This window comes from Lynx canadensis, chromosome E2 (assembly GCF_007474595.2).
Source record: "Lynx canadensis isolate LIC74 chromosome E2, mLynCan4.pri.v2, whole genome shotgun sequence".
Lineage (NCBI taxonomy): Eukaryota > Metazoa > Chordata > Mammalia > Carnivora > Felidae > Lynx > Lynx canadensis.
In genome coordinates, this window is record NC_044317.1 from 22212004 (window position 1) to 22284092 (window position 72089).

Below are 72089 nucleotides of genomic sequence, written 5' to 3' on the forward strand. Positions count from 1 at the left end.
CCGTGAGATCATGACCTGAGCCGAAGTCTGATGCTCAACCGACTGAGCCACCCAGGTGCCCCTAAATGCATTTAAAAAAAAAAATTTAATGTTTATTTTTGAGAGAGAGAGAGAGAGAGAGAGAGAGAGCGAGCGAGCATGCATGAATTGGGGAGGGGCAGAGAAAGAGGGAGGCCCGGAAACTGAAGCAGATTCCAGGCTCTGCACTGTCAGCAGAGAACCAGTGCGGGGCTTGAACTCAAGAGCAGCCAAAGTCAGACGCTTAACTGACTAAGCCACTCAGGTGCCCTGATAAATGCCTCTTAAATGGCTTAATAATTTCATGTTTCCTGTTTTGACACATAGGGGTTTAACACAAATAAGATATATCCTTAAAACTATGGACTTAATAATCTCAGTTACAATCCTTCATATTTAGATTTCTCCAGTTTAACAAAGTACAGGTGGACCCATTATCCTTTCATCCCCCTATCCCCACCCCCGAAAAGCCTTCTTGGAAAAGATCAGGCAAATGCAATTATCTCTGGTTTAGAGATGAAGAAACCAAAGATCAAAGAATATAGGTTTTATCTCATGTAATCCTGTAGGCAGCATATCCTGTGATTCAAAGAAGAATTTTTCTACTTGAAACCCTCTTTTCTTTCTTGTGCAACATGTTGCCTTTCCATGGATCTCTGATGCACTTAAATAGAAAGAATCATTTAAGTCAGGAAACAGGGTCCCGCAGAAAAACTTAGTGTTTTATCTCTCCCAAGAATAGTAGTAATTTGATAAGGAAGTCAGTAAAATGAAAAAACCAAATGTGTTTTACTTGGGGATAGCCCTTTATGTATATATTACCTTTTAATATAAAAATGATGGAGGTAATTATGCACATTTTTCAACATAGAAGAATTACATCTCTTTCAAAAGTCACATAGGTATCTAAACAAGATATTCTGTGTGAAGATCTTGATTGAGACGTAGCAACAAAGAAGCCCCGTTCTACAAACTAAAACTTCTCTGAACCAGGAAGAGCTCCCAGGAGTGGGAGAAGGGTTTGATGCAATTAATCAAGAGGATATGCTAGTTGGAAGCTAGGAGATACTCCATCTGAGCTGAAAACGTTGGGCTAGGAGTCAACAAATCTGACCTCTATTTCTATGAGTTACCACTGAATGGCTCTAGCCCAAATATCTTCACTAAACTTTAAGTAAAATAAGAAGTTTGATAAGTTCTCTATTATCTTTCACAACTTGTATTAGTTTCCTGTGGCTGCCATAACAAATTGTCACAAAATTAGTGGTTTAAAACAACAGAAATTTATTTTCTCACAGTTCTGAAGGCTGGAAGTTTACTTTCCCTGGGGTGAAATCCAGATGTCAGATATAGGCAGGGCCATACTTCCTCTGAAGTCGCTAGGGGAAAATCCATTCTTTGCCTCTTCTAGCTGATGGTGGCTGATGGCATTTCTTTGCTTGTGGCTCTATCCCTCCAGTCTTCGCCTCCATTTTCACCTTTTCTTGTCTTCATCTATCTGTATAATCCCTCCCTGCCTCTCACATGAAGTGACTTGTGATTGGATTTAGGAAACTTCAAGATAATCAAGGATAATCTTCTAATCTCAGAATATTTACAGCTTCCAGAGATTAGGACCTGGTATCTTTGGGGGGCCATTATTCAGCCTACTACAGTACTGAAAATATTATCATCATCATCATCATCATCATTATATTTTTAAAATATATTATAATGGATAAGAGGACTCTAAAAATCACTGGCCAAAGTACTAAACTTTTCTCATCTGTAAAATGGAAATAGAAACTGAACCCGTTTTACAGGCTTGTTGAAAGAATTAAAAAGATAATACTTGTGAGCCCTTAAAACAGTGCCTGTCACCCAGTAGGTGCCCAGTAAACCTTAACTTTTACTGTAAGTTGTTACTATTTTCCACTCATGAAAAGGCTGCATATATTGAAAGATCTTGTCGACCAAAGACACTACATGTATTCAGTAATATTTAATTTGATTCCTAATGTTTTATTAATCAAAGATATTTATCACTGCCTGTCAGAGCTGACTCGGCAGGAGATAACCAGGACATCCATAATCAGTTGACATAACTTCAGCCAAAAGAACAGACATAAAACATTATAACCAACATATTCATAGTCTGAGCCAGTGTTCCAACCCTGATAACACTTGTTGAAATAGTGAAAATATCTACTTTACCTCTAATAAGTAATTCAAACTTTAGATTTTCTCTCTATAAATCTTTTAAAATCTTAATTATTTATTCTTTCATTCTACATTTCCCACCACTACCCAGGGGGCCCAGACCTTGCTGAGAACTCTGCCCTTAGGCAATGCTATACCTTTAAGGAGACCTTCAGAGCTTCATCATCACACTGGGCCTTCTTCATCAACCACCTCTGGAGCATGTATGGGAAGGAAGGGGTCATCATGTGGAAGTTGTAACATACAGCTTACTGCCATCATTTAAAATAGCCCTATCAGGAAACCAACTCCAGCAAGCTTAGCTATTAATCCCACTGCAATTTACTGCCAGGGGGACAGAGGAGAGACTGTGCCATGGGTAGCATACCATGACGTCTTTAGGAGAGCCAGAAATATGCCCCTTTTTCATATTAGATGCTGGGACAATCTAATTGCCAATTCCATCAACATCCATCTGTGGCTGCTGTGGTAAACTCAGATTGGCTTTATCCCACGGGCTTACTCTGTAACATCTTCCATTCTTCCAAAGGACTTGCTAAAAATGGGGTCCCTCCTATCCCTTCTTGATGACCAGTGTCAGGAAAGCAGTTCTATGAAAAGGTGAAGGTCAAGGGAAAGGATCCCATTTCCCTAGTGACTGCACTAATTTACTTCTGGGCACATTTATTGGGATGAAAATGGGAAAGTCATGTACAAATATGTTGTATTTGTACCCTTACTTCCTCCTTCTAGAAATTAAATTCTCTGTTTCATTCTCTAGGGATGCTGGCACCTACAGGACATCAAAGTCTGGCACCTTCAAAGATGGAGGCAGGTAGGACTCAAATCTAAGTGAAATAAAGACAAGCAATGCGATAAAGTTGCAGATTTATTCCATGAAATTCAGGTACTGTGTTTTGGATGCCTATCTAATACTAGTCACTGTACTTTGCATTTGATCACTCACAATAAAAGTAAAGATGAGGAAACTGAAGCTGTAAGTGGTAAATATGTTAGTGAGAGCCAGACAGGGAGCAAGATGCAGACTGAGGAGTTGCACTGAGATAGTTCCTACTCAGAGTTTAGGCTCTTAAACCATCTACTGTAGCACCTTCTGATGTGCTGGACTGCCAGCCTGCTTTCTCATTCCACTTTCTCATTTCCCATTCTCTAAGAATACTAGCAGTGACCTTCCCTGTTCATCTAAATTGTTCTTGGCATCTTCTTTCTCTTCCTCCCCCTTAATTTTTTCCGTGACTCTAGATACCTGTTTCCTAGCTCCTCAGAGTATTGAACTGTAGCTTTCCATAAATAGATGAAAGCATGTGACCTGTGACTTTTATTGAAGTCTTGTCTAGGATCCTAACTCCTGGCCATCTTGTTGCGAAGAGCACAATACAAAGCAGAATTCATAATTCTGCATTCAGGTGGGACATTTTATACGTCTGCATGTCTTACGTGGCATTTTAGTGAGTTTTACTATACCCTTCAGTTCAATATTTTATTATATTTCACCGAACTGTAGAATAGATAAGAGAGGGTACTGAAAAGAGTCAGAAAAGTACATGTTTGGGTCCCACGTGGGATTCCTGTTTAGACATATTACCATAACTTTGATATTTCATTAGTAAAACAGCAATGATAGTACGTATCTAACAGAATTCTTACATGGGTTAGATAAGAATGTTTACAAAGAAACTACAATAACAGGAACATGGTAAGCCCTCAGTATTTAAAAAAAAAATTTTGTTCTTCTTTACAAAGGTTTATTTTTTAATAGGTCCTTAATGTTGCTCAACATGAAGGCACCCATTTCCTTTTCATCTTCAAATCTTACTCTGGAGTTTGACCCATCCTAGGTGCTCCATATGAGGTAGTAAAATTGAATTTCTGAGAGCTGCTTAGACATTAAATGAATCCTTGGAAATTCTTCCTATCTGAAAAATCTTACCCTTATCTAAGATTAATTCCTCGGAAATTGCAGAGGGAAGAGGATGCGGAGGGGAGGTGCAAGTAGAAAAGAAGAGAGCAGGGAGAAAGAAAATAAAAAAAGATTATCTGTGAGATATTTATCTAAACAGTCTGGCAGTGAGAATGGCAGGCTCTGGATGGTCTCCCAGTATGGGAGGGAAGATGAATGGTTTCTGGGGAACCCTGGTGCTGCTCCTTAAAAGGAGCCTGCTGTGGCCAGAGCTGGCCTTCTTGACCCTGTTTTAATGTAGGAGGAAGGATGGGGAGAATCATAAGAGGAACACACACTCTCACACTCCCACAGAAGTTCCCCTGGAAATACTGGATCTGTTAAGGCAGCCGGGATGTGAGGATGCGTGGCGTGGTAAAAAGCACTTGAAATGCTACTTTACTGCTGCACCTCTGTGACTTCAGGCACATTATTTAGCTCTTTCAGTTCTTTACTTGTTGGTAAAATGAGAAAAATAACAGCCATCTCATAGGGCTAGTCAGGTGGTTAAATAATGCAAACTACATTAAAGCTGTTAACAGAGTTTATATATCTACTATGGCAATAATTATAATCTGTTATGTATTACATATACTTACTTGAAGCTAAATGTGAAGAATGTTTTTTCAAATGTTTGTCTGTTCATCTTTATTGAAAATTAACCCTTGTATGAAGTACTGACATCAGTGTGTTTACTATATCATCCTGTCCTTTTGGCCAGATTTCATGGCCAAACCAGAGGTGGACCCTTGATCTTAATTGAGTGATGCAGACTTTCGTCTCCTAGAATTTAGTTTTGGGTTTAAAGTTGTGTGTGTGTGTGGGACGGGGGATGGGGGAGAGAAAGGGAGAGAGAGAGAGGGAGAAAAGAAAGAAGAGAATGAATTTGGAGTATCCCATTAGTACCTTTTTACCCTTAATAAATACTTTCACAAAAATCTCAGTCAAGCTCTGCTTCTGGAAAAGTCATTACAAATCAATTGACATGGAAATTATCTGCCAGAGATTAACTAGCATTAAGGCAGTTGTTGGTGTCCTTAAAATTGAACTGCAAAGACCATTAAGATTTTTTTTTTCATTGACTGGTCTATAGACTCTGACAAATTTGGGTACATATGCTGTATCAGCTAATAATGAACCTTGGGGAAGTTATTTAACTTCACATGCCTCAGTTTCCTCATCTGTAATATCTATCTCACAGGACTATTTGAGGAAATGAAGTAACATAAATAGGGGTCTCCCCCCAGATATCTTGATATGCCATAGAAATTTAATAAAGAGTAGCAGCCTCTGTTATTATTACTACTGTTGCTACTACTGCTGTTTCTCTGTGAATGATTCTAGCTCTACTTGATGTCTTTTTGTTAGTACTTTTTTTTTTTTAATTTTTTTTTTAAAGTTTATTTATTTTTGAGACAGAGAGAGACACAGCATGAACGGGGGAGGGGCAGAGAGAGAGGGAAACACAGAATCAGAAGCAGGCTCCAGGCTCTGAGCCATCAGCCCAGAGCCCGATGCGGGGCTCGAACTCGCGGACCGCGAGATCGTGACCTGAGCCGAAGTCGGACGCTCAACCGACTGAGCCACCCAGGCGCCCCTTTTTGTTAGTACTTTTTAACCATTTACAAGCGTGTCCTTCTAACTTACAGTTAAGCCAGAGTTAGTGAGTACTCTCAAAGTCAGTAGTTAAAATGGAAACATTAGTGTAAACACAATTGGAAGAGACTAGTTGCCATGGAGATGCTTTTGCCAAAGTAATGGAGAGGTAAGTTAAATGGCAAGGGAGGCTGTAAAAAGTTGCCTGTATTTTTAGCTGCATTGAATGTGATGGATGGAAGAAAAATCCCAAATTGTATTTAGCAGGCATTTTTTTCTGTCTTTAAAATTTGTATTTACTAAGAATGTGTTTTTGCTCCAGTGCTACTGTTACCCACAGTAATATTTATCTATCACTGGTAGATGTTTCTGCAGAAAGGAGCAAGTATCATTTCACAGGTGTAGAGTCAGACATCTTGGGTTTGCAGTGATCTCTTTTCAAGATTTTGTTCACATTCACTTCGGACTCACTTTTCTCATATGTAAGATATGAAGATGAATAATATCTGACTCATATGCTTATATTGCATGAGCTAATTTATGTGAAATAATTAGCAGAGAACCTATTATTTAGGGAACAATAAAATATATTCATTATTGTCATCAAATTATCATTGTCATTGATGGGGCACCTGGGTGGCTCAGTTGGTTAAGTGTCCGACTCTTGGTTTCGGCTCAGGTCATGATCTCATGGTTTGTGGCATTAAACCCCACATCTGTCTCTGCAGTGACAGCATGGTTCCTGCTTGGGATTCTCTGTCTCTGTCCATCCCCTACTCTCTCTCTCTCTCTCAAAATAAATGAAATTAAAAAAATTATCATTGTCATTATTATCATTACCATTATCCTCATCATTTTAGAATAATAGAGCTTGGGCAATCCTACAGGATCATCTAGTTAAATCCTATCATCAAATAAAAATCTTTTGTCATATATCAGACAACGGGGTTGACACTGGTGACTTATGTATGAAAACTGTGTAGTCTCTGGCCTTTGCAGACTCATGGATGAAATGTTCCTTTAGATCCACAAGCTTCATGGTAAGAGGTAAAAAGTATACATATCTCTTTCACCATTGAGTGTAAGCAGAGCAACATGCTTAGATGGCTTCTCACATAAAGTAGATATTTAATAAATTCTGATCAAAGAAATGAAATAATTAATAGAAAGACTGGTAACTGAATTATTGAGTAAATATGTTGGAACACAGAAGTTGGGCTTTAGGTGTTGTATAGCATAACACAGGGATCTAAACTAGTCTAGGGTTGACATCAAAGAGCATTTAACTGAACCTGGAGGATTTATTCTCTATCCAGTGAAGAGCCACCATTTTCACTGGTCTCATCTACCCTGGCAGTGCCTATTGTTGCTGTCTCAGGCCTGAGCAGGTGTAATATGGCACCCTCTTTGCCAACACATACCAGGTTATCATCAAGGTCTTTTAAATGTAGCAAGAATCTTTATCTCACTTACTTAGTCCAAAAGTAAATGACTTGGTCCCTGTGTTATGACCCCCTAACCCATGGCTTCTTATGCCTCCAACTTCCTCCTAGGAGCTGTTAGTGAATTATGCCTACTGGATTGCTGTGAGATATGACATTGGATAAGCCCACTTAGTCACAAATTAATATCCATCTCCCCAGTTTTTGAGAGGGCATTTGTTTTTCCAAGGCTCTGCCTTATATAGGGTTTGGAACCATGCCCTCTGATGTAAAAACCTGGCAAAATACTGAAGAGGGGTAATAGATCTAAAAGAGAATGTTTCATTAGGAAAATTTATTCTATGATGCACAAATCTCACTTTAATAACTTGAATTTCATAGATTTCACCTAAATTTCTATATAGTTACAAAAACAGGTGTGTGTGTGAGCATGTGCATGTGGTGTGTGTGTGTGTGTGTGTGTGTGTGTGTGTGTGTGTGTGTGTCTTTAGTCTTATGGTATAGGGATTAGAGGAATTTAAGTGATCATGATGGAACTCTTATTGACTAAGTGCAAATGAAACGTGTTAAAAATACTTCTTTGTAGATGTTACTTATGTGATACCTTTCTCAAGTACTATTCAAGAAAATTATTATTGAAATTTATTAGGAATCTTTCTTCCATTTATTGTACCCACATGAGCCCTGCTCTACTTTGTAGTCTCAATGGGTCTCAGGAAAAGAAGTCTTTAGCCAAGAGCTCTGACTTGAATACTGGGTGACATGTTAACACTCGTTACATAAGTCTGTTCATAGTTTTCCTTTCCTTCTGAACTGAATTACCATTACATCTAGGCCAAAGGTCTGTGCCATGGCAACACCTTGACTCTGACCACATGCCCTAGGATTATCTCTTCAGACTCTATGATTATTTCTTTATTACTTGCTAGAGATCATATTATATTAATCTGAGGTTGAGAAACCATGGTTTATTCACTCCCAGTCTATGCATGGATAGATTTTAGATTAGCTTTTGTTTATTGTTCGTAGAAAATGGTGAGTAGTCTAATGTTTTATTAGTAAGCACTATGTGCCTGGCATTATGTTAAGTACTTTCATATTTATTATCTGCTATATCATCACACCTACAAGACAAGTTTTTAATGCTGATTTTACAAATGAGAAAATGTTATTACAGAAATTAAGTAATTTGCATAATATAAACATGAGGATGTGTTAGCATGGGTTGTATGATATGTAAAAACATGCATGATACAGAACAAGAATTTCTCACTCCTGTAGTATCATCCTACAAGCTGACTTGAGTTGCTAACATTAGGGAATCAAGTTCATGTAAAAATGGTAAAATCAGGTTACACATCCAATGTTTTTTTAGTTAAATTCTGGAGTTTTCTTCATTAGGCTCTATTATTACAAAGAATAAGGGGAGTAAGAAAAATGACTACCTCATTAGTCATTATCTAATTACCTCTGGAGTGAACTGAAACGTTTCAACTTCCAGCACTGCCACATGTTAGCATTATAAACTTTACCAAGACAGTGTTAAGATTAGTATATAAATAGTACCTGATACTCAGTTTATGTTAGCATGTGGTTAGGCATGCAAGGTGCTTAGCATAGTGCCTAACATATAATTTGTGCTCAATAAATGATATTTATTATTACTCATAATAGAATTTAATTTTGATTAAGCTACAAATGACTATGAATGTATAAAGTGCTAACATAGAAGCCATTTGATGGCTGCAATAAAAAAGAAACCCTCACTGCTAAAATGGCAGACAACACTCCATGTGTTTTCTTTGGAGGACTTTCCTACTTTCCTAATGGAAGATTAATCCCTGTCAAGAATTTGGAAGCTGATTAAATGAGCTCATCATTTTACCTAAGGAAGTCATTTCCTCTGCCCAGGCTTCCTGCTGAACTAGCACCTTGAATGATACTCATGCAATATTTAACTGATGTAGGTATTGGAATACATTTAGTTCAAAATGGCCTTATGCTTATGGCATATGTAATCCAACTAGAAATGTTTATTTTCATACTCTGAACCAATCCAGTTACCAGTTAATCACAATAGCAATTGACCTCTGTCAAAAATTTTATGCCATGTGAGTAATTCCACTTATTTATTCCATAGTTTTAAATATTCTTAACAAATATTTCATCCTAAACCCCTCTATATGTGTTAAAAGAGCAGTATTAATTTGAATAGGCACATGTTTATATGATAAGTCAATCTCATTATTATTACTGACTTTAAAAGGGACAACCTCTGTATACTAAAAACTAGCACACATCCATATTCACACATTCATACATGCATACGTTCACTCAGACATATGCATAAATGTACCTTTTTAATAACCCCATTTAATGTTGGGTTGGATAATGACCCAAGCATACATTAAATTTATGTATAGTCTCATTTTTATTTGGTGACTCTGAAAACCTTAAAGTCTGCAAATGATTTTATGATTAATACTGGTTTTAACACTTGTAAAAGAAAAATAAAAGCCCCACTGTATTTAGGGACTAACACTGAAATGCCTATAGAATTTTGGACTTGCCAAAAGTGTCCTCACTGCACCTTAAAAAACAGCTCAGGCTTTCAAATTTAGAAGACAAACAGGATAAATAATACAACAATAGCATCGATGTCATACTTGTATAGTATTTTCCCTCCATTTCTCCAAAACAATGCCAAGAAGGAGACAGGCTGGGTTTTATTACCCTTAGTTTACAAATAAAGAAATCAGGGTTCAGACAATTTAAGGAAATCAACTTAACTCCCATATGGTAAGTTGAATAGGATATAACCCCCTCCCTGCCTTTTTAAACTAAAAATGTAGTACACTTTTCAAACTACTTGATTTTTTTTCTCTGAATTATAAGAGACTAAGTAGAGTATTGAAGACAAAGGAGATCATTTACAAAATTAGATATCAAATAATCAGTTACCAAGTGACCCTCTTATTTGGATCTCCAAACACTTGCTAATTAAATCCCTAATATCTGACATGTCCATCTCCATGATGCCAACCCTGATGATAGTTGCATATAGCTTCGTATAACGCTAGTAAACAAAACTTAAATCCAGTCCATTGTCTCAATGTTAGACTATGATGGATCACATACTCAGGAGCTGATCTTGGTTTTTACCATGAAATTTTTCCTCAGCCTCTTGATATATTTTTTGTGTTACTACTGCCTCTGTGTAAAGCTTCTTGCCTTGGCCTTACCTGAGTCCATAGCTGGTTTCACCTGTCAAGGTGCTTAACTAAGATGAAATTAAAAGAAACCACTAAGGCCGATTTCCATTCCATCATTGTCTATCAGGGAGGTGAAGAATTTGGACTGTGGAAACAATCACAACTCAATTAAGTAATGAAAGTGCTTACTGTTTCTAGGATTAGTAGTGGTTCTACCCTATCATGTTGCTGCTTTGCTGATCTACATAGTAGGCTGGAATGAGGTAGAATACAGTACTCTCTAACTTTTTGGGCTGGTGTGCTATTTCTGCTTTTGGTTACAGTGGGAATATGGGACCATATTAGCTACTCCTTCAAAGATGGTGAGTGTGCACACACACACACACACACACACACACACACACACACACAACACGGTTTGTGTATGAATGGTTTCTTGAGAACTTGAGACTACCTACATAAGTGTATGGTATGAAAATGAAGTTCACATTACAAATGGGCAGAATCTTAGTCTATTCAAATTATCATTCTCCTCTGGTTTCTCCTTCCGGTCTTAGAAGTTTTTAGTTCTTACAAATTTGCATCAAGATTCTCCGCTTGCATTTCCTAAAGGATTGATACCACCAAACTGGGTGACACCGTCCTTAAAATTCAACCCACATTCAAGTGTGATTGAATTTATAAAGCCGTCACTGCAATGAAGTTATTTTGCAGTTTAAAGAAGAAAATGTCAGCAAGGGTGTGATGACATTGTCTCCTGACCACCTTCCCACCCCATATATTCTAACCTTTGTTCCATTCTTAAATGATCATCTTTCTTCCATAGCCTAAGAGTTTAAGATGTTCAAATCATTAGTCATTAATAATCAAGATCTTTTACCCCACAACTAAATCCTCCCTCACAGCCTTATAGAATAAATAAATGGTATGGTTCCTTTGGTCTGTAAATACTACCGCCTGTTATTTGAAAGACATCACAATGCTTGTCCTTCCTGTCTTGTGCCATGGCTCCAAATTACACAGTTCTACTAGATAAGTGTTTTGTATCCTGCCTCTCATTTCTAACCATTCTGTCATTACCTTATTTTAAGACTTCATTGTTTCACCATCACACAAATCTAATGTTCTCTTAATCTGTATCCATTTTATCAGTTTCCCTGTTTGACCCCACCTCCCAGTCCCTTAATCCACTTTCCCTCCTTGGGCAAGAGCAAGCTGACTGAAAAACCACAAATGACCAGACCAATTTCTTGTTATAATATCTCAAATTTCCCACTATACAGAAACAAAAGTGTGAGTTCTAAATATGTGCTGCAAAATCCCTCAGTTTGGTCAAAGTCCAGTTCTCCTTCTTTATCCTCTGCTGCCCCTGAAGCATGGAATAAATTAATGAATAAATGAGTGACTGAAGACTCAGCACTCGGCAATTTGCTAAATTTTTGTCTTTACAAATTTACAAAAACAGGCAAAATTATTTATGGAATAAGTTTTGACTGGTTTGAAGTCATTAAAAATGGGGGAATATAGCTCTTTCTAGACCCTTTGTAGAGTCTTTAAATTGAACAATATTGGTTTATGGATGATGTGTTTCATTTCATTACAGTAAAATTTCATCATCATGTATTGGAAGAAGCAGTTTATTTTTTTTTATATATATATGAAATTTATTGACAAATTGGTTTCCATACAACACCCAGTGCTCATCCCAAAAGGTGCCCTCCTCAATACCCATCACCCACCCTCCCCTCCCTCCCACCCCCCGTCAACCCTCAGTTTGTTCTCAGTTTTTAACAGTCTCTTATGCTTTGGCTCTCTCCCACTCTAACCTCTTTTTTTTTTTTTTCCTTCCCCTCCCCCATGGGTTCCTGTTGAGTTTCTCAGGATCCACATAAGAGTGAAACCATATGGTATCTGTCTTTCTCTGTATGGCTTATTTCACTTAGCATTACACTCTCCAGTTCCATCCACGTTGCTACAAAAGGCCATATTTCATTTTTTCTCATTGCCACATAGTATTCCATTGTGTATATAAACCACAATTTCTTTATCCATTCATCAGTTGATGGACATTTAGGCTCTTTCCATAATTTGGCTATTGTTGAGAGTGCTGCTATGAACATTGGGGTACAAGTGCCCCTATGCATCAGTACTCCTGTATCCCTTGGGTAAATTCCTAGCAGTGCTATTGCTGGGTCATAGGGTAGGTCTATTTTTAATTTTCTGAGGAACCTCCACACTGCTTTCCAGAGCGGCTGCACCAATTTGCATTCCCACCAACAGTGCAAGAGGGTTCCCGTTTCTCCACATCCTCTCCAGCATCTATAGTCTCCTGATTTGTTCATTTTGGCCCCTCTGACTGGCGTGAGGTGATACCTGAGTGTGGTTTTGATTTGTATTTCCCTGATAAGGAGCGACGCTGAACATCTTTTCATGTGCCTGTTGGCCATCTGGATGTCTTCTTTAGAGAAGTGTCTATTCATGTTTTCTGCCCACTTCTTCACTGGGTTATTTGTTTTTCGGGTGTGGAGTTTGGTGAGCTCTTTATAGATTTTAGATACTAGCTCTTTGTCCGATATGTCATTTGCAAATATCTTTTCCCATTCCATTGGTTGCCTTTTAGTTTTGTTGGTTGTTTCCTTTGCTGTGCAGAAGCTTTTTATCTTCATAAGGTCCCAGTAATTCACTTTTGCTTTTAATTCCCTTGCCTTTGGGGATGTGTCGAGTAAGAGATTGCTACGGCTGAGGTCAGAGAGGTCTTTTCCTGCTTTCTCCTCTAAGGTTTTGATGGTTTCCTGTCTCACATTTAGGTCCTTTATCCATTTTGAGTTTATTTTTGTAAATGGTGTGAGAAAGTGGTCTAGTTTCAACCTTCTGCATGTTGCTGTCCAGTTCTCCCAGCACCATTTGTTAAAGAGGCTGTCTTTTTTCCATTGGATGTTCTTTCCTGCTTTGTCAAAGATGAGTTGGCCATACGTGTGTGGGTCTAGTTCTGGGGTTTCTATTCTATTCCATTGGTCTGTGTGTCTGTTTTTGTGCCAATACCATGCTGTCTTGATGATGACAGCTTTGTAGTAGAGGCTGAAGTCTGGGATTGTGATGCCTCCTGCTTTGGTCTTCTTCTTCAGAATTCCTTTGGCTATTCGGGGCCTTTTGTGGTTCCATATGAATTTTAGGATTGCTTGTTCTAGTTTCGAGAAGAATGCTGGTACAATTTTGATTGGGATTGCATTGAATGTGTAGATAGCTTTGGGTAGTATTGACATTTTGACAATATTTATTTTTCCAATCCATGAGCAGGGAATGTCTTTCCATTTCTTTAAATCTTCTTCAATTACCTTCATAAGTTTTCTATAGTTTTCAGCATACAGATCCTTTACATCTTTGGTTAGATTTATTCCTAGGTATTTTATGTTTCTTGGTGCAATTGTGAATGGGATCAGTTTCTTTATTTGTCTTTCTGTGGCTTCGTTGTTAGTGTATAAGAATGCAACTGATTTCTGTACATTGATTTTGTATCCTGCGACTTTGCTGAATTCATGTATCAGTTCTAGCAGACTTTTGGTGGAGTCTATCGGATTTTCCATGTATAATATCATGTCATCTGCAAAAAGCGAAAGCTTGACTTCATCTTTGCCAATTTTGATGCCTTTGATTTCCTTTTGTTGTCTGATTGCTGATGCTAGAACTTCCAGCACTATGTGAAACAACAGCGGTGAGAGTGGGCATCCCTGTCGTGTTCCTGATCTCAGGGAAAAAGCTCTCAGTTTTTCCCCGTTGAGGATGATGTTAGCTGTGGGCTTTTCATAAATGGCTTTGATGATCTTTAAGTATGTTCCTTCTATCCCGACTTTCTCAAGGGTTTTTATTAAGAAAGGGTGCTGGATTTTGTCAAAGGCCTTTTCTGCATCGATTGACAGGATCATATGGTTCTTCTCTTTTTTTTTGTTAATGTGATGTGTCACGTTGATTGATTTGCGAATGTTGAACCAGCCCTGCATCCCAGGAATGAATCCCACTTGATCATGGTGAATAATTCTTTTTATATGTTGTTGAATTCGATTTACTAGTATCTTATTGAGAATTTTTGCATCCATATTCATCAGGGATATTGGCCTGTAGTTCTCTTTTTTTACTGGGTCTCTGTCTGGTTTAGGAATCAAAGTAATACTGGCTTCATAGAATGAGTCTGGAAGTTTTCCTTCCCTTTCTATTTCTTGGAATAGCTTGAGAAGGATAGGTATTATCTCTGCTTTAAATGTCTGGTAGAACTCCCCTGGGAAGCCATCTGGTCCTGGACTCTTATTTGTTGGGAGATTTTTGATAACCGATTCAATTTCTTCACTGGTTATGGGTCTGTTCAAGCTTTCTCTTTCCTCCTGATTGAGTTTTGGAAGAGTGTGGGTGTTCAGGAATGTGTCCATTTCTTCCAGGTTGTCCAGTTTGTTGGCATATAATTTTTCATAGTATTCCCTGATAATTGTTTGTATCTCTGAGGGATTGGTTGTAATAATTCCATTTTCATTCATGATTTTATCTATTTGGGTCATCTCCCTTTTCTTTTTGAGAAGCCTGGCTAGAGGTTTGTCAATTTTGTTTATTTTTTCAAAAAACCAACTCTTGGTTTCGTTGATCTGCTCTACAGTTTTTTTAGATTCTATATTGTTTATTTCTGCTCTGATCTTTATTATTTCTCTTCTTCTGCTGGGTTTAGGCTGTCTTTGCTGTTCTGCTTCTATTTCCTTTAGGTGTGCTGTTAGATTTTGTATTTGGGATTTTTCTTGTTTCTTGAGATAGGCCTGGATTGCAATGTATTTTCCTCTCAGGACTGCCTTCGCTGCGTCCCAAAGCGTTTGGATTGTTGTATTTTCATTTTCGTTTGTTTCCATATATTTTTTAATTTCTTCTCTAATTGCCTGGTTGACCCACTCATTCGTTAGTAGGGTGTTCTTTAACCTCCATGCTTTTGGAGGTTTTCCAGACTTTTTCCTGTGGTTGATTTCAAGCTTCATAGCATTGTGGTCTGAAAGTATGCATGGTATAATTTCAATTCTTGTAAACTTATGAAGGGCTGTTTTGTGACCCAGTATATGATCTATCTTGGAGAATGTTCCATGTGCACTCGAGAAGAAAGTATATTCTGTTGCTTTGGGATGCAGAGTTCTAAATATATCTGTCAAGTCCATCTGATCCAATGTCTCATTCAGGGCCCTTGTTTCTTTATTGACCGTGTGTCTAGATGATCTATCCATTTCTGTAAGTGGGGTGTTAAAGTCCCCAGCAATTACCACATTCTTATCAATAAGGTTGCTTATGTTTATGCGTAATTGTTTTATATATTTGGGGGCTCCGGTATTTGGCGCATAGACATTTATAATTGTTAGCTCTTCCTGATGGATAGACCCTGTAACTATTATATAATGTCCTTCTTCATCTCTTGTTACAGCCTTTAATTTAAAGTCTAGTTTGTCTGATATAAGTATGGCTACTCCAGCTTTCTTTTGGCTTCCAGTAGCATGATAAATAGTTCTCCATCCCCTCACTCTCAATCTAAAGGTGTCCTCAGGTCTAAAATGAGTCTCTTGTAGACAGCAAATAGATGGGTCTTGTTTTTTTATCCATTCTGATACCCTATGTCTTTTGGTTGGCGCATTTAATCCATTTACATTCAGTGTTATTATAGAAAGATACGGGTTTAGAGTCATTGTGATGTCTGTATGTTTTATGCTTGTAGTGATATCTCTGGTACTTTGTCTCACAGGGTCCCCCTTAGGATCTCTTGTAGGGCTGGTTTAGTGCTGACAAATTCCTTCAGTTTTTGTTTGTTTGGGAAGACCTTTATCTCTCCTTCTATTCTAAATGACAGACTTGCTGGATAAAGGATTCTCGGCTGCATATTTTTGCTGTCTAGCACCCTGAAAATCTCGTGCCAATTCTTTCTGGCCTGCCAAGTTTCAAAAGAGAGATCAGTCACGAGTCTTATAGGTCTCCCTTTATATGTGAGGGCACGTTTACCCCTTGCTGCTTTCAGAATTTTCTCTTTATCCTTGTATTTTGCCAGTTTCACTATGATATGTCGTGCAGAAGATCGATTCAGGTTACGTCTGAAGGGAGTTCTCTGTGCCTCTTGGATTTCAATGCCTTTTTCCTTCCCAAGTTCAGGGAAGTTCTCAGCTATTATTTCTTCAAGTACCCCTTCAGCACCTTTCCCTCTCTCTTCCTCCTCTGGGATACCAATTATGCGTATATTATTTCTTTTTAGTGTATCACTTAGTTCTCTAATTTTCCCCTCATACTCCTGGATTTTTTTATCTCTCTTTTTCTCAGCTTCCTCTTTTTCCATAACTTTATCTTCTAGTTCACCTATTCTCTCCTCTGCCTCTTCCATCCAAGCCGTGGTGGTTTGCATTTTGTTTTGCATTTCCTTTAAAGCGTTTTTCAGCTCCTCGTGACTGTTTCTTAGTCCCTTGATCTCTGTAGCAAGAGATTCTCTGCTGTCCTGTATGCTGTTTTCCAGCCCAGCGATTAATTTTATGACTATTATTCTAAATTCACTTTCTGTTATATTATTTAAATCCTTTTTGATCAGCTCATTAGCTGTTGTTATTTCCTGGAGATTCTTCTGAGGGGAATTCTTCCGCTTGGTCATTTTGGATAGTCCCTGGTGTGGTGAGGACCTGCAGGGCACTTCCCCTGTGCTGTGGTGTATAACTGGAGTTGGTGGGCGGGGCCGCAGTCAGTCCTGATGTCTGCCCCCAGCCCACTGCTGGGGCCACAGTCAGACTGGTATGTGCCTTCTCTTCCCCTCTCCTAGGGGCGGGATTCACTGTGGGGTGGCGTGGCCCATCTGGGCTACTTGCACACTGCCAGGCTTGTGATGCTGGGGATCTGGCGTATTAGCTGGGGTAGGAAGGCAAGGTGCACGGCGGCAGGGGGGGCAGGCTTAGCTTGCTTCTCCTTAGGTGATCCACTTCAGGAGGGGCCCTGTGGCAGCCGGAGGGAGTCAGATCCTCTGCCGGAGGTTTGGCTCCGCAGAAGCACAGAGTTGGGTGTTAGCGAGGAGTGAGCAATTTCCCTGGCTGGAACCGGTTCCCTTTGGGATTTTGGCTGGGGGATGGGCGGGGGAGATGGCGCTGGCGAGCGCCTTTGTTCCCCACCAAACTGAGCTCTGTCGTCCGGGGGCTCCGCAGCTCACCTTCCCTTTGTCCTCCAGCCTTCCCACTTTCCGAGCAGAGCTGTTAACTTATGACCTCCCAGACGCTAAGTCGCGCTTGCTGTCGGAACACAGTCCGTCAGGCCCCTCCGCTTTTGCAAGCCAGAATCGGGGGCTCTGCTTGGCTGGCGAGCTGCCCCTCCGCCCCGGCTCCCTCCCGCCAGTCCGTGGAGCGCGCACCGCCTCGCCGCCCTTCCTACCCTCTTCCGTGGGCCTCTCGTCTGCACTTGGGTCTGGTGACTCCGTTCTGCTAATCCTCTGGTGGTTTTCTGGGTTATTTAGGCAGGTGTAGGTGGAATCTAAGTGATCAGCAGGACGCGCGGTGAGCCCAGCGTCCTCCTACGCCGCCATCTTCCCCTCCGGAAGAAGCAGTTTAGATAATAAGAATCCCTAGAATCATTATTCAGATTTTCATATATTTAATTATTTTACTATTCTCCTTCCTTTTATTTTGGAATTTTCTTAATGAGAAAGAAAATCAATAAATTGGCTTGAATGCATCAATACAGCACCTGAAATATGTCTGTGTAAACAAGGGATCTTTAGATGGAAATAATGTTGAGGGAATCTATTCCTCCCTTTAGACTCTAGCCTCTGTTAGTGTTAAAACAGAGAAAATGAGAAAGTAAAGTAAAATTAAGAAGAAAGTAAAATCTTGATGAAGAAAACTGAGTAAAATGTTCATAGAGTAAATAATTGTTTTACCTAGTCTAAGAAAGAATAATTTAGATTCACAGAGAGGAGGGGATAACATCCGCTCAGAAGTGATGTAAAGGTACACTTGCATATCACTTAGATCTATAGCCATTAAGAAACCTTTTCAAGAAACCTTAGTATATTAACAGAAAAAAAAAAAAAAAAAGCCAGTATCAAGATCCTGTTCCATTAATTTCTAATATTAAGGTTCTGATATCAGGATCAAGAGTATTACTAACAATCAGTACACTTTAAGATAAATAAGGTCATCTAATCATGCAGTTTTGTCTTTTTTATTACATGGCTGTATGGTCTTGGCTTATTAATCCAATATGTCTGATATAAGGTCCACTCTGAGTCAGTCACCTTTCTAAGCAAGGCTTCTACTTATGACTATAATCTCTTTAGTAACCTGAACTCTCTGTGTTGTCCTCCTAAAATAATAGTACATCCTAAAGCATCATACTCCGGTACATTTATTCCTCTGTGCATGCCTAGAATGCCGTCTTCTTCCCCAATCATTTTTACCAACCAAGCCACCTCCTAATCATCCTTAAGGTTGTAGCTCATGTTCCCTCCTTCAGGAAGCCTTGCCTCTGTTTGAATTCATTGATGCTTTATTTTACATAATGCTTGCTAAATTAATTCAAGGTATGTAAACAATTAATATTTTTATCTTAATGTCCTTGAGCTAATTAGTTGCCTCATGTTACTGGTAAAGGAATTTCAATTTTCTGCATTTAACTAAGTTGTCAAATGTCACAAAATAAAGCTGGGCTTTAAACCCAGTATTCAAAACTGTCCAGTGACTCTCTAGTTCTTTAATATACAACAGAGGATTGGGTTTGATAAACTTTGACTCTCTGTGCTCAGTGATGTTAATTTTGCCTTAATTAAAACTTTAAAAAATCCAGCTTTCTCTCTCTTTCTTTGTAATGGTTAATTACACATATACATATAACACAACCAAAAAGGATACTTAACCAAAACACTAAAATATCAAATTTTATAGTGTTTTCTTTTTAACTAATTGTGACCCTGATGTGGGTAATGCATGCAGTATGAAGCTAAAATCTACACTGCTGTTATACCCACATGCATAGTCACTACTTGAAAAAAAAATTCTATCAGGAATAGAGTAGCAAAGTTAAACTGGAAGGAGGATCAAGACCTAACATCTTATATAAAATGAATGACTTTGGAATAACTATACATTGCATTGATATTTAATATTTCACAGATGCATGTATTCTATTTGTATGTGCTATTACTTGAACATTAGCATTTAATGAAATTCCTCCCTCAAGATCTGCAGGGTTTTTAAAAATTTCATGTTACAATGAATTTCTCAAGTCAAATCAATGGGAACAAGAAAAAGACATGGCTATGATAGAATTTTTTCCTAATCTTTTGCTAGATTCAGGATGGTTTCTCTTTATCAGTTACTCTATGTCCTCATTAAGGTCTTTCTGTCCTGCAGATCACTTTAGTGGTTTGTATATATGGAGATGATAAGCAAAGAAGACAATTAGAGTTATAAACTGTCAGTTCATCTGGATGCTTCAGAAGTCCTATCTGTGAATCCACTGCCAATAAAAATTGCCATATTGTTAATTAATTTAAATAAGTTTGTTAAGCAATATGCATGACTAGAGGGATGTATAGATGAATCATGTGATAAATTTCATTATTCTGATCTTAAACATATATATCTGTGTCTATATGCATTTAAATTCTACTCAAAGCAAATGCCTGAAAATGTTAAGGTATATTTGCAATTGCAGAGTATCTATCTATCTATCTATCTATCTATCTATCTATCTATCTATACATCTATCCATCTCTTAATACTGGTTGTATTGGGGTGGTAGGTTTATGGTTATTGATTTTTTCTTATACTAATTATTTTATAATTAACTTGTATTAATTGTATAATTATTTGTTTTAATTATGAAACACTGTGGGAAACTATGCATTTAGTGTTCACATAACATCATCTAATGCCTAGCAAACATTTTAATTCCCCAGAAGTCCTTAGACACTATAAAAATTAACCCTGTATATTGCTTTGTGAGATCAGGTAAAAAGTCGCCTATTAAATAACTCATAACCTGACTAAACCCAAATACCTATTGAGTAACTTTTATTCCTGTATTTTTCTCGTATATATAATCAAATCCATAAGCAACTTTTGCTTTGAACTTCAGAAAATGTTTTCAAAATGTGAGTAAGTTTCTTTTCATATCTTCCACTCTCTGAGTGGATGGCCCAGTTATCTCCCATCTGAATTACTTCAATTAAATGCTCAGAGATCTTCTTACCCCTTTCTTCTCATTTATACCCTGTCACACACCAGCCTAAGGTGCTAACTATTCTTGGAGACCCCAAAGTGGCTTCTATCTCAAGACTATTGCTTTAGTGCTTTATCTACCTGTTATATTCTTCCTCTGGACAACTACATGACTTGATCTTACATTTTATCCATTTTTGTGTTCAAGGTACAATCATGATCAGCTTTATCAAAAATACTCCATTTTCATTTGTAAATTTTTATTTCACTTGCCTTTATGTTTCCCCATTATATTTCATTGGTTTAATTAATTGTTGATTATTGTCTAAATGTTTTATATTTGAATGTAATATCCTCATGGGTAGGGACTTTTGTATCTGATTATTACCATTAAATTTGCCCTGAACATAGTAAGAATCCAAAAACTATTTGTTAAATAAATTAATAAATAGAGAAAATAATATTATTTATTGTTTAGATTCCTAAAACAATATTTTGGCTCAGAATATATTTAATCTTTATAATTCTACATGTGAAGTGAGCTTTATTCCCATTTCTTAAGTAATGAAACTGAGGGATAAGAACATGAAACTACTTGTACTTGTTAGTTGAGTAGAAGGGCTAGATCTAGAATCCACCAACGGTGATTCTTGGTGTTTTCTCTTGTCTTTTCTGAAGAGGTACCTTCCTCCAGGCCTTTATGTCACCTCAACTGGCGTTAAGGATGGGGCTCCTAATTTCCCAAGCAAACCATAGACCTGCCTAGGGATTTCAAAACCACCAAATTCAGTTACCTCTGGAATAGGTTGACCGTTTCTATCACGTAGCCAGAGAGGAAATATTTCCATCTTTATGTGAAAATTGAGCATCATAGAAATATCTCCTTAATGTTGGTCACTTTAACCTAATGATTTTGCAGAGGTTCCGGAAATTTGTGTGAATTCCCTGAATTCCCCCAGTTAGAGTTAGTTTCCCAGTCTGGGCTTACTTTTATTTCATAATAGAGCACATGTTCTTCTTGGTATTTACCTGAATTTTACTTGCTTGTTTGCTTCTTTACAAAGATTTGTAGAAAAATAGCTTCTGATTATACTGGTATTTTCAGAAGTCCAAGTCCTGGATGGATCTGTTTTAAATATATTTCAGGCCCAGCTCACACTCATAAACACATAGATGCAGTTTTTTTTCTGCCCACATGTATCTTTAATTTAATTGATCTGTTGATATCTCAGTGGTGGGACCAAATTGTACATGCATCCATGGTAATCTTAATCAAGAATTGATAGAGTTGTCACCTCTGGGACATTGCAGTAGATGCAACATTTTCCTAACTCTGCTCAGAGATATCTTTGGGCTTTGGTGCTGCATTCTTTTTTTGGTTAGTGTTGCTGTAGCCCTAAGACAACATGGTTCTTAATTCTCCTACACTCTCCCCCAGTGTTCTGTAGTTTTTAAATTAAACCATATCCACCAATTCTCAAGACAGAAATTTTCCAGTCATATTTGATTCCACATCTTTAATTACCTACATTCAATCCATAAGGAAGGCTGATCAACTTTATCTCTATACCTATGTCTATACTCATATATACATCCACATCCATATTATATCTATGTCTACACACTTATATTGTATCTATATCTACATCAGTTTACATACACATAGACATGCATATTTTATTTTTTTATTTTTTTTATATATATGAAATTTATTGACAAATTGGTTTCCATACAACACCCAGTGCTCATCCCAAAAGGTGCCCTCCTCAATACCCATCACCCACCCTCCCCTCCCTCCCACCCCCCCATCAACCCTCAGTTTGTTCTCAGTTTTTAACAGTCTCTTATGCTTTGGCTCTCTCCCACTCTAACCTCTTTTTTTTTTTTTTCCTTCCCCTCCCCCATGGGTTCCTGTTAAGTTTCTCAGGATCCACATAAGAGTGAAACCATATGGTATCTGTCTTTCTCTGTATGGCTTATTTCACTTAGCATCACACTCTCCAGTTCCATCCACGTTGCTACAAAAGGCCATATTTCATTTTTTCTCATTGCCACGTAGTATTCCATTGTGTATATAAACCACAATTTCTTTATCCATTCATCAGTTGATGGACATTTAGGCTCTTTCCATAATTTGGCTATTGTTGAGAGTGCTGCTATGAACATTGGGGTACAAGTGCCCCTATGCATCAGTACTCCTGTATCCCTTGGGTAAATTCCTAGCAGTGCTATTGCTGGGTCATAGGGTAGGTCTATTTTTAATTTTCTGAGGAACCTCCACACTGCTTTCCAGAGCGGCTGCACCAATTTGCATTCCCACCAACAGTGCAAGAGGGTTCCCGTTTCTCCACATCCTCTCCAGCATCTATAGTCTCCTGATTTGTTCATTTTGGCCCCTCTGACTGGCGTGAGGTGATACCTGAGTGTGGTTTTGATTTGTATTTCCCTGATAAGGAGCGACGCTGAACATCTTTTCATGTGCCTGTTGGCCATCTGGATGTCTTCTTTAGAGAAGTGTCTATTCATGTTTTCTGCCCATTTCTTCACTGGGTTATTTGTTTTTCGGGTGTGGAGTTTGGTGAGCTCTTTTTAGATTTTAGATACTAGCCCTTTGTCCGATATGTCATTTGCAAATATCTTTTCCCATTCCGTTGGTTGCCTTTTAGTTTTGTTGGTTGTTTCCTTTGCTGTGCAGAAGCTTTTTATCTTCATAAGGTCCCAGTAATTCACTTTTGCTTTTAATTCCCTTGCCTTTGGGGATGTGTCGAGTAAGAGATTGCTACGGCTGAGGTCAGAGAGGTCTTTTCCTGCTTTCTCCTCTAAGGTTTTGATGGTTTCCTGTCTCACATTTAGGTCCTTTATCCATTTTGAGTTTATTTTTGTAAATGGTGTGAGAAAGTGGTCTAGTTTCAACCTTCTGCATGTTGCTGTCCAGTTCTCCCAGCACCATTTGTTAAAGAGGCTGTCTTTTTTCCATTGGATGTTCTTTCCTGCTTTGTCAAAGATGAGTTGGCCATACGTGTGTGGGTCTAGTTCTGGGGTTTCTATTCTATTCCATTGGTCTGTGTGTCTGTTTTTGTGCCAATACCATGCTGTCTTGATGATGACAGCTTTGTAGTAGAGGCTGAAGTCTGGGATTGTGATGCCTCCTGCTTTGGTCTTCTTCTTCAGAATTCCTTTGGCTATTCGGGGCCTTTTGTGGTTCCATATGAATTTTAGGATTGCTTGTTCTAGTTTCGAGAAGAATGCTGGTACAATTTTGATTGGGATTGCATTGAATGTGTAGATAGCTTTGGGTAGTATTGACATTTTGACAATATTTATTTTTCCAATCCATGAGCAGGGAATGTCTTTCCATTTCTTTAAATCTTCTTCAATTACCTTCATAAGTTTTCTATAGTTTTCAGCATACAGATCCTTTACATCTTTGGTTAGATTTATTCCTAGGTATTTTATGTTTCTTGGTGCAATTGTGAATGGGATCAGTTTCTTTATTTGTCTTTCTGTGGCTTCGTTGTTAGTGTATAAGAATGCAACTGATTTCTGTACATTGATTTTGTATCCTGCGACTTTGCTGAATTCATGTATCAGTTCTAGCAGACTTTTGGTGGAGTCTATCGGATTTTCCATGTATAATATCATGTCATCTGCAAAAAGCGAAAGCTTGACTTCATCTTTGCCAATTTTGATGCCTTTGATTTCCTTTTGTTGTCTGATTGCTGATGCTAGAACTTCCAGCACTATGTGAAACAACAGCGGTGAGAGTGGGCATCCCTGTCGTGTTCCTGATCTCAGGGAAAAAGCTCTCAGTTTTTCCCCGTTGAGGATGATGTTAGCTGTGGGCTTTTCATAAATGGCTTTGATGATCTTTAAGTATGTTCCTTCTATCCCGACTTTCTCAAGGGTTTTTATTAAGAAAGGGTGCTGGATTTTGTCAAAGGCCTTTTCTGCATCGATTGACAGGATCATATGGTTCTTCTCTTTTTTTTTTGTTAATGTGATGTATCACGTTGATTGATTTGCGAATGTTGAACCAGCCCTGCATCCCAGGAATGAATCCCACTTGATCATGGTGAATAATTCTTTTTATATGTTGTTGAATTCGATTTACTAGTATCTTATTGAGAATTTTTGCATCCATATTCATCAGGGATATTGGCCTGTAGTTCTCTTTTTTTACTGGGTCTCTGTCTGGTTTAGGAATCAAAGTAATACTGGCTTCATAGAATGAGTCTGGAAGTTTTCCTTCCCTTTCTATTTCTTGGAATAGCTTGAGAAGGATAGGTATTATCTCTGCTTTAAATGTCTGGTAGAACTCCCCTGGGAAGCCATCTGGTCCTGGACTCTTATTTGTTGGGAGATTTTTGATAACCGATTCAATTTCTTCACTGGTTATGGGTCTGTTCAAGCTTTCTCTTTCCTCCTGATTGAGTTTTGGAAGAGTGTGGGTGTTCAGGAATGTGTCCATTTCTTCCAGGTTGTCCAGTTTGTTGGCATATAATTTTTCATAGTATTCCCTGATAATTGTTTGTATCTCTGAGGGATTGGTTGTAATAATTCCATTTTCATTCATGATTTTATCTATTTGGGTCATCTCCCTTTTCTTTTTGAGAAGCCTGGCTAGAGGTTTGTCAATTTTGTTTATTTTTTCAAAAAACCAACTCTTGGTTTCGTTGATCTGCTCTACAGTTTTTTTAGATTCTATATTGTTTATTTCTGCTCTGATCTTTATTATTTCTCTTCTTCTGCTGGGTTTAGGCTGTCTTTGCTGTTCTGCTTCTATTTCCTTTAGGTGTGCTGTTAGATTTTGTATTTGGGATTTTTCTTGTTTCTTGAGATAGGCCTGGATTGCAATGTATTTTCCTCTCAGGACTGCCTTCGCTGCGTCCCAAAGCGTTTGGATTGTTGTATTTTCATTTTCGTTTGTTTCCATATATTTTTTAATTTCTTCTCTAATTGCCTGGTTGACCCACTCATTCGTTAGTAGGGTGTTCTTTAACCTCCATGCTTTTGGAGGTTTTCCAGACTTTTTCCTGTGGTTGATTTCAAGCTTCATAGCATTGTGGTCTGAAAGTATGCATGGTATAATTTCAATTCTTGTAAACTTATGAAGGGCTGTTTTGTGACCCAGTATATGATCTATCTTGGAGAATGTTCCATGTGCACTCGAGAAGAAAGTATATTCTGTTGCTTTGGGATGCAGAGTTCTAAATATATCTGTCAAGTCCATCTGATCCAATAGACATGCATATTTTAAAATCCGTTTATATGTTAAAATTCTGTCCACTGCAATGTTTCCTGTTAACACCACAAAGTGAAGATCTGCGTTGGATCTTGTTACGTTATCTACAAAACATCCTTGTCTTTTAATTTTTTTGTGACTGACACCCACACCCTCAATAATTCATTGTAGACACAAAAGCCAAAATGACTTTGTTGTAAAGAAAATTTCATGTTGGCATGCCTGAGTGGCTCAGTGGTTCTCAGTGGATCTCATGGTTCCTAAGATCGAGCTGACAGTGCAGATACTGCTTGGGATTCTCTCTCTCTCTCTGCCCCTAACCTGAGCTCACTTCTCTCTCTCAAAATTAATAAATAAATAAACTTTACAAAAAAGTTTAAAGAAAAGTTCATGTCACATCCTCACAACATTCCATGAGATTTCACTGAACAAAGACTACTGTATAAATTATTGTCCATTCCCTAAAATTCCCTCCTTTCTGCTTTTCTAGCCATAATCTCTTTCTCCAACCCCCACCCCTTAGTAGTTTGTTCCCTTTTATTCCTGGGTCGTGTTCCATTGTCTAAGAAATCATAATTTACTAAGTCGTCCACCTTTTGAACAATGTGAGTTATTTCCTTTTTTTTTTTTTTTTTTTTTTTTTACTGTTATGATTAAAGTCACCATGCTCATCCAGAAAAAAAAATGATGAGCAAATATACATTCACTTCTTTGGGAAATACCAAGTAGTACAATTCCATATAGTAAGTGTATGACTTAGTGTATGGAAAGAGTCCAAGTATTTCAAAAAGTTTGTCATATCTTTTTGCATTCCCACCAGCAATATATATTTGTTCCAATTTCTCTCTATATCCTCACCAACACTTGATATTGTCAGTTTAAAAATGTTTATTTATTCAAGTGTTTGTAGATAAATCTCATAATGTCTCTTTTTTTTTCTGATGACTGGAAATATTGAACATCTTTTCATGTGTTCATTGACCACCTTGGTATCTTCTTTTGTGAAGTTTCTAAATCTCAAGATGAGTGCCCTTTTTTATTATGTTGTTTATTTCTTTAATTTTGGATCATAGGATTCTTTTTCATTTTAAGATAAGTTTTTTCTGGGATAAGTCACTGATTAAGGTCCAATTTTTTTCAAATTTTATATCCAGATGATCCAGCACAATTTGTTGGAAATATTAATTGTTCACTCCCTGTTCATAAGCTTTGGCAAAAATTTAACCTTCAATAATATTGGATCACTTAACATATAATGCATATGATTTTAATTTCCTCCTTTTGACCTTTGTACTATATTTGTCTAAATTTTACTTGTATAAGTCTTAGAATTTTGTGACACATAATTGTTATTTTCACTTAAAATCTGAAATATTTATGGGATTTTTAGCATGGAAAAGTCTTCATATCTGTCCATATGTTTACTGTTTGTTTTGTGTTATTTGCAAAGATTAAAATCTCCAACTTGAATTATTTTTTACTGATGTCTGAGGAATATCTTCACTTAATTTTATTTGAAAAATTACTGTTTCTTATAGTGGAAATCTGTTGGACAAATATATCTAAATTTTTTTCTGATTAAATTTTATTTCAGCTTCATTTTTGATGGATAACTGGGGTAACTCTAGTTTCTGTCTTTTTTCTTAGAACTTTAAAAATGTTAACAATTATTCTCTGGTTTGTGTAATTTCACAAAGGAAAACTGGAGTCATTCTTGTATTTTATCTTTGTTTCTGATAAGTTTTTATTCTCTAATTTTTTTTTATTAATGCTAGTCAGCAATATGGTTAGAATGTGTCTTTATGTGATTTATTGTGTTTATTTTATTTGGATTCTCTTTAGCTTACTGAATTTCTGGGTGCATAGTTTTCATCAAATTTAGTAAATTTTATCCACTATTTCTTGAGCTCTTAATCCTATTCCATGGATTACTAGAGCTGTTCTTATAAAATATTGTCTTTTTTACCTTGTTTTTCAGTCTGGATTGTGTCATTCCTCTATCTTCAAGTTTACTGATCTTTTCTTCTGAAATGTCTGCCTGCTGATAAGCCATCCATTGAATAATTAAATTACTGATATTATATTTTTATTTTGTAGATGTATCATCTCATTCTTTCATATTTTCCATTTCTATTCTTATTTTGTACATGTTTTCCTTTAACCCTTAAGCATAATAAAATAAGTTTACTTTGCCAGTAAATTTAATCATTTATATCATTTCTATATCTTTTTTATTGATCAATTAAAAGAATTAGTTCACATTTTCTGACTTAGTGACATGCCCTCACATATTGTGATTGGATGTTGGGCATTGTGAATATTATGTTGATGAGTGTCTGAATAATGCTATATATATGTTTTTTAAATGTTGTGAACTTTATTATGGAAGAATTAAGTGACTTGCCTATCACTTTTAATCTGTTGAGACTTGTATTAAGCTAGTTTTAAGAGTACCTATTACTGTAGGAATTGTTTAGCCTTACTATTAAGGTGTGGGTCTTTTAGGGTTTCTACTGAATGCCCAAGTGATAAATGAAAACCCCACACTGAATTGACAGAACTAGAAAGTCTGTCTACCAAGTATGATTTCTGAGAATAATTCTGTTTATAGCATACTAGGCTTTTGCAAGGACTCCTAGAATTTTACCCCATGCCTACAAGACTTAGTTTGGCAAAGACAAAAATAGATTCCCCTTCAGGTTTTGTGGTTCTCTCTCTCTCTCTCTCTCTCTCTCTCTCTCTCTCTCTCTCTTTCTCTCTCTCTCTCTCTATATATATATATAGCTCTCTCTCTCTCTCTCTCTCTCTCTCTCTCTATATATATATATATATATATATAGATATATATATAGATGCACCTCCTCCAAAATTCTGCCTTGCAACATAAGATTGCCTCAAGTCTGATCTTTGTCTCCTAAGCTCACTGACACCACTATACCCTGCTTTGAGAATTTTCATCCTGATTTGGAGACAGTAATGTTCACATTTGTTTCCTTTCTCTCAGAGATAATATTCCTGTGCTGCCCAAAATTCAATGTCTGAAAAGAAATATTTTATATATTTTGCCCTGTCTTCTACTTGTAATGATGGAAAGGTGTTATGAGCTGAATTGTGTCTCCCACACCTCCACACCCCAAATTTGTATGTTAAAAACTTATAGCTCCCAGGACCTTAGAATGTGACTGCATTTGGAAATAAGACCTTTAAAAGGCAATTGAGATAAAATGAGGTCATTAAGGTAGGCCCTAATCCAATATGACTGGTGTGCTTATAAGAAGACAAGATTAGGACACAGAGGCACAGAGCTCCAGGGACAATTGTGTGAGGACACAGTATAAAGGGACCACTTCCAAGTCAAGGAGAGTGACCTCAGAAGGAATCAAAGCTGCTGACACTTTGATATTGGATTTCTAATGCCCTGAACTGAGACAATAAAGTTCCATTGTTTAAGCCACCCAGTCTGTGGTATTTGGTGATAGCAGTCCTGTCAGACTCATGCAGAAGATAAGTGAGATTTTCATTACTACATCTTTCCAAAGGAGAAGTGCCATAATAGTATTATAAACTGCCAAATATAATTTAGATTGTATTTTAAAAACCAAGTATTCTGCATATGACCTAGATGCCATTTAGGAGATGTATTTAAAGGGACCCAAGTGTTGAAACTACTGGATTGTGTAATATAAATTGGATCTTGTTCAATCTTCTTTATTTGAATGATTCACAGTATCTTACTTTATTACACAATATAGCCCTGTTTCAGTAAATTAACGGGACAAGAGCAAATGGCCTTTCTTCCTTTCTCTAGCACTAAACTCACTAGGAAGTGTTGTGGATTTTTTAAGAAAACTTTTTTCATGAAAGGAAAAGATGCAAGTTTTTCCTGCATATATATTTAATCCTAAACAGCATACTAATTATATTATGTTATTAACTTTTTAATACACATGACACAGTTATTTTCACTGTGTCTATTTATTAGATGAGAAAGCTGAGAGCATATAAGTTGCTTCAATCACCCATGGTCATGTGACTAGTAAGTGTAGGAGCTAAGATTCATACCAATTACCCCCATGGTTCTGTGAGCTCTCGGTCTTTTCTCCAGATTATTATCAGGATGAGATTTTTTTTACTAATTGTTTTATTTTTAATTTATTTTTTTAACATTTATTTTTGAGGGAGAGAGACAAAGCACAAGCGGGGAAGGGCAGAGAGAGAGGGAGACACAGAATCAAAAGCAGTCTCCAGGCTAGGCTGTGAGCACAGAGTCCGATGTGGGGCTCAAACCCATGAACTGTGAGACCATGACCTGAGCCAAAGTCGGGCACTTAGCCAACTGAGCCACACAGGCACCCCTGAGATCATAATTTTTAATGAGACTGTTCTCTCCCCATGTGAGCATGCATAGTGGGATATTCAGAATTTTGTTTGTTTTATGCTAAAAATGATCAAAACTTGTTTGAACAAAAGTTTTTGTAAACCTTTTCAAAATTAACTAATGAATTTAAGATTCTGTTAAGAAAACTTTCTGTGTAGTTTCAAATTTGTTTTCCTTTGTCTTGTAATAGGCATGGAAAACCTTGATACATAGGCATTGTACAAATGAACGCTACAAATATATCCACTCTTACTCTTGATACTCTTAAATATATTATTAGGAACAGCCACTTTACCAAAGTTGAATTGTGAATCTGTAAGACATTTAAACATTAAAATTAGTTTCCTGTTCATAGTGTAACATTAATAATAAACATTGCATTACCTAGACTATTAGATTCATTGAATGGAAGCTTTACTTTAAAAATGCATGTGTTGTGCTCAGGTTGAATCAGATTTAGATTTTCTTTAACAGATGGACAAGCTCTTTCATAATGTTAATCCTTGCTCAGAATTCTCACTGAGGGCTGTCTTCTCAAGCCTTTTTTTGATGCCCTGAAGAATTCATGTGCTCAAAGTTTGCATTTATTTGACTCTGCAAGAATGGAATGGATTACAGAACAATTTAGCTAATGGTGTTTTTATAGGAAAATATAAACTCATCATCAATACAAAAATATTTCTGACTGCACAATAGCCAATCACAAAAAATAGCATCGTCACAAAGTCATGGCACAGAGAGGCCTAAATATATATAGTTATGATAAATTAGGTCACTAGGGCAAGTCATGAATGCCCCAAATGACATAAGTGGCACGTGGTTATTTTGGTGCCACGCTGATTATAAAGGGCTGAATAGAGTTGATAATGTATACATGAAGAGATAAACTCCTAAAACTTTAGAATAGTCGCTCAGTTCATCATGACATGCTCCCTTATATCATGATAAAAATTGTCTTTTTTTTATTAAAAAATATTTTATTTATTTTTGTCAGTTGGGGGAGAGGCAGAGAGAGAGGAGAACAGAGGATTCAAAAGCAGGCTCTGTGCTGATAGCAGAGATTCCCCAGATGGGGCACGAATCCACCAAACATGAGATCATGAAGCAAGCTGAAGTCAGTTGCTTATCAACTGCACACCCAGGTGCCACGAAAATGTTTTCTTTTAGGACACTAGAGTTCAGTTTCAAGGCATGACCATTGTAGTGACATTCGTCATGTCCAGAATACCATAATAGGTGTTCTATAAATAGTTTTTTTTTAATGAATGAGTTTTCCCTTCCTTCAAGGAGAAGTAGATGGAAATTAAATCAATGCAGGTTTGTGATTAGACAGTTGGTGCCAATCCCAAATGTTCCAATAGCTAACTGAATGACCTTTGGCCTAATGCTGAACTTCATGTTGTGAGTTTATTTTCTTATCTATAAAATATTTTACTTTCACTCAAAATACCAGTTTCCCAAGAAAAATATTCTATGTTCAGTAAAATGAGCTGGGGAAAATCTTGTTAATGTTTTGCCCATTTGGAGAGTCACAGAAATTATTAATACATTAAAGACCCTAAAATTTTTATGGTAAAGGCATGTGTTGCATGTTAAGTAAAATTTTTCAAAACTTATTTCACAAAGAGATCCATTTTTATCTACCTTCTGTAATACCTGTTAATGATCCATTAAATGAATTACCATCAAAGAAGACCAATTTGCCAGGCCTCTTTCCACATGATGTATTCTGAGATACTCTATTTCCCACATGATTCAGTATGTTACTAGACTCCATTTGGATCTTCAATAAATGAAAGAAATTATTTCCTCCCCATCCTTAGTATCTCTGCAGAGTGATTAGGGTTTTAGACTTTAAGTTTCATCTTTGGAAAATCCAGGCCAAAAATAAATAAAATTCTCACAATGGATCATAGAATAAAATATAAATAGAAAACTTTAAAATTCCTACAATATAATATAGGAGAAAATCCAGATGGCAAAGGCTTTAGCAATGTGTTTTTAGATATAACACCAAAGACTTGAAAGAAATAATTGATAAGTTGGACTTCATTAAAATAAAAAAAAATGTTATGAAAAGGACACTGTCAGAATTAGAGGCATACCACAGCCTGGGATAAAATATTTGTAAAAGACATTTTTGATAGAGGGCTATTATCCAAAATATACAGAGAACTGTTAAAACTTATAGCTGCATTTAGGTTAATTAACTGTATGAATATATCACCATTTATTTGTCTATTATATATTCTTCATAGACATTTATGTTGTTTCCAATTTGGGCTGCTATGAGTACTGTTGCTGTAAGCATTCTTATCCAGTAAAACCTTGGTTTGTGAGTATGATTCATTCCGGAAACATGCTTGTAATCCAAAGCACTTGTGTATCGAAGTGAATTTCCCCATAAGAAATAATGGAACCTCAGATGATTCATTCCATCACCCAAAAATATTCATATAAAAATGATTATAATACTGTAATATAATACAAAATAATAAAGAAAATATAAAAACCTATCACTCGTGGAATCGCTGCTGTCTGTTGGCTCAATGGAGTCTTTTTCTTTTCATGCAACTTTAACAAGGAACCTATCAATGACACTTTTGGCTCCTTTTGAGATTTTGCGGCAACGTGACATTGCGTTGGCATTAAACACATTTATCACTTGTGCTGCTACAGCCTTGTTCGGGTGGTGCTTTTCTACAAAATTTTGCACTGGTTCCCACATTTTACACATCTTCCTAATCTCATTTGAATTGAGGGATTCCTCTGCCTTTTTCTTCTCCTCCTTTGCAGAACTGATACAGAGATAGATTTCTTACAAAATCTTGCAAATTCAGCCACTGGCATACCTCGTTCATACTTCTCAATGATTTCCTTCTTAACTTCCACCGAAATCATCTTCTTACTGCCTTTCTTTTCAAGCTTTTTATGAATGGCAGCCATTGTATACACTTTTATAGATGTTGACTATAGTATAGTATTAATAAACTCTTGTCATATACTTTATTTCATGTAACTGGCAATAAGGCAGCAGAAGAAAGCATCTGTGTCTGCAGGCAGCCTGACCTAGAATAAAGTAAAGCATTTCCAAGCTTCCTCTTGTATGGAAAAGCAAAGGACTGTCCATAGATGCTTTGAAGTGACAAAAAAAAATTGTGCTAGTTGCAAGCACTTTTCCAATGTTATGAAAAATCACTGATTTCTGCCACACACCACAGCTTGACACCAAGCATCCAAGTGGGATGGTCACCTACAATCCCACAGAGAGACAGAGAGAGAGAGAGAGAGAGAGAGAGAGAGAGAGAGAAGTACCTTTGGCTCATTTGTGATCATGTGGCTTTTGACATCACGTACTACTCATATTGCAAAACATCTCTCACTATCTAATTAAAATTTATTAGAAATATTTGCTCATTTTGCAGAACACTCTCAGAACAAGTGTTCTTGAAGAACATCTGCAATTCATGGTTTTTCTGTATATGCCTTTGTCGTACATATGTAGACATTTCTCTTGCTTACCTATGTAGGAGTGGGATTGCTAGATCTCATGATATGTTTGGTTTTAACAGATAATCTCAAACAAATTTGCAAAGAGGTTGTCCCAGTGTGGAAGTTCAGATTTTATCTATTTCTTTGGGAACTTAGATTATATGTAGTCATGCAGGTGACTTAGTATAATAGTGCAGTTAATTGAGGTTTTTATTTAAATTTCTCTATTGAGTGATGGTATTAAGCAATTTTTCACATTTTTATTGAACATTTGGAAATACAGTTTATATGAAATGACTATTCAAAAATTGATGAATTCCTTTCCTCCCTCATATCATTCCTTTCTCCCGTCTTCTTTTTTCTTTGTCTTTTTTTTTTTTTAGTTGGCTTGTCTCTCTGTTTATTATTCATTTGTTAAACTCTCATATATATTCTAGGTATGAGTCCTTTGCCAAATATATATTCTGCAAAATTGTTTTTCTTACTTGGTGACTTCTACGTTTATTCTTTAAAGGAATTTTTGATACAAATTCAAAATTTTATTTTTAATGTAGCTCATTTTATCAATTTTTTTTCTTTTCTGGTAAGCACTACTTGTGTTTATACATTTTTTTCCTACCCCATAATTATATTATGTGTTTCCTTCTAGAATATATATTGTTCCAACTTTCACTTTTAAATTTATAAACCATTTGGGATTGATTTTGTTTATGGTGTGTGGTAGGAGTATAAATTCACTTTTCCACTATGAATATAAAAGTGAATGTTCACTATTTATTGAAAAGACTTGCATTTTTTCACTACCCCGAGTGGTACATTTGTCATAAATCATGCTACTTTATATATTTTAATAGCAGATTATTTAATTTTATTGTATTTGATTCATTTATGTAGGTCTCTCTCCCTTTTTCTCTCTCCCCCCTGTTCTCATTTACTATGTAAATGTCTTACATATCTCACATTACATTTTCTTTTTGCATTTGATTTTTTTGGGGGGGGGGTAGAGGAGACAGACAGAACATGAGTTTTGGGGAAGGGCAGAGGGAGAGGAAGAGAGAGGATCTTAAGGTGTCCCCATGCTCAGCACAGCGCCTGATGCAGGGTTCTATCTCATGACCCTGAGGTTGTGACCTGGGCTGTAATCAATAGTTGGGCTATTAACTGACTGAACCACCTAGGCGCCCCACATTTGATGTTATTTTGATACAATTATGACTGTTACCTTTAACTTTTCCATTTTATTTTCTAATTGTTTTTTTTTCTAGTGATAGAAAGCAATACATAATTGCATATGTATTGCTGTTTGTAAATTTGTCTATTAATATTAACATATGTTCTATGATTTTTAAATTTTCTTATAAAAATCATGGAAATTTTTATATATCTCTTTCTCATATATGTGATGTGTGTGTGTGTGTGTATTTTTTTTTTTTTCTTCTATCCTATTGTTAGATCACCTGATCTGATGACAGCCCTCTTCCAGGTTGTACACTTCTTGTTGTATTTTCCTATTGGGGAAGGAACTAGGAAACTTTGTGGGAATGTCTTTTTAAAAGGACACTAATCGCTGGGATTGCCTGGGTTACTCAATGGGTTAAGCATTCGACTCGATCTTGGCTCAGGTTTTGATCTCATGGTTTGTGAGATCAAGTCAGGCTCTGCTCTGCCTAAGCCTGTTTGGGATTCTGTCTCCCCCTCTCTCTGCCCCTCCCCTGCTTGGACTCTCTTCTCCCTCTCTCTCTCTTTCTCTCACTCTCTCAAAATAAATAAATAAGCTTAAAAATAATAGGACACTAATCCTATGCCTAAGGATTTCCATGTTATGACCTAATAACCTCCCAAAGGCCCTATATATTAGTACCTACACATTTAGGTGTTAGACTTTGACCATGCATTTTGGGGAACCATAAACCTTTAGACCATAGCAACTTTCTAACATACTTTTCATGAAAGTAGTAATAAATGAAATCTTTTTTCTGATTCTTGATCTGTGGGAAGAGTTTTTAATAATTTAGCGTAGAGTACAATGTTATCTGTAAAGTGTTTATAGAATCTCTTTATCAGATTAAGTGCCCTCTTATTCCTAGTTCTAGAGAGTCTATTTCATAAACTGGTGGAGAATTTTATAAAATGTTTTTTCATGTATTGAAACAATCATATCTCTTTTATTCCTTAGTGCAGAGAATTTCCTTGATTAAACTTCAAATGTTAAACCAACCTAACATTCAGGAACAGTTTCCATTTGGATGTGGTGTATCACCTCGTTTAAATAATGTAGTGTTCATTTTTAAATATTTTATTAAGATATTTTCATTTGTGTGCATGCAAGAGATTGCTTTGTGAATTTTCATTCTTGAAATGTCTTTGGTGTTGATATCAAGGCTATATGTAATAATCTTCTGGAAACAGTAAGGAAGAATCCCTTCATATTGTATCCTCCATAAATTTTGTGTAAGGCTAGTGCTATTTATTCTTTAAATATTAGAAATTTTATTTAAAAAAATTTTTTACATTTTATTTATTTTTTGAGAGAAAGAGTGAGACAGAGCACAAGTGGCGGAGGGGGAGAGAGAGAGAGACAGATAGACAGACAGACAGGTAGAATCTGAAGAAGGCTCCAGGCTGAGCTGTTGGCACAGAGCCCAATGTGGGGCTTGAACTCACAAACTGTGAGATCATGACCTGAGCCAAAGTCGGACACTCAACCGACTGAGCCACCCAGGTGCCTCAATTTTGGGAAGTTTTAAATAATGCCACCTGGGCTTGGAAATTTATTTGTAGGAAAAATTTTACATAAATATTTTACATAAATATCAGTCAAATAGATGAAGATTTAGATTTTCTACTTCTCCTTGTATCCATTTGGTATTTATATTTTTCAAAGAATTTCTCCATTTTGTCTAAATTTTCAAAATGAAGTTTCAAAATATTGTTCATAAAACTTATTATTTCTTAAATGTCGGTAGGATCTTCATGATGTTCCCATTCCTGATACTGGTAATTTGTGTCTCCTCTTTCTTCTACAATTTTTATCAAACTTTTGCCTTCGTACATTTTCTCTTATGGATGAATGTTTCCCATTTCATTGCTTGCTCTTATCTTCATCATACTTTTTCTTCTAATACTTTGGCAGCCGTTCCAATTAACCATTATGATTTCTTGTGCATCCCATGGATTCTTAGAATTATATGCTTTATTTTCAAATATTTGGAGATTTCCTGGGTACATTTTTATTGATATTTAAAATGATTCTATTGCTATTGCTAAGTGAAATAAGCCATACAGAGGAAAGACAGATACCATATGGTTTCACTCTTATGTGGATCCTGAGAAACTTAACAGGAACCCATGGGGGAGGGGAAGGAAAAAAAAAAAAAAAGAGGTTAGAGTGGGAGAGAGCCCAAAGCATAAGAGACTGTTAAAAACTGAGAACAAACTGAGGGTTGATGGGGGGTGGGAGGGAGGGGAGGGTGGGTGGTGGGTATTGAGGAGGGCACCTTTTGGGATGAGCACTGGGTGTTGTATGGAAACCAATTTGTCAATAAATTTCATATATATAAAAAATAAAAATAAAATGATTCTATTGTGTTAGGATATTAGCTATGCATGATTTTAATTCTTTAAATTTGTTTAGACTCTTAATCTTAAGGGATAGCATATGGTCAATCTTGATAGTTTTTCTATATACCTTGAAAAAATACACATCTGAAGTTTTCTTGGCAGTATACTGTATATATCAGTTAAGGTAATTTTGATAATTATTTTGTTGAACTGTTTTATGTCTTTAAAAATTTTGTCTGATTATCCTATCAAATTTTCATAGTGATTATGTTAATATATTTTTCTAAGATTTGGATTTTGTTCATTTCTCCTTTAGTTCAGCAAGCTTTTGTCCATATATTTTAAGTTACAGTCTTAGATCAATGCAATTTAGGATTAATATATTTGCCTAATGGGTTGATCCATTTAATAATATAAAATGCCCTTCTATACACCTTATAATGCTTCTTATCTTAGAGGCTAATCTCCCTAAACCTAGTACAGCTATATAGGCTTTTGTTAGCATCTACACATCTTTTTTCAGTCACATTCAAACTCTGTGCTCTTGTATTTAAATTCGTATCATGTAAGTAGCATATCATTGCAACATGTGTTTATATATCCAGCCTGGCAGCCATTGTCTTTCATGGAAAACGTATCTACATGTATTAATGTAAAGAAAGATTTGGTTAAATCAACTTAATATTTGTTTACTATCACACTTATTTTTGTTCATATTTATTTTTTCTTTCTTGTCTTCCCTTGAATTATCATATTTTTTAAAAAAATTTATCCCCCTCCCCCAGATTATTAGTTACCATTCTTTGTTTCCAATTTTTTTTATTGTGGTAAAAGAAACATAACATAAAATTTACCAACTTAACCCATTTTTTAAACTGTTTTACTTTATTTGAGAGAGAGAGCCTGCTACTTAGGAACCAAACTGTGAGACCTGAGCTGAAATCAAGAGTTGGATGCTTTGTTGACAGATCCACACTGGTGCCTGACATCTCAACCATTTTTTTAAGTTTACTTATTATTTTGAGAGAGAGAGAGAGAGAGAGAAAGAGAGAGCCAGCAGGCAGGGGCAGAGGCTTGGTAGGGGTAGGGAGCAAGGGAGCAGGGAAGTGGCAGAAAGAGGGAGGAGAGAGAATGCCTGAGCAGGCTCCTCCATGCTTAACAGCACAGAGCCCTACACAGGGCTCAAATTCATCAACCTGACCCCTGAGATCATGACCTGAGCTGAAATCAAGAGTCGGATGCTTAAATGACTGAGCTACCCAGGCACTCCTCATCTTAACAAGTTTTAAGTGCATAGTTCAGTGGTATTAAATACATTAATTATGTTATGCCTCTAGCACCATCATCCATCTCCATGATTCTTTTCATTTAGTAAAACTGAAACTCTATACTCATTAAACAAGAACTCCCCCTTCCCTACCCTCCAGCCCCTGAGAACCACCATTCTACTTTCTATCTGTGATTTTGACCATTCTAAGTATGTCAAATAAGTGGAATCAATAGTACTTACCTTTTTTTGTGACTGGCGTATTCACTGAACAGTGTCCTCAAATGTCCATTTTATACTATCAGAATATGTGAGAATATTCCTTTTTTTTTTAAGGTTGACAATATTACATAGTGAGTGAGTGTGTGTGTGTGTGTGTGTGTGTGTGTGTGTATCACATTTTGCTTATTCGTTCGTCCATTAATACATATCCTGAGTTGATTTCACATTTCAGCTATTTTGATAACAGTGATAATCAACATGAGGTGTACAAATATCTCTTCAAGATCTGCTTTAGTTCTTGAGTATATATCTAATTCTAGGCTGAATAGTTTTGTTCCTCCAAAACTCATATATTGAAATTTTAATCTCCAATGTGCTAGTATAGGCTTTAGGCCTTTGGGAAGTGATTAGGTCCTTCCATTAGATAAATGTCCTTATAAAACAGACTCAAAACAAATCTCTTGTCTCTGCCACCATGTCCACCTGTCTGTTTATTCCCCATTGAGTTTATAATAATAAGGAACACATTAATGTTCATTTGTTTTTTCTGGTCTTTTGACAGCTGCTTACACAAGTTATGATTACCAACTAGAAATTACCTCTACTAATGGTAGTGGTTTAAGTGGTGACACAGGAAGTGACTATTGTAGGGTTTTTTGTTGTTTTGCTATATGATTGAGCACCTTGTGTCTTGATTTTTTTTCTTTTTTTTTTTTAACATTTATTTATTATGGAGAGACAGAGAGAACACAGAGCTATGAGCCATGGAGCGTGGCAGAGAGACGGGGGGACACAGAATCTGAATCTGGTTCCAAGGCTCTGAACTGTCAGCACAGAGCCCAATGCGAGCTGAAATGGGAATGGTGAGATCATGACCTGAGCCAAAGTCGGACACCCACAGACTGAGCCAGCAGGCCACGCCCCTTGATTTCTTATTATTTAAACCCAATTGTGTTACAAGATTGCATATTTCTTAATTACCTCCACCAGTGGAAATAGAAAATGCAGAATGCTTGCCACTTGTTGAAAAAGTTGGCATTGTAAGAGAGAGCGCAGCACATTTATCAAACCCGTTTTAAACCATGCCCTCAGGCATTTCAGAGATGTCATCAGCAATGATCTTCAGAGTAACCCTGTGAAAGGCATGATGTTAATTTTACCTTCCGTGTGAGAAAACTCCCCAAATTGCCAGATCTGTTTCACTTGAAAGCCCATACATTTTCCACAGCACCTTCCTAACAGAAGTCCATTCATGGGAGACTGTCTCTGCTTCTTATAATTCAACACCTTCAGGCCCAGAGAGGAATTTTAGGGGAAATAAGACAGACCTCTTATCCCATATGGGGGAAAAAAAAATTGGATCGCTGTGGCAAAATGTGGTGTGCATGTTTAATGATCTGTTTGTAAAACACCTTGGTTCTGATTTGCTTGTTCAACCCTCAGGATACTAGTGGACTGTGAGCAGGCTGGTTATATAAATTCATTTTAGAAATGAGGCCCTCACATTGGATAATTTTACTAGTTCTGTAAACTAGTAATATTTGACTAAGAAAACACTTTCTTTTTATTCTCAAGTTCTCTAATCTTACAAAAAAACTACATGTAAATAATGACAATATTAAATGTTTTGCCATAATTTAGATATTTTTCTGATTATTAAAAGAATGCATACTTATTGAAACTTAAAATATACAAAATTATGAAAAAATATCTACAGTACTATAGTCTGGACAGAGAAATATAAACAATTTTGACTTTTATTTGCATTTTATAGTCATTTTATGTATTTTCTTTATGTAAAGTGTGTGCATTAACACACTTGAAATCGAATTACATTTTTACCTCATTTTTGTTCCTTTGATAACTTTTTGTGTGTTTGCAAATTCTTTAACACCTCAATTTAATGGCTGCATAACATTTGCCAACATGAATGTATGATGCTTCAGTTACTTATTCCTCAGTTATCATGCATTTAATGATTTCTCTTTTTTGTGAGTCTAAAGAATGATGAAATAAATAGCTTTCCATATAAATATTTCTCCTGATTTCATAGTATTATTGTATGCTGCATTTAGGTTAGAATTTCTGGGCCAAAGGTAAATGATATGATTATGTTACATTTGTTCAGGAAAAATGTGCATTCTATACAATTATGCATATAATTTTAGTTTGGTAACTAAAACTAGTCTTTGATAAGTTGGGGAATGAGGTTCTCTCAGGCAAGGGTAAACAGGAGTGACATTGACCTTCTCCATAACCTTGAAATCTTTAAACATAGGCAGTCATGTGTCCTGTCTTGTGTCAGTGATGAGGCTACGCAGGACAGAGACTGGTACCTACGAAAACTAAAATCTATATATTTTAATTTCTTTCCTTTGGATCCCAGCAACTTGTATCAGGCAACACTATTTTCCTGGCCTTCTATTCTTAGCTTGGACCTCCCTTTCTCCTTCCAAAGGTGCATGCTGAGCCTCACTGTGTCTGTGAACAATCAACAACTGCCTTCTCTTCCTTTAGGGGAATTGCTTTGCTTTGCTTTGAAATTGCAGGAAAGCCTTCATTTAATGTTTGCATTTGGTTGAAAAGCCTGAGAAGACTCAATGAGGACAAGCAAATGAATATAAAATAGACGAGGAGAAAAGGGACAGAATAAGAAATAAGATTCAGTGGCACTATTTTTTTTTTCTTTTTTAAAATCAGAGAAACAGACACACCACCCACCTGTGCAGGTCACACACTCAGAAATTCAAAGATGATGATTCTGAATATCAAAGTAAAAGTTACCCAGACAAACTCAGGCAGAATGCAGATATCTCTCATTTATATGGGTGAATTCTCTGGCTTAGATAAACGTATGAAATGCTGACTGTCTCATTGACAGTTTTGTGTCTTCACTTCTCTGTCCATAGACACAATTTAGAATGAGAAAGAAAAAAATTGGAGACTATTTGTTTTCTCAGTTTCCTATGACTTTCACAAAAGATGACCCACTTAATCTTTATGAAATCCTGTAGGAATTACTGTCCTCATTTTTAGGCAAAGAAATTGAGCTGGGTTAGATTAACTAAATTGCCCAAAATTCTCACTGTTATCCTAAGTACTTTTAAAGATATTATACATGTACTCCTATCCAGTAAACATACTACTTCTAGGCATATACTTAGAAAAACAAGTACCAGAGTTTTGAACTGCAACATTATTTTTAATAACAAAAATTGGAAATAGCATAAAATACACATGTGTAGTATATGGATGAAAACAAGTATGAGATATTCATGGCCTAGAATCCTGTGCTGAAATTAAAATGAATGGACTGAAATTATATGCATCAATATTCCAATATTGTAATATTATCAAAAAAGCAAGATATTGAGTGATTCATGCTGCATGGTAAGATTATATAAAGTTTAAGTACATGACAGACAGTTGCAAACATAGATTATAGCTACATAAATAGGTAAATAATAATAATAATATGCTAAACATATGTTGGAATTGAACAGAAAAAATATCAGAAGAATAATTGTTTTGAGTAGGGAGATGGGAATGGGATCAGGGAAAATCTACAGTGGAAATCTCAATTCTATTTGAATAACCATGAAATCAATGGTAAAACCATACAATTTTATTCAGTTAGGTTGTAGCACTTAAATGTTTATTAATTTTTATTTTAAAATAATTCCTGAGTGGACAAATGGTTGGGAAATAAAACAAGGAAGGAATGCAAGCAGTATTTCTTAAATAGAAAACAAACAGTTTGCCTCTGAATTACCTTTGTTCTATATAAAAATGCAGATGGGTTCGTTCTACTTTAAATAAAATAAATCAGTATCTATGGGGAGTAAGCCTCGTAAAAAGAACTCTTGTGTGCACATACACAACACACACAAATGAAACTTCATCTCTGAGATGTGTTCCGTGTGTGTGTGTGTTGCATATACTTTTTTTTTAATGTTTATTTTTGAAAGAGAGCATGCAAGTTGGGGAGGGGCAGAGAGCGAGGGGGACAGGGGATTTGAAGCAGGCTCTGCTCTGACAACAGTGAGCCAGACAAGGGGCTTGAACTCAGCAGCCCTAAGATCATGACCTCAGCCAAGGTGGGACACTAAAAGGATGATCAACTGACTGCGCCACCAGGGGCCCCATGCATATTATATTTTAAGAACCATTGTTCTGAAAGCACAGTCATTGAGCACGGGAACCAAATAAATAAATATTTCCCCAAGGATCTCTTGGATTTTCTACTCAATTTAACCTAATTAATAAAAACAAAATGATATGAAGAGAATAAATAAAAACTAACACCATGGGTTTAAATATTAGCCTTGCCTCTAACTGGTTGTCCTGAGTAAATGCTTAATTTCTTTCCCCTGCCCTAATTTCTTCTGTATAAAAAGGGAACAATGAGGTAAGCTGTTTTATAGCACTTTCTATTAATGGTATTCCTAGCAAATTTGAATCATCCAGGTCCTCTTAATATTGAAGAGTGATTATATCAGTTCATTTATTTCATCAAATATTTATTGAGTGCCTAATACACACAAGGCACTGTTATAAAGCTCAATCTCACAGTACTGTAGACCTATCCTGGTGCCACATGTGGGACTCTATAGTGGTTATCGTCTTCAGTGGTTTTCCATCTCAGCGGCTTCAAGGAATGAGTAGAGTATGTGAAAAACCCATACGTTAAATAAGACATAATCCCAAAAAATTATTGTAATTATCTTGAGTAATAAATACACATCTCTCTCTTTTTTTCTCCAGTTGAGAAAACTGAGGCTAGGTTATATTAAATAATTGGTTACAGTTAAAAAGCCGTAACATAGCAAAGCCACGAATTGAATTGCATCCTACAAGTTCTAAACCGAGTCCCTTTTTATTTGTTGTTTGTGGCAATAGAATCCATAAAATTTGCTCCCAAGCTGATATTGATGCATCCAGCCTTCAAATAATTGTCTGTCCTCTGGTACTTGCTGAAACCCCAGCTGGGGTCCTTGAGCACTACTGAAACATAATGCTCCTTGAGAATATGTCTGGTACTTCCGTTGTCAGACATTCTAAATTTTACCTGACCATTCTTTCCACTGCCCCTGATAGCAAAATTTTGGATTTTGTGTCTGCTTCAGCCTTTGCTAAAATATTCCCTACCTTTGTAGAATGAACACCCTGCCTCAGAACTCTCCCCTTCTTGCTGGATTCTTACTGTCTGATTGTGCATTGATACCAAAAATTTTAGTTATAACCCCAAATTGTCTGTTCAAAGTAAGTAAAGTAAAACCCTAACCTTTGGAGATCCCAGACAAATGGAGAATAGCATATAATTCCCAGCATGGCCAGTGCATAGACATGGTCTAAGGCACAGGTTACAAGTTTCTTCTTTCGGTCATTCAGAAAGTTGCTCAGTATTGCCAGCTTGTTCAAGGCAATGTCAACACTACTCTGTGTTTTCACCATACAATATTGTTTAAAAACTGTTGGAATCAATTTTTCCAAAGCCAGTGACCCTTTATGGATCTGAATAACCAATACGATTATGATTTTGAGGGGAAAAATAGTGACAGAAACCATAGTCCTTTCTATTTTCCACTCTAAGTGATTTCTTAAAGCCAGACCAGTAACTCCTATATCCCTTTTCACGTGGCTTCTTGATCTCAGAGTGTTCTGCTAGTTGCCTCCTCCCATTTTAGTCTTTGGAGCCTCCCTAATTACCACCCTGAATGGTGAAGTCTCCATTATTTCTCAAGGGAAAATAACGGGAACTGAGATTTTATATTATTTTTTCATTTTGTTTTTGTTCAAATAGCACATCTAAAACATCTCAATCCCTCACGCAAATAGTATATCTGGCCAAATGATACTCATTATTTAACCCTTTTCTTCAATGTTGACTGCCCAAGAATGCTTCCATGATCATTCTTACCAATGCCTGTTTCACAACACTGTAGTGTTATTACATAACAATTTGTTTCAGTACCTTCCTTCCCTTTGAACTATGAAAAATTTTGAAGACTCAGGGCATGGCTTATTTACTTTCATAACCCTATAGCTAAGCAAAATGCAAAAAGTAGATGCGGAATTTATGTTTGTTGAGGATTTCAAAGCAACCACCATAATTTTCCCACTTATAAATATCCACTTAATGGAAAATTCACATTTACTTATGCTTTGTAGATAGTAAGTGTTCATAACCTCAAAGAAACAAATTTAAAGCAATACTATGATTATATATGAGTGAGTTATGGTTTTGTAATCTAACAAAGGTTCTATAAATGTATTCCCTGACACTGACTCCATAGCAAAACAAAAACCTTCTCAAACTTCTGGATTCTGCATTTAGTTCTTGAAGTGAGTCTCCTAATTCTCCCAGTTTGGTTTTGAGAATGGATCTTGCTAATTTTCCCTGCTGATTCTACTATTCCTTCTATAATTCTAACCAAGTGTGTTCTCAGTATCTTCAGTAGCAGAGGTAATAGAGCATACTTGGTGATCACTTACTGTAAATGGATAGTTTGCAACTGGGGATATTTTTAAATGGCACTCATTTCACTTGCACTTTGTACCTCTCAGAACAATTACATGCTAGGGAAAAAAACAATACTTCATCTAACAGCAATCATTAAATAGATGCTTTAAGACCTTCCTAAAATATTTAGTATAATGAGGACATGAGGAAATGAGTAACATAACAGTAAACATAATATTACTATCTTCATAAAACTCTTTTACTGTGTCAAAAACCACCTAAATGATCTCTTATTCTTTCAACATCAGCCTTGCAATATGGGCATTATTGTCCTTGTTTTACAAATAAAGAAGTTGAGATTTAGAGTCAGCTAAAGTGATATCCTGAGTTTGGATGACAAAAAGTGAGCAAGCCATGAAAATTGTTTTGTTTCCTGGCAAAGTGAGCGTCCATACTTTTTTTTTTTTTTTTTTCATTTTAGGTTTCTGTACCTGAAAGAAATCTGTCTCCTGACTTTAGAACAATGGCACTATTAGTGGCCATGGTCCAAGAATGGCTGCTGGTGAATAGTTGGAGACAACCTGAGAAACTGGAGGATGAATAATAGGGTTTATGATGGGAAGCAATTCTGGAATTGCTGCAAGCTGGCACTACTACTTTCTGGATGACCTTTGTTGGCTGTGCCAAGGGGTTTCCTTTTTTAATAGTGCTGCTAAATGCCATTAGTAGATACGGCTGTGAATTTCTTTTTCCTGTCAGCCCCACTACCTCAGGAGAGAAGTTTCCAAGGGACCTCTTCCAGGGAAGGTCACTGGCTCTTTCTCCTTCAAACTACTGGCTGTGATTAGAAAGGCAAGTGGGAATTCAGTGGAATTGTAACCTGAAGATTTGGGGGGAACACGAGAGTTAAATTAGAATGAGGCTTCAAGATCAGGAAATCCAAAAACATGATTGAGCAGAAAGACAAATGAGTAGAGAAGAGGGTACCTTCTTTGTTCACTTTTCCATCATTGAGACAAATTAAATTTTACAATGTTGCACCAAATAGTTTTAGATATTTATTTTTAATTCAATGCTTGACATTTAAAATGGCACAAAAGATATGGGTATGGGATTGGAGAATCTAAGCCAGGTATATGGTAGGGTGATCTTTTCTCAACAATGATTTCAAAGAGCTTCATAAAGATAGGACACTAGGTGGGTATTAAAACTATTTCCATTTTTTTTTTTTTTTTGGTCTTACAAAGATCATCTCAAATGTTCTCAGAAATTACAAGGTGTATTGTGAGATCCTCATTGAGTCTGTGAGATTGTCCTTTCATGGAAGGGAAATTTACGCCCCTGGAATTGATGCTGTCAGAGCTCCCCCTACTGCTTCTCCTGAATTTTAAGACCTCTTAGACTTGTTCTGGGGGAAAGCTGACAGATTCAAAGGTGAAATCATGGGATTTTCCTGATGCAATTAAAGTAAGACGATATGTGGAAATACATGCAACAATGAAGGGAAACTTTTTAATGGAATACAGGGTATAATGATTAGGTAAGGGGATGATAGAGGAAGTGCTAAGCTTAAGGACCTTCATTATTGAAATCATACTTCATTAAAAAAAGTCACAAATATGTTTGCTTTAAAAAAATGTACCGGGGCGCCTGGGTGGCGCAGTCGGTTAAGCGTCCTACTTCAGCCAGGTCACGATCTCGCGGTCCGTGAGTTTGAGCCCCGCGTCAGGCTCTGGGCTGATGGCTCGGAGCCTGGAGCCTGTTTCCGATTCTGTGTCTCCCTCTCTCTCTGCCCCTCCCCCGTTCATGCTCTGTCTCTCTCTGTCCCAAAAAAAAATAAAAACACTGAAAAAAAGAAAAAAATAAATAAAAATAAAAAAATGTACCAATTCAAGTTATTGTATCTCTGAAATTTTAATCTCTTTGGGGGATTTCTAAAGCTGATAGACTTTCATATATTTCTAATTTCAGAAAATCATGAGCAAAATTTCTAAAATGCAGTCCCTCTCCCCACTCATCTAAAGGGGTACCTGGGACTCAGAGTCTAGGATGCTAACACTGTCTCCTCTAATACCATGTTGAGAAGTAGGGTGGAAGTTACCACCTGTCAGGGTGACAGTCCTGGCTCCCTACTTGGCCTTCTCTGATACCACCATGGTGGGAGTGGTGGAACATTTCATTACAACCTGATGAGAGTGGAAATCTAGACTGATCTCTCAGCCTTTTCTGTTGTGGATGGCAGTGGGGCCACAGTTTGGCTGTGGTGTTTACTACATTACATTGGTCATTGTCAAACAGATTTCTTTCTTGACAGGCTGCCCCTTTTCTTGTATTTTGGCTTGAGGGAACAGACGTTTATTGGTGATTTTTAGCTGTGCTCATCAGTATTTCTGGGATGCTGACTTTTTCAGCTCCAAGCTTGGGTTATATAAGGCAAAAGGAAGCCCAAGGAACTCATGAGACAAGTTTCCAAGGAACAATTCTAGGGCCCTGAGTTCCCTATTTAGCCATTGTCCTCTCCAATGTTTGGGATCTCCTTATGTTTGTTTTATATATAATATCCTAGAATTTTAGTTAGCCTAGCAGGAGAAATAGGGGAAAGTACATCTATTTCACCTTCCAGGAGTGCGTGTCTCAGGTGGGTATGTTTTCGTGAGATAATAAACTCTTTATTTAATTTTTTAAATGTTTTTTCATTTTAGAGTGACAGAGCATGAGCAGGGGAGGAGCAGAGAGACAGGGAGATACAGAATCTGAAGCAGGCTCCAGGCTCTGAGCTGTCAGCACAGAGCCTTACAGGGGCCTCTAATTCAGGATCCATGAGATCATGACCTGAGCCAAAGTCAGAAACTTAACTGACTGAGCCACCCAGATGCCCCTATGAGATATAAACTCGTAAGGGAGCTCTTTGCAGTGAATCAAGAAAGATGGTCAGTATTAGAATATCAAGAAGTGAAGTAAAGAGGATGTTTGAAGGAATTCCAAGCAGAGCAAACATTTTGAGGATCAAATATTAGGAGTTTATAAGTGTATTACATTTATTGCAAACAATGAATAGACTTCTTTGATAAGGATTACCACCGCTGCATAAACTTCATAATGTGAGCCTTGGCTTTGTTGGCTTGTTTGTTTTTTCTCAATCACTTCAGCCCTAATACTACATATATTTCTAATTAATGCATGCTGATTATTTTGAAAACACCTATAATGAAAACAAACAGGATTATAGGACCATAGTTGTTTCAGAATTCTTAGGGGAAATGAGAAAGAACATAGTCAATAATTATATATATATATATATATATATATATATATATATATATGATATATGTATATCATCCCTTTAGAGAGAATGAACACTTTCTATGGATTTTCTGCAATGCCCAATTATAGAAATTTAACTATTGTTGTAGTTAAACATCCTATATAAACTGCAGGGGAATATATAGCATACTCTTTTTTTTGTTTGTTTTTGGTTTTGTTTTGTTTTGTTTTGTTTTGTTTTGTTTTTATCCCTCTACCCTTGGGCATTAGTGCAAATCCAGTTATCTTAAAAGGTTACATTGAAAACTCATTGTGGTACTGTGCTGGTTAATTTCAAGGTTAGTGAGAATTGTTAGGGCAACTTCCAAAGACCCAATCATGTACTTAATGAAAACTGATTTATTTTCAGAGGCTTTTGGACACTGCTTAATCTCTAATATCCTATCAACAAGTTGAAAAGAGATAAATAAATAAACAATTCAGAATACGTGGAGAAAGTCTGCTTTGGGCCATGAATAAACTTATAGTAGAATATGTTTTCTAAAAAGTCCACAGCTGTATTTCAGTACCACATGCTCTTCCAGTATCTGGCCATGTGGGAGGTTTATTTCTTCCTTTCTTGTTACGACCTTAATAAACACAGTAGAAAGGGCACCTGGGTGGCTATGCTAGTTAAGCATCAGACTCTTGATATCAACTGAGGACATGATCTCCCAGTTGTAAGATCGAGCCCCACATCATTCTCTGCACTGAGCATGGAGCCTGCTTGGGATTCTCTTTCTCTCTAAACAAACAAACAAACAAACAAACAATAAAAAGCACAGTAGCAGAAGTGACATTTTTTGCTATTCATTGCTAGGTCATCCAAGGCACAATGTCTTCCTTGCAGTTTTCTCCCTCTTTCTGACTCTTTCCCCTTGCTCTGCCCTTGTAATCAAGCTGTTGTAAGGAGTCCTAGGCCACATCAGAAATTATGTTAGTATTCCAGGTGACAGATAGTTAAATTCTAAGGAGACATAAGGGGATAGCTAGAATAAACAACCAGTCGTATGAGTGAATGAGTCTATAGATGATTTCAACCTCCAACTTGCTAGCCACCAGAGCAATGTCATGTGGTAAGGTAGAGAAAGAGAGGGTTATTGGAAGTCAAAGCAAACTTGCAATTTGGTACAAATTATTCTTGCTGAGACTTAGCATTACATTCTGCTAAAATAAGTATAATATAATATTTTTCACAGTTGTTATACAAATGAAATAATTTGACTAGTTTAAAATGCCAGGTAGTGAGCTGTGCCTATTCTGACACTAAATAAAGCTGATATTCTTTTTTTCCTATATACTTAAATATAACTATGATGTTTGAAATGTTTTATATATCCTAATTATAAAAAATGTGAACTTCATGGGAAGTGCATAATTAATTTATGTAAAGAAGATTTGGATCCAGTGGCACCTGGGTGGCTCACTCGGTAGAGCATCCAACTTCGGCTCAGGTCATGATCTTGCGTGTTGTGAGTTCAAGGCCCACATCGGGCTCACTGATGTCAGACTGTTAGTGCAGAGACCAATTTGTATCCTCTGTCCCCCTTTTTGTGTCCCTCCCCAACTTTGCTCTCCTAAAAATAAATAAATATTAAAAAAAAAAACCTACTGTTTAAAAAAAAAGAAGATTTGGATACAGGCTTTATGGAGGAAAACAGTGTTCTTTCACCAGTTTTAATGTTACTAACAGAGAAAATAAGAAAGAGAAGCCCTGAGTGAAAATGTTACAGAAAATCAAGAAAGAAGCAGGAGAAAAATTAAATTCTTAAGGAAAGGAGAGAAGGTCCCAAAAGATGGAGTAGATTCATCTAAGTCAAGATTTGCAGGATGCAGTCTTCTTCCCCAGGATTGGTACTTGGAGAAAAATGCATTGCAAATTGCATCTCAAAATTGGGAGGTAGGGTGGCAAAGAATGGATTAACCAATTATCACTTCTCATTGTTGAAACCCTACCATCCAGTATATTTAAACAGCATCCTTAATCACTTTGATATCTTTTCATTTCTGGTTGTTACAATGATATACTTTCTATTGGTTTAGCTTCTTCTGTACACAAGAGCTTATTACCCACCCACCCCCTTTTTTTAGAGCAACACACACATTAAATGTGTCCTTCTTTCCCATCAAAATCTTTGTAATGTTCTAAATGAGTTACCATTCCTATCCAGTTGTTTCTTTTTTTTTTCTTTTTTTAAATCTTTATTTATTATTATTGAGAGACAGAGAGAGACAGACTATGAGCATGGGAGGGGCAGTGAGAGGAGGAGACAGAGAATCTGAAGCAGGCTCCAGGCTCTGAGCTGTCAGCACAGAGCCCAACGCAGAGCTCAAACTCACAAACTGCAAGATCATGACCTGAATCGAAGTCAGATGCTTAACTGACTGAGCCACCCAGGCGCCCACCTATGCAGTCTTTTGTTTTTTTCAGGAAACTAAAAGGAAAAAGTCTTTTTCAATAATTGAAACATTTCTACTAAATGACCATTATTATGAATTTTGAAATGAATTTCAGTGCACTGTAGAAGAGTTGTGCAAAATTTTCATTCTAATATGTCTTCAAAGAAGGAACTCTCCCTCTTTTAATAATAGAGAATAAGTGGTGGGGGGATTAACAGTGATTACATGTGCATATATCAAGGATATTGTTTTGTCTGTGGTTTCTTCAAAGCTCATGTGATTATTTTGGATTAAAAGCAAGCAGGAAACCCAATTGCTCACTGGCAGTCAATCATTATTTGAGAGATAATCATTCGTTAAGCATTATTACCACATCTTAGGATTTCACAAACCCTGAGAAACTGATTGACTTAAATGAATTTTATATTTGTAACTAAGAAACAATTATAAGAAGACATCTCACATTTTTATTGACCCATTTCTCCTCCAACCAATGTAGCTTGTTCACAGATAAGTTTTCTTCTACAAGTATGAGAAAAGACAAACCAGCCAAGACAAATTAATGCAAAATATAATAAAGGCATTTTTATGGTGTTGCAAAATGGTAATTATCTAGAGCCTTGCCTTAAGAGTAGCAGGGCTAGATTTGTGAGGCACATCTGATACCAAGCCCATTTTCTGCTCTGCTATGTTATTTTTAAACATATTTGTTTCATTACTATAGCAGGACCAATAATAAAAAATGCATTTGATTTGTGTTGTTTTTAAATGTTTAAAGGAACAAAATCATCCTCTTTGGCCATCCAAATGCTAGATTTCAGATAAACTAAAAATGAAAAATACATAACAAAACAAAACAAAATAATGTAAAAAGCCAAGAGTTTTACTAAATACCATTTACTGAGCCCCAGGATGTTTTGGTTTCATGGTTGAAAGAGCCCATTTTTGTGTATTGACAACAGAAGCAGAAGATGAGGACTAGCATACATATTTTAAGATAATATGGATTTATTTTATTGCTACCACTGAAAGAATGTACAGTTACTATGGAAAAGATAATATATTTTGACTACAGATATCCCTTAGTTACAACTCAGATTTCTTATTTATTTTTGAAATGTTTATTATTTGAGAACCGTAATTCTCAGGCTTTGCGACTATTAGATGATATATATCAGACACTTAACAAGTCAATAGACTCTTTCCATTGAAAAAATACAAATAAAATGTATTTTTTCCTTGAAATACTCTTTAAAGATTCTTTACAAAGTTTTGTTTCACATGATATTTGAAAAGAGGGGTGTTCATTCTCCTTTGTGCATTCTTTTCATTTTGAATTGATAATGGCCCAGTCTTCTCTAGAAGACATAGAATAATCTATACTGAAAGATTCTTATTAGTTGAGCAATATGTAGAGGGGAGAGATATCTTGTTTCCATGGTGATCAAATCTACTTTCTTGATACACCTGGATTCTGAGGTATAAGAAGGGCTTATAACTGAAACCTAACATATCCTTTATTTATTTTCAAAAGAAGTAGAAAGTAACTTGGCATTTATGTACCTATAATCTATATATCTTTAATTTATATATCTATATTTATGTATCTATAACCTTGTCTGTGAGGCCAGTCAACTTCACACATATTTAATGTTGGCCAACATATTGGAATTGTTCATTCTTGCTCACTTAAATTTTTATTTATTTATTTGTGTGTTTGTTTATTTACAAATGCATTTCTTAAACATTTCTTAAACTTAAGCATTTCTTACAGTGCTGGGCTATATAAACATGAGCAGACACCAAATATGAATAAGGAAAGATAATTATTTTAAGAAAACATCTTGAATGGCTGTGTAAGAAACTCCATGAATCTGACCTACTGGGAAACAACTGAAATTGGTGAAAATTATTAAAAATAAGTATCGAAAGTATATTAAATTTGTCCTAGGATTATAGCAAGTGCAGAAACATTCAGTCAAGAAAATGTGTTAAATCTCAATGAGTATAGTAAGAGTTGGTGCAAGTTGAGCCTCACTCATCTTCTTCCCAACTCAGTATTGGAGAAGCACATCTCCAAGTGATGTTGCCAAAAGGTGAGGTTTTCTCACCCAGCTCCCAGGATTGCTGGGAGGAAAAGTCCACCAGAATCTCCTACCCTCCCAGATTCACAATTTAAAGTCTAAATTTCAGATGATTGCAGCCAAGAGGTCAGTGGCTCCTTTTTCACATATCATTTATTCATTTGGTGATGTTGTATTTAAGAGATGGCAGGTTGAGATTTCTGTAATAAAATGTAAAATGATATCACCTGAAATGAAAAATATTCTCGAGGGCTCAAAATGTGTTTGAACTGGCAGAAGAAATTATTTACAAACTTAGATATAGATTGATAAAATTATACAGTCCAAACAACAGTAATGCAAAGGCAAAAACTAAGAGAAAATCTTAAAATCAGCAAGATAAAATCAACTAATTATGTACAATGAGAGTCTGATAAAATTAAGAGCTGGCTTCCCAGCACACAAAACAGAGGACAGGAAGCAGAGATAGGATATATTCAAAATACTATAAAGAAAGGAAAAAAAAATCAGTGAAGGCACTTATACCCAACAAAACTATCCTTTGAAATGCAGAATAAAAAAAGAAAAAAAATGACAGTTCATAGTAAAGAAAAACTGAAAGAATGTGTTGCTATCAGATCAGTTTATAAGATATACCAAAGCAAGTTCTTCCAGATGAAAGCAAATGTGCCTAAACCTTAATTTATATCCACAGGAGAAAAAAACAAAACAAAACAAACAAAAAACACAACTAAACCACAACACTGGTAAATGTGATTATGTAATTGTAAAAGATAATTTCTATGAATATTTTTTCCTTTCTTTTCTTTTCTTTTCTTTTCTTTTCTTTTCTTTTCTTAACTGATTCAAAGATCAATATATAAAATTATGCCTATAAAATAATATTCTAGGTTCTATGTAACACATGTATTTCTCAAATCACACTAAATTGATAGATGGGAGAAAGAAGTATCAGTGTAATAATACAACACCAAATGTCAGCTCCAATAAAGAACAAAAGTTGAGGAGAAACAGAGATATAAATAAATAGATAATTTAAAAGCTCTATAAATAGGGGCACATGGGTGGCTCAGTTGGTTGAGCCTCCGACTTTGGCTCAGGTCATGGTCTCAACATTTGTGTGTTTGAGCCCTGCATCTGGCTCTCTGCTGACAGCTCAGATCCTGGAGCCTGCTTCAGATTCTGTGTCTCCCTCTCTCTCTGTTCCTCCCCCACTCGCACTCTCTCTCTCTCTCTCTCTCAAAAATAAGTAAAGATTTAAACACATTAAAAAGTAAATAAAAGCTCTATAAATAAACTATATCAATTATTAATTACCCCAAATATTAATAGAATAAACTATCCAATCAAAATGTTCCTAGCCTTGATTAAAACAAATAAACAAGATTCTACTACATGCTCTCTAGTAGAAACATCAATTTGATTCAAAGATACAAATAAAGGGGTGCTTGGATGGCTCAGGTGGTTAGCCATCCAACTCTTGATTTCCTCTCAGGTCATGATCTCATGGTTCATGAGATCAAGCCCCACGTTGGGCTCTGTGCTGACAGCACAGAACCTACTTGGGATTCTCTCTCTCTCTCTCCTGTCTGTACCTTGCTCATGCTCTCTCTAAAAATAAATAAATAATTTTTTTAAAAAAAATAAAAGACAGAAATAGTAAGTATAATGATAGAAAAAGTCATAACATGCAATTGGCAACAATAAGAAAATATGAATGTCTAGTCTGATATGTGACAAAACGGATAAGACAAAAATGTTACTAAAGAATCAGAGTGGCTTTTCTAATTATAAAGTTTCAATGAATCAGTATTATAGCAATTGTATAGAATTTTGTGCATGTATGCACCTGACTATATACATATATACATATATTACACATACATATACATACATATATATACATATATATATATATTCTGTATAATGTACCAACTAGTTTGATAAAAACTGGATTTCCACACGCAAAAGAACAAAATTATACTATATCTTACTGTATATACAAAAGTCAACCCAAAATACATTAGATTTAAATGTAAGACCATAAAAAAATGTAAGATCATAATGCTATTAGAAGATAATCATAGGATACCTTGACATTGTTTTTTTTTTTTTTTTTTTTTTTTTAGGTAGAGAGAGAACAAGCAGGAGACAGGGGCAGAGAGAAAGAGAGAGAGAGAGGGGGGGGGGGGGGAGAGAGAGAATCCTAAGCAGGCTTCATGCTCAGTGTGAGTCTAGTGTGAATCTGACACAGGGCTTGATCCCAGGACCCTATAGTCATGACCGAACCAAAATCACAGTCAGTTGCTCAATCTACTGAGCCATTCAGGCGCCCCCCAAAATAAATAAATTCTTATGGCAAATAGGATACCAAGGTTTGTCCATGCCAGTTTTGAAAACTTGGCTCAAAAGTCAGATTTACTTTATATGTGTCAACTTAATGAAATTCAGTAGACAGTTTTAACAAATCTTTGCAACATGTCTTTATGGGGAAACCATGTTGCTGAAGATTCAGTATCATTTCAAAAGGTTCTTATAAAAGGCCATTCAATGTTAATCTGCAAGTTATAGTGCTTAAAACACCTTGGGGTAATATTTGGATCTATGATGTTCTGTTTGCTTCTCTCAGCAAACATTAGACAATTCAATAGGCACAGAAAAGGCTAATTCTGTTTCTTGTTCATTAGCATGCCTGAACTTAGGGATATTTGATTTTATTCTGGCAATTAAAATATAAATCAGATACATGTCACCATGAGTTCCTCCATGGGAGACATATTCCTTACTCCCTGCTTTATGAAGAACCATTTACTATACCATCTCCTTGAGCTAAAATTTCATTTTGTATTTATTCAGGCATGAAATGCACCAAGCTGCCTGACACATGGCAGTAAAACATTATGTCTTCTGTCAGTCCCAACTTGTTGAACAACTATTTCACATGGAAGGAAGTGCCTCCAAATAGAGGGTTAGTTCCTGGAGTAGAAAAAGTAGCACCCAAGGTCACCTTATTTATCTCATTTTCCCAAACTTTCCCAAATGCCCCTGAGGTTCTTATTCTAATATGCTTTCTTGTGAATACACTTGCTTGAACTTACCTGAAATTGCCAAATGTTTATACTGTTGTAATGGTCTAGTATTGTTTATTTTGTTTTACTTTTTAGGAGAGAGGAAAGCTCAGGTCCTTGAAGTCAGGCCTATGGTGAGGCAAGGTTTATATCCTCAGAGCATATGGAAATTACAATCTGCTATGCCAGCTGAATTATTGCTATATTGATAACGGAAATACTCAGTAAGGCATAGAACAATTCATGGATGTCCATCTCCACATTTTTCTGTATTCATTCATTCAACAATCTTTTACAGATTACAGTAATATTAAAATTAGAATGCCAAATAAAATCTTCTTATATTTAAGGAGATTACATTTTATAGGGGAGATAAACAAGTGAATCAATGATAAAATATTAACTTAAATCTTTGAATAGGTATAACATTATTATGAAGTAAAGGGTTAAAAGGGGGGAAATGTCCCATTTTAGTTAGGATTTTTCCAAAAGGAGACACTGAAGTAATAACAATTTGAGTACAGGTACTTCAGTTGGGAGATGATCAGGAATTATAGTTAAAGAAGTAAGTAAAATGAGAAGGAAAGAAAGGTACTAGAAGATATGTTAGCTACTGCTGTGGGTAACTGAAGCTCAAAGACACTGTTGAGAAATCTTGAGGAGCATGCTCAGAATTATTGACTCAGGACTGGAGACTGGGCTATTTATATACCAACTCCTACTTTCTAATAGCAGAGGGTTGCCCCCTGGGTGTTAATTTCACACATTTGAAAATAGAGAGCTGCTTTCAGTTTAGCATAGCCCAGGGATACTGGAGAAAATTCTTGGGCAGAGAGGCTGAGAGATGCAGCCACCTGAGTGAGGAAGCTGCTAGCATGTTGTAAACACCCCATCACAGTTACAGGTGAATGCAGCATGGGCCAGAGGGATGAGATACAGCATTGACAGCATTTTCTGGTACCCTTTCCCTATCCTCTTTCTTAATAGTCATGGTAATTCCATGATGTCAGTGTTAATGTCCCTATTTTACAGAAGAGAAAATATTTTTTGTGTGTTTTGCTTTAGGGAATACATGTAAACTTATACTTTCTGAATCAGGACCCAGACTAAACAGATTGAAATACTGAAAATTTTGAATGGCAACCTCTTTTAAAACTTTAATACTGGTCTATGAGTACCACTGAAAAGAACTTTTAATCATATACCTTGTATTGTTTGATACTTAACTCGCTTTTTTCTCTCTTACCTCCCTCCAACTCAAGTGATGAATGTAGAGGGGTAGTTTGAATGCTGTGCTTAAATGCTTAGGGCCATCTCTAGACTCCTCAGTTCTGTTGTCCTTAGGGAGTTCTGTGTCCAGACTACCTGTAGAAGTAAAGCATTATGATCATTCACTGATGTATGAGTCCTTCACTGCTTGCCCATGGAGTCACTTATGGTACTTACTAGTAGATTGTAAGACATGTTGATCTAGCTCTGACCTTGGGACAAATTGGAAAACAGAACATATTCTAATGTGGTTTCAGCTAAGTAGCTATGATTCCTTTATAACACAATTCTGTACTGACCTCTCTTCTTGAGGCAAAATTCCTTAGAGCCTGAGGCTTTGCCTGCCCCCCCCCCCCAGTTTTTCCATCTCCACTCCCCAAATGACCTATTGTCTGAGAAGATTGATCTGGGAGCCTCTGCATGCTGGGATTGTCCCTTGCTGTGTCAACTCCATACCCAGGCTTTGGCATAGTACCGAACAGGTAGTTTGAATGAAGAATCAGTGCTTTGCAGCTCTTCTACCCAGACTACCACCTATTTCTTGACGCTGGAACTAGAGAACACTGAAGTTGTATATTCTTTGCTTTGCTCACTCTCATGATCTAAAATAAGGATGAAACAAGCAGGTACAGCCAAACCTAGCTTGTCTAGGTGAAATCAATTTTAAATGGATATTACCCTTCAAGACATGGATAAGCAAATAATTCAACCAGATTGGAATATTTGTGTGAAAGGAAATAGATATAGGTTAGGAAAGGCAGAACATGAAGTGCCTTCCCTGGCTAAGAAATAATGGGGAACTATTGATGATTTTTAACCATTAGGATGAGATTTCACACCACCTGCTCTGCGGCTGTTGGATGAAATGCATGCAATGAATTTTAGTCCATCCCTTCGCTAAATCTTACTTGAGATACTTCTGTGATTAGGAAACCTGACTTTATGGGTGAATCCAGGATTCTAAATATTTTCCTTTAGTCTAAATGATTCCCACTGGAAGCAGGAGATATCTGTGTAATGCTTAGACAAATGTGGTTAATATAGCCTATCATTAATTTGTCAGGTCTAATTAATGGTATCAGTTACCAGATGCAGAGGGAGACCATTAAACTTCTTAGGAGTATAAAAAAGGCAGTCAAGGAAGCTGCTAAAACCTATACTCTCCCTGGATCACTGGAAGTAATGGGGTGAAAAAGAGTAAGCTAAACAGATAAAATGCTTAACAGAATTGAGAATATGCATAGTGGTGTCTCTGTTCCACTCCGTGCTGGGTGGGCCCAAACATCTAAGGTGAAAATAAGAAAAATGTAAGTCAAGCAACAGACTGAGCTTAACATCTATACGGTTATTGTCTTGGGCTTTTCCCTGTCTTCTCCCTCCTCCATTGTGCTGATTATTAGTTAGTTGAATTGATGGGACAGTGGGAAAAATATGCGCACACACATATGTATAATATATGTATGCAAATGCATGTAAAATATGCATTAAACCCTATATATGTAGACACAGATATATGTAAAAACAAACATATTTAAGCATTTTACATATGTGTATATATTTGTATCTATGCATATATATGTGTGTATATATATAATACTGAGTTAATATAACTTTAATATTCCTGTGTCATAGCCTTTCTTTCAAGGCTCCATGCACCATGCTTTTTTTTCCAAACATCTCCACAAGACCTTTCCCAAGATAGAACTAACTAGACAAGATGTGAACATATCTCTAGTTAGTATATTACATATTTAATTTAACTTTTTTTTGTAATTATACTACTTACCCAATAAAATAGGAGCTCTGTTGACAAAAACCCAGCAATCAGAAAAGAAATACGCCCATTTAAAAGGCCACCTTTATCTCTACCTGGTCAGATTTTTGCTATGCTTTTTGTTGTACTAACTCTTCAGTATAATGAAATATACACCATACTTAGCTCTGCTTTCTTCCATCTTTCTGAGTCCCTTCAATAATAATTTACATACCTGGGTATAGTCTCCTTACTTGAGCAATTCTTTTTGTAAATTTGATAACTTAAATCTTGGAATTTGCACTACCTAACTGACACCTTTCTATACTTTTATGTAATAGATCCCTTCATCCATCTTGTGAGTGATTGATATCCACTCATTTACTGCTTTGATGTGTGTGTATGTTCTTCCATTTCTCTCACTTATGTCCTTTTCCTCCTTCTTCAAGCCATCACTATTTTAACTCAAGACTCCATTATTTTTCTTCAGGTTTCTCCTGACCCTGTTTCCTCTTTCAATCCTTGCCCCTCATAATCATTTGACAGGCTGTGATTGTATCAATCACCTATTAAAAACATATAAATTCCTTACCCAGCTGTCAAAATCCTTTACTATTTGAAATGAACTTCACTTTGTTGTCTCTGTCACCAGACTCTAACATCATTCTGTTTCCTATCCATGTAGAATTTTTAATCCGTTCTCTGGTATGTATGTATGTATGTATGTATGTATGTATTAGATTGCCCTCCCTTTTTTTTCTTCTCTTCTAAGAACTCTTACTTAGCTTCCCCCCCACCTCCAAAATTTATGACTTCAATTTTCTCTTTCCAGCACAAATACATATAACTTTCGCTCTTGAGTTTTGTTTCCTAATTTTCTGAAATTCTTAAGTATAACTCATGATCCTAATTCTTAGGTTCTTATTTTATATTTATCTTCTTGTATTTATTATTAAACATGGCATAGTGTCTATACTTATAAATCCTTTGTACAATGACAGTTACACAAGCTCGGGCTGATGAAAAAGGGACATCTCTACTAATGGCTTTGAGTACCTTTTGTAAGGCAAACACACTGAAGGATTTTATGCACATTTTCATATTGTATCCTCTTAATAACCTAATGTTAAGTAGACTGTGTGATTTGTTACCCAAACATGGCTGGATTTTAGAATAAAAGGGAACACTGTTAATATTACCAGAAAAACAGAGGTAAGCTAGAAACTTCCTGGGTAGAATAACATATAGAGGCATCCTACCTATATGGGATATAAAATTTTACTCTTAAGGAAGTAAAGAGTTTTTCCCAAGAGGCTGAATGTTAACTCAAAGTAGTCTGAGTCTAAACTCACATGTAGGTTCTTATTCAAGACAATGTTGTTAACTTGGTACAGTAAAGCAAATATATATATATTATAATATTTATTATATATTTATATTATACTTTATTTTATTATTATTAATTTTTTAATGTCTATTTTTGACAGAAGGAGAGAAACAGAGTATAAGCGGGGGAGGGGCAGAGAGAGAGGGAGACACAGAATCCGAACCAGGCTCCGGGCTCTGAGCTGTCAGCACAGAGATTGACGCGGGGCTTGAACTCACAGACGATGAGATCATGACCTGAGCCAAAGTCGGACGCTCAACCAACTGAGCCACCCAGGCGCACCTATTATATTTTAATTTAAAAGTGTATATTTTTAAATTTATTTATTTATTTTCATTTACTTTTTTAAATTTACATCCAAGTTAATTAGCATATAGCGCAATAATGATTTCAGTAGAATCCAGTGATTCATCCCCTATGTATAAGACCCAGGGAGGGGCTTAATGCCCCTTGCCCATTTAGCTCATCCTCCCCACCCATAACCCCTCCAGTGACCCTCAGTGTTTGTTCTCTATATTTAAGAGTCTCTTATGTTTTGCCCCCCTGTTTTTATATTATTTTTGCTTCCCTTTCCATATGTTAATCTGTTTATTTTTTGAGTTAGGTGGAAAATTCTAAACTCTCCCCCAAGATCTAGGCCCCAAATGTATATGCATGTTATGTCAGCTATTCAATCAAACACATCCAGGTACTGCTAGGGTGGGCTTTTGTGACCTTAAGATAAGATTATGCTGGGTGAGGCTGACATAAAGGGTGAGACCTTTGAAAGCAGAGTGTTTCCTCCAGCTGGTCCTATTGAAGACCTTACAGATAAATACTTATGCTGGCTTAGAAGAAAGCAAACAGTGTTGCTGTGAACTGCTTTTAGAGGCTGTTTGGCAAGGAGCTTTGGGCAGCCTTAGAAATTGAGATTTGTCCCTGGTTAAAAGCTAAAGAAAATGTTACCTCAGTATTACAATCAGAAGGAACTTAATTCTGCCAACAACTTGAATGAGCTTGGAGTAGGTCATTGAGTCTCATATGAGCTGTGTTGTAGCAACACCTTGATTGTAATCTTTTGAAACTCTGAGCAGAGAATCCAGGTACACCATTACTGAACTTCTCTCCTATGAAAATACTATGAGGTAACAAATTTATTGTATTTTCTGCTGCTAAGTTTATAGTAATTTGTTACATGGTAAAAGAGAGCCAACATGATCTGTAAAATAACTGAATAAATGAATGACAGAATACCTGTCATTATGCATAAAACGGCATATTTTATTTGAAGGTAAATATTAATTTATAATTGGTGTATGATTCACAAAATTACCATCCAAAGGCTAGTCTTCAATGTAGAGTATTCTGTTCCCGGGATATTTAGTATATGCCTTCAAAAATGCACAAAGTAGAGGAGAGAGTGAAAGCCATTTACTGGCTAATTCAAGGGCAAAGCACTTTAATATAGATTGGAGATGGAGGTTAAATATTATCTTTTTTGAGGGGCTTGGGTCAAATGGCGTGTCTCTAAAATTGGCTTTATTCTGCAATCCCACTTGAATTTGTAAGCAGTAAAATTAATGAAAGGAATCTCAGACAATATCTACATTCTGACCTTTCTTATTTTGAAGAGTTTAATTCATGTTCCTTCTAATATCTTACACATCAAATGTCACTGCACCCAAAAGCAGGGTAAGAGTCACCTCATTCTACATAGAATGTATAAGCCTCTATTATACTTATTAACATTTTATTCCTAAAATCATTGTCAGCATACTATTTTCAAACTCTTCTCTCTTTTCATGACCCTATTTTATATACATTTTTCTGAACTCCAGGGCCTTCTTTTTTTGTCATTTTAATTTTCAATTTCTATTCTAATTTTAATTATAATCAGCACCATTATTTCAAGGCAGCAAATATCAAAATTGTATTTGAGTCTCTGGATAGCTTAAGAAAGTGTAGTTATTTTCTTTAAAATTACCTAAAGCAAGAAGAGGTGTGACCTCTTGTAGATGTATATTCTGAGTACTTTGTAACATGATCCTGAATAATAGATATAAAATACACAGAGTCAAATGGAAGATACGCCTATTTGAGTGAGAAAGTATACTTTGCAATATTTGCTTGGTGATCTTTATGTGCTAGCTATTCACAAATAAAGATTCCAATCCATGAACGTAACTAATATTTTAAATAACACATTCTGTTTTTAATATACATGCAGTAGTACATAAGGATAAAACATTTAAATTGCTACAACAGATGCTTGTTTATATGTATTTAGTGCCATTATAAAAAGAGCCTGGAGAATCACAACTGAAGGTTCTCATATATGCCCAGTGCTGAGGGAAATAGATTTTATTTCTGGTAATTTAAAGCATCTAATCACTATCATTAACTAAATAAGGATTCATTACAGGAACAAGAGGAAATGTGAACACAGTGCAACTTGGAAATAAATGTGATCTAGAACCTGAATTTCTATGCACATCTTATTTGAGCACAATTTATTTGGGAGGTTTATGACCTGTGACTATTTCTCAATTTAATACAACTAACCATTGCAGGATAGGTGTCAGCCACTTGCATACTTGAGAGGAGAGGGGTTTAGTGGCAGAGAGGAAGGGGCTCTGCATATTAAAATTATTCACAGATGCACTTAAACTTGAAGGTACCAACTGCTTTACTAGAAGAGGAGATCATTCACAGAAATGGCTTAGTGGACTGAGAGATGGGAAACCACCAGAAAGCCATTGTGATACACAACCATAACAAATATCAATACTGAGAAGTAGAAAACAATTAGGTGGCTGATCTTATAGTAATATTCAATGGCTTCTTCAGTTCTGAATAGCTTCCTGTTGCTTTATTCTGGTAGAAATAGTAAAGGCTTTGGATTTGGACAAGTATGAGATAAATCTTAGCTCCATCCTCAGTAAAGAAAACTTCAGCTGATACATTTAATAAGAGAAGAAGATTCAGCTTGTCTCAGGACAGGTATATGACAAATGCTAAGATTATCCAGAAAATTGAAAATTAGTCTGGCAGTTTACTTGAATGGATCACTCTAGAATTTTAGGAAATGTAGAATGGGTCCAAAGAAAGTTAATGGGGAAAAATGTATAAGAAAGTGAGTTACAAAAAAATGATCCAATGATAAGCAAATTAACAGTTTTGACCAATGTTTCCTTTAGCATTTTTGTCATCATGTTGGAATTTGGAGTCAGTTCATGGTCTGAAGATCTGGTAATACCTTCTGAGGGAGACCTGCATATAGGAACCAATTCAAGGCAATGAAATGATTTACTAGTAGTTGGGATATATTAAGTATTCATGAATATTGAGAGAACAAATGAGTAAGTAGATGGGTGAACTGACAGATGAATGAATGGCAGCTTTGGCCCCAAATCCCATTTGTAGAATTTTAATGCATTAGAGTGGTAGTGGCTTGTAGGGAGAATTGCATTTTCCTACTCTATTTAAGGCTGTGCTCCAGTCTCAAGAAAAACTTAAAGCTGATTTCTTCATAAGCTACCAGGGCACACACCTGATTCTTAGATTCTCACTTTTCTCTGCCTTTATCTAAATATTTCCTTTACATGTAGAGTTGTTTCCTCTTTTGCTTGCGTGTGTGCTCTCTCTCTTTTCTGGAATACAGATGTTTTCCAAAGAACGTGCAAATTACTTGGCTGATAAAAGGTTAAAGCTTCTCTGAAGTAACTATCTAAATGGAGAAAAGTTGAGATTAAACAAATCCTTTGACATAAAAAAATTAAAAATGGGTAACATAGAGATTGTTGGCTGCAATAAAATTGAAAGTGATTGAAGCAAAAGTCATCTGACTTCAAAAGAATTTTATGTGAACTGAAATATAAGAGAAAGAGAAAGAGAGAGAGAAAACAGCTTATTTTTTTGTTTTTCTCCTCTGGTCAAAAGAAAGATCTCCTACATTCCTTTAGAACAAAAAAGATATGTCAGATATTATTCAGTGAGATTGCAGGAATAGGCAGAGGAAACAATATGGTCGTTATCTGGGACAGGAGATTGTCCCAGGTCTCATCTGACTTTGGCTTCTCCTTGCAATCAGTTTGAGAGAGCAAGAACTAGAAGAAGCAGGAACTCAGGGGAAAAAAAATTAAAAAAAAATAAAAATAAAAAACTAAGACTCGTGTTACCATCACATCAAAAGCTACAGCTGTTGTGTCAAAAATATGTCCAAATGATTTGAAACAGACAACCTGTTTTTGTGGTTTGACTTAGCCATGTCCAAGCTGAGTCACTTTGGACAAGCCACTTAGCCTCTTTGAAACCCTTCCATGTGTGACTTTGGAAGGAAAGCATCACCAAAGAAATGAGCCACAGCACCCTGTGCCTATTTTGTACACTGCTCAATTCAGTTTGTTCAAATTAAACCCAGAATGTCGTCAGCTCTGGTGACAAATGAGGATGGAAATTCCATCATTCTAGCAGCCCAGAGAATGGAAAAGACAAAAGCAGCCCTCATCTAAACCTAAATCTTCTTGTATGTAAAACAAGGACTGTCATTGTTTTGCTTTGCTTATTGAACAAATTATAAAGAAAAAAATATAAAATGAAGCTCAAAAATAAAATTTTATAGCAAACTATAAAATGTGTGTTAATGTCTCATATTGCAATCATGATTGTTTAATAATAAACATAAAACTTAGAGACAGTGATTACAGCGTCTTTAGACAAGATCTAGACACAATTTTGTTTAAATATAAGGTGCATCACTTTTTAGCTGCGTCACCTGTGAGAAGTAGTGGTTCATTTTCAGAAATACCAAATAAAAGCTGTGCTGTCTAGTTAACAATAGGTTTACAACCTGCTGGAAATATGTACGAATCCCTCCACCCTGCACAATGGAGTCCCAAACCCTTGGACACTTCACTTCCTGGTTCTTCGCCTCTCCATTTCACGTGCTTATTTTTTGCGGGCTTTGCAATGAGCATGCACCAAAGAACTGAAGTCTCTGTGTCACCTCCATGAATATACATTTGTTCAAATCAGACTACTTTTTGGCCTTACATGGGCATAGATGACTTCTGTGTAAGGCTGTAACCTCTGTAGTACTGAGCCAATGAAGAATCAGGGGAGGGACTTCACTCTAGGAGATAAACTGCCTGTTGTAACCACCCCCAGTGTGCATGTCCATCAGATACCCGCTTTTGCAAGAATGTTGATTAAAGCCTCACTTCACTGTGCTCTGAGTCTCCGTGTCCCTCCTTTGATTGGGTCAGTGGGCTTGTTTCTCACATCACTGTAGACAACTTACTTTACCTTTCTGAATCTTCATCATCAACTTCCTCCTCTGGTTGTCCTATCCTAATATTCAGTGAGTTTTAAATACTAAGTTTGATAATAAAAGTCAAACATTTCAGCAAAAACCTCAGAATATGGTGATTCCCTTCCTCCTCTATTGTTCTGGTTTATTAAAACATAATTTCAGTGTTGTCTCTAGAGTTATTATTCTTTGTGGTGGAATTTTGAGACAGTGCATTTCCTTCCATTTGTCTCTGGTGGCCAGTTGTCTTCACTAAGACAGTTAGTGTTGTCTTTTTGTTCCACCGGATGGCTCTCATGTTCCATATTCATCATTTGGAATATATGAATACTCCTTGATGATAATTCAGATTGTGGTGCTTCTTCCAAATGAAAATTAGAAATCTGAACATGGTGAATATGATACTACTCTAGGAAAATTGAATAGGTATTCTTGTTCAGATGATAAACCAGACATATTTTTCTAATCATCCCTTCATTCATTTCTTTATCTGTGGCTATATCATACATCCAGGGCTTGTCTGTTAGGCAGTATACAAGATGCTAGAGTGCATTGCTGAGATCCACATTTAGGACTGAGGCACCAATTCTCTAGAAGCTAGAATTCTTGGCTGCTGAGTACCAATAGCAGAGTACTTCTCCAGTAATTGCCCTCAAAAGAAGGAAGTGCTTCACCTTAAGTTTACCCCTTTCCCTGGGGCAGTTCACTTTTACTGGGGGCAGCTTGTTTTTATTTATTGAAAGGATATCAGGGCCAATTTTCCTCTTCAACCTGGGGCATTTCTGAAAGGCCATCCAAGCAGTTACAGTGAGTAACCCCCAGTAGAATTTCCTGTGCCTTATTTTTATTTTCTATAAAATAGGATGTTATTACTACCTACCTCTTGGAATTTTTAAGAAAACTATATGCATTATATATCTCACGTGCCTAAAATAGTGCTTAGAACATAGAAAGTACTCAAGAAATGTTAGCTATAGATCAGTTAATTTGCATTTGGTGAATAGCTGAAGAGGCCATTTGATAAAGCTTAACATTTTTATGATCATCTCAACTGTTTTATATATATATATATATATGCATATATATATATAAAACTAACTAACTTGGATGCAAATTTATATATATATAAAATTTATATAATTATATATATATAATATATAATATATATTTGCATATATATGCAATAATATATATAATATATAATATATATTTATATATAATTTATATATAATACATAATATTATATTATATATTATTATATTATTTGTTATTATATTTATATATTTATATAAATATATATTTTATATTTATATTTTATTATTATATATTTATTTATTTAATTATTAATTATATAATATTTATTTTATTATATATAATATATATATATAAAACCCCTCCAGTAACCCTATGTTTGTTCTCCATATTTAAGTCTCTTACGTTTTGTCCCCCTCCCTGCTTTTATGTTAGTATTGCTTCCCTTCCCTATGTTCATCTGTTTTGTCTCTTAAAGTCCTCCTATGAGTGAAGTCGTATGATATTTGTCTTTCTCTGACTGACTCATTTCGCTTAGCATAATACCCTCTAGTTCCATCCACGTAGTTGCAAATAGCAAGATTTTATTCTTTTTGACTACCAAGTAATACTCCATTACTTGGGGTGTGTGTGTGTGTGTGTGTGTGTGTGTGTGTGTATACACATATATATACACGTGTATATATTATATATTTATTTAATATATTTTATATATAAATATATTTAACTGTTATTAAAGTATATATATATACGTGTATATATATATATATATATATACACGTATATATATTCCACATCTTCTTTTTCCATTCATCCACTGATGGACATTTGGGCTCTTTTCTTAGTTTGGCTATTGTTGATAGTGCTGCTATAAACATGGGGTGCATGTGCCCCTTTGAAACAACATACCTATATCCCTTGGATAAATACCTAGTGTGCAATTGCTGGGTTGTAGGGTAGTTCTATTTTTAATTTTTTAAGGAACCTCCATACCGTTTTCCAGAGTGGCTGCACCAGTTTGCATTCCCACCAGCAGTGCAAAAGAGATCCTCTTTCTCCACATCCTCGCCAACATCTGTTGTTGCCTGAATTGTTAATGTTAGTCATTCTGGCAGGTGTGAGGTGGTGTCTTATTGTGGTTTTGATTTGTATTTCCTGGGTGATGAGTGATCTTGAGAACTTTTTCATGTGACTGTCGGCCATCTGACTGTCTCCTTTGGAGGAGTGTCTATTCATGTCTTTTGCCCATTTCTTCCCTGGATTTTTTGTTTTTTGGGTGTTGAGTTTGATAAGTTCTTTATAGATTCTGGATACTAACCCTTTATCTGATATGTCATTTGCAAATATCTTCTCCCATTCTGTTGGTTGCCTTTTAGTTTTGCTGGTTGTTTCCTTTGCTGTACGGAAGCTTTTTATTTTGATGGGGTCCCAATAGTTCATGTTTGCTTTTGTTTCCCTTGCCTCCAAAGACATGTTGTGTAAGAAGTTGCTGCGGCCGAGGTCAGAGAGGTTGTTGCCTGCTTTTTCTTCTAGGATTTTGATGGATTCTTCTCTGACATTTAGGTCTTTCATCCGTTTTGGGTTTATTTTCGTGTATTCACCTTAACTGTTATTAAAGTGATGTGATTACCATTCATATTCTTCTTTAGTAAGAAAATAAATGGCAGAATTGAAGGAGTTGTTACTCATCAGAAACCTCTTTTTCATTAATAGAATTACCTTGTAATGATAGCTTTTTGGTTCATTTCAAATCAACTTATGACTCTGTGTATGTTCTCTTGTTAGTTTCCTCAAATTTGTCTCACATTTCTCTCAGTAGGAAGATGACATGTGTAGATGTAGTAACTGGCAATGTTCTCAGTGCCATCCAAGGAGAAACACTGCAGTATATGGGGAAATAGAGTGAGTTGTCTGTGCTATGACCAAGACAAATTCAGACTGAATTCTCACCTCCTGGGCAGACCCCCGTGAACCTCAGGGGAAGTGAGAGGAGATGTCATTAAAGACTGCCTTTGAGCCTGTCTACATATTTCACTGTGGTGGTATTCCCACCCATATATCTATATATATATCTAGATATCTAGATATATAGATATATATAACTAAAACTTTATTTTTTTCTTGTTCTGATGTGTTGGGGTTTGAGATTTTTTACTAAAGCCTATGTAATTTTTGTAGGACTTCCTTGTGTTACATATCCATTTCCCTGAATCCTATAATAGACATGAGAAACAAAATATTTTCCACATAATTAGGAAGATACATTTAATTTGATATGTGGTTGGGTCACATATTTTATTTACGGTGACTGGCAGCATCAAGGCTTTGAGCATCATAAAAATGCAAATAGAATGAGAAATGCTTAGGGATGTGTGGCACGCATATAGGGACAACGCCTTGAAAATAACACTTTTACCATCTAAAAAACACCATTGCTTATCCATGTGAGTGTTCACGGGTAATTACTAATCAATCAGTTCCATTTCACATTTATTAACTAAGTTGATTGCCTATGAAAGGGGCCATTTTAAAACCATACAGAGATATTCTATAACTTAAGAAATAGAAGTTGGTATGAGGGAAATAGAAAATAATAATAGGGAAATATTTGTTCCCCAACTTTATTGAGAAATAATTAACATATAAGTTTAAAGCATATAATATGTTGATTTGATACATATTATGTATTACAAATGGCTACTGTCATAGAAATAAGAGAATTTTCTGCATAATTTCTGAAACTGAAAGCAACATATAATAAATGTGATAAGTATCTACGCTATTATGGGTAAATAATTGGTCCTTATTGTGAAACGCTCAAAAATTGGTTCAATAATTATTAATGAATTATTCTTTAACATAGCTGGCATCTTGTGAATTAGCCTACTCTGCTATTTAGTCTTTGTATTATTAATAATATTACTTATTATCATTATCTTAATCATCATTGTTATCATCGTCATCATTCTTGGTACACAGTAACAGAATATACCACTGTTGTTTTGAGTACTAAATTAGGTATACTTGGAGATTCTGATTATGACAGTTAAATGCAAAAAGTTTCTAGAGCGTGATCTGTCTTGATCTATCTTGGAAAGTTGTTCACTGTGACAATACAATGGTTAATGCTATTGGCTATCAAACAAGTAGTAACATGCAAATTAAAACAGTTTAAGTTGATGAGAAAAGAAAGTATAACATATGTAATTTAACTGGTCTATTAGGAATCTGGACTTCCTAATGTTCATAGCCCTACCAACTTCTCTCCAAATGTTAGGTACTAGAGCAAGATGGGAACTTGAAATAAACAGTCTAGAAAAGTAATATTTAGAGTTTTGAAGATGACCATTCAGGTTGTATGATTTCTGCACCATGCTCTTACTTCTTTCAAGATTTTTGGACAAGGGAAGAATCACACGGTCTCTTGGCAACAGAGTGAAAATACCCCTAGATTTAAGCGGCATGCTCTGGATCCCATCTAATTTGAGGGGCAATATCTCTTGTGCACTTGTTTTTTCCTGTTCTTACTGACCTCTAATTTTTAGTTCGTGGCTGATGTAATTAATGTTTTGACTCTGGCTCTGGTTATTCCATGCTGAATTACCCTCCCTTTGTCTCCTGCTTAGCTATGGAAACCTATCACCTATCACCTACCCCTACCACCTTGCTCTGGTATTCTACTAGTTCCTGGAGCCCTCGTCTGGCTAGGCTTTGCTGGCTCCAAATGCAACATCCACACCAAAGGAGAATGCAGGGAGCCTGCAGACTTTGTATACTTGGCTTCTCTGAACTTCAGCTAAATCATCTACAAAATGGTTATAATATGTTTTTCCTTCTAGAGTAGAGGAAAATGTTAAATAATAGTTAATAATAACATCTGAAAGCACTCTTTGCCGAACTGTTACATAGTTAAAAATCATTAAATATATTTATAATTTTAATGAAAACAATATAATGCCAAAGAAGATGAAGAGGGGTCCCTGCTATTTATAGTTTAATATTTTAAAAAAACACATGCAGATGAGAATGGACTTTGTGAGATCTGAATTCACCTTACCTGTTTCATTCTGTGTGCCCTTTGGTCTTGTGTTTCCTCTCTTGGGTGTCTCAGTATCCTTTAACATTGACTCTGGTAAATTATCTCTGAAGTACTGATACCTATTTTAGTTAAAGAAAGTTCAGGACAGGGAGTTTTTCTGCCTTGCAAAATTTCAACATCATCTTAATTGTTTGGTAAAACAATAGCAACAGCAATAGAACAGTAACATAAAGTCTCTCATTAAAAAAACAAAACAAAACAAACACTTGTACAGAATAATCAAGGTTCAAGATATTATACTATTCAGCCTGAGGTCTCCAGTTCATGTTTATGGTTCCATCTGACCTAGAAGTTCTATCAATCAGGGAGTACCCGATTCTGTATTCAAACTTCTAGTTCCTCACAAAATATGACATTCCAAAGACTAGAAGTGGAAACTATCCACACAAATATTTATGAGACACAGAACTAAGTGTCATAGTCCTGTCACTAGCATGATGTTAAGATTTATATTACTTATTTCTTCTCCTTGTGCCCTGATCTTCACATCTATGTTGAACCTAGAACCAGGAAATCCTAATAAATTTGTTTTACACATTTATTACATTACAAATCCTAATAAATGTGTTTATGAGAAATATATTGTGAACTCCAATTCAAATGATAAGATTTTTCTACTCTGATAACTAACAGACTGTGATGTACAACAGTGAATTTAGTATTGAATTCTGGCTAATTAGAACTAACAGCTGACTAAATAGGTATCAATTGTTGTATCTTCTATTGGCTAGAATTTCCACTAAGACATTACATCTCTGAATAAATAAATCTGTAAGTTCCTTGCTAACTAGGAGATGCTCAATAATGTGCTGGGCTTGGTGAGGATAAACAGATTTATACAATAGATTGGATACCTCTAGGAGCATTCAGTAAAGCTGCCTAGTTAAGAATATTATCTCTGAATCTCAGCCTCATCTCTTGTTCTGTGACCTTGAACTAGGTATTTAACTTCTAAAACTTAATTCTTCCATTTGTGAAATTGGAAATTATGTTAGTAGAATCTAATGAAATATTGTATTGTATGTTTAGTACAGCAATTTGAGTCACACATGATCACTCATAATGCATGCTAGTTATTAACATTATAGTTACTAATAATCTTCTGGCTTGAAATTATATACTTGTTTACAAATTGAGATGTTCTTACTCACACCATCGGTTTTATTTGATTTTCAAAGTG